Below are 72,089 nucleotides of genomic sequence, written 5' to 3'. Positions count from 1 at the left end.
GCTCAAAGGAACCGTCGGCTGGGAATCAGGCACTCCGGGAGAGGCAAACTCGGGCGACACCCCCTCTCCGGAAATATGAAACCGACCGGCACCACTGAAAGCTCCATCACATTGCAAGTTCCAATCCCTCTTGTTACCATCATCCCCTGGACCAGAGGCCAACGGCTCCTTCCCCTTTTCAGAGAAACATTGCTTCGTCCCGAGGAACTGCTCGATATCTACAAACAGTGAATCCATCACAGATGGAAGGGGGAAGCGTTATCTCGGGTATATGAAGGTGAAACAAAGGCAACATATGCACATACCTCGGTGTTGCGTTCCCCATCCGGTGCGAAGCACGGCTCGCCACTTGCGTTCGTTACAAGATGAATGGGTCACCAGCTTCTGGACCCAACCGGGCAGATCATGAACTTCACCCGGCGCCCATGAAGTTGCTGCAATAGAAGAAACAACATTATTACTCAACTGATTTTTGCTATAGACAATATCTGAAAAAGCGCAAAATGCCTCACTCACGGGTATGATTCCACCCTTCAGGAAATGGCAAGAACTCCGCCGGGATAATATCAATCGTCAGAACCTAGATGAACCAACTGGCCCACTCTCGATCCCCACCTTCCTCGTCGTCAACAACAAAGGGCGTGGACGAGCGGCACCTCAGAGTTAGCAGGCCCTGATGATGAAAGGACCGATATAGCCTGACAAGGTGATCAAGCATGAATTCAAGCCCGACCTTCTCCACAAAGAACCTCATCATCAACATCGTTCGCCAAAACGACGGGTGAATCTATGCCAGAGTGACCCGATACTTCTGACAAAATTCAAGCACAATCCTATCAGGAGGGCCAAATGCGAAAGGATATAAATACATGTTCAGCAATCCATTAGTGGAGTCTGCGATGCCCTCGTCGAGAGAAAGCGCCTGCAGGACTATCCCTTCGCTCCACCCACAGTATCTCCTCGCTATCTCCAGATGTTCTCCCCTTATCAAGGATGCCGTCTCCAAAGCAAACTCTCTCGATTCTTGAGCACCAGGAGCAGCACCCTTGGCCCCTTGTCGGATCGGCCCCAAAGCGATTTCCATGGCTATGGTGAGGCTGACAGGCCAAATCAAAGGTGCACACCAATACTTTCATGCCTTGAAAGATGCAGTACTCTGTACTAGAACGGAAAGGTGGCTATTTGAAAATAGTAAAGTCTTGCGAAGAAGTCGAAGCCGCTCCATATATATACGAGAAGCAGCAATGATTCACCTGCCTGAGGCAAGCCCCGGGAAGCCAACGGCCTCAATACAGATCAACGGGTCGATGTTCGATCCCTAAAGCATCCTCCAACAACGAGTTATAACTCAAAGAGTCATTCGTATTATCTCCATGCTCGGGGCAGCACTCTACGCAAGAAACCCCGGCCCAAAGAAGTCGGTCATCAATGAGCTCTCAACACTGGCACTCAACGCAAGGCAAGCAACTGATCTCACGATTCACTCTTTCTAAGAAGGAGGAGTAAACGCAGGAAGCTCCGATCGCGAAAGCTACACAAAGGTCCGAGGAAGCTCCCAAATACACGCAAGCTCCTCAGCAGAAGTCTATCTTATACAGCCTAAAGGGGCCATCTACATCAAGACTAATAGGGACCCCCGGATACCCGAAGACGACCTACATCTTGAGCAGCGCCCCCAGAGGCCCCGAAAATCAACGCATGATCTCCGAACAACTCGGGGGACTTTAATAGCCCCGGCCCATCAGATCGATCCAGAGTTGTTTCGAAGTATGACGGTGGGATCAGAAGGGACCATGTCGATCGGCAAAAGATTGGAATAAACACTTACGTCCAAGCTAGATATCAGCAGTCAACAACACAAAAGGAGGCATTTGAAGAGTCCCGAAGGGAATGAAAGCATACAGAAACAAAGAAAATTCAAAAGCAGAAATCAATAAAGTTCGTTTCTTATTCATAAAAGTTTGTGTACAAGCGGTCCTCGAGGGGTCCTTACATACAAATAAAAGGGCCTATGGAGGATTTCTACATCTAAAGGAAGAGGCAAAGGGATGCATGCAAAAGGTGAAGACCCGGAGACCGATACACCTCCGAAAGTCCACAACAGGCCCCTACGGGCACGCATCCTCGGAAGTTTCATCCCAACCTTCCTCACTGATATCCCCAAGGTACAAGGTGAGTGGCAGGAAGGGATGAAAAAATGCCATAGCTCTCCGAAGCTTGAGGACCTTCTTTGGCCAAAGAAGTCTCGGAGAGACAGTGGACTGAACAATCCTCGGTCCTGCTTGCACGGCTACTTTGGATCCACTCCTTGGAACGTCCAGTCGTGCAAGCCCCCGACTCGGAGAAGAGCGCCACATTGAGCTGGGGTATGAAGATGAGCAGCGGTGTATAGTCCGAGCCTCCTTTTGAGCAGCAGTGCATAATCTGAATGACTATCTACATAAGGGAGGGATCGACCCCCCGTCCATCATCACCTTAGGCCAGTAGCAGCAACGAGGGCCGGCATACCGACGACCGCAACAATAGCAGGACAATGCGCTTATGTTTGACGAAAGGGGACTACGGAAGAAAGCCATAATGTTTTCTAAAGGAACTACTCCATACGGCCTTAAAATTATGAGAACATGATGCTCTGATGTGAAAGAAAATAAGAGGAAGGGAAAGGCGAACAAGCTAGCGGAAGTATGGTGATAGGAGAAACAAGGCCAAGGCATCCCCATTTATGGGAGATTACGACACGGTCATCTAGGCTATATAAGGCTGACCAACGGGCACAGTTAATACGTCCATGGAAAAACGAAACGGTGGCGGTGCCTTTACCTTAAAGAACTAGAATCAGGAGCGCAATGAATGACATCAAAAAGCATGAACCAGGGGTCGCATCATCGACATGGCATCGCCAAAAGAAGCTCAAGGAGTCAAGTGTCAAAATCATTTCCCATCTCTTCGTTATGGGAAACGCGGAGACAATCTGTACGCGGCGAAGTCGAAAGACTCGATTTCTCGCTGTTAGGACATTTCGGAAGCATATCCCGGGGTCTCGATAGTAGGAGGTCGCGACCGAGCTCTTAACCTCAGGGCTCGTTGAAACCTGACTCGGAGGAAACCAAGGACGAAGATAGGACAGAGGAAGAAGCCCTCTAGGCACATGGCTACACCTGACAAATACGGCCTATCCAAAGCCTACGCTAAAGCATCATGCCAGGCCATCCCATCACCGTACTTTGTAGCTAACCCCCGCATACTTGTAGTCGAGTCTCCCCCTCTATATAAAGGGGGATCGCTCCATCTTGTAAAGGTTTGATGTTGCTCCATTTCTCCACAAGTGCAATAATATCTCTCTCTCACCATTTTATTCTAAGTCATTCATTCTCGTTGGCCCGAGGCCACTTCGCATTTATTGTTTTCTTACTTGTTCTTCACCGTCCATCTATACATTGGCCATAAAGAACCTTATTCAATCGTATTACTGCATGTTATCCCTTTCCCAACTGCCCCCGATAGTTCGAACTAGGCCCGAGTTTAGGCCCTGAGGCCTCCATCGACCTACTCTACATCCGGTTAATAGCCCCCTTCGGTTTGCTTACTGCCTCGATTTAGTTTGTATTTTAGCGTTATACTGCGTATTCTTAACACAAACTGCCTTAACAACTAGCTAGAGAATAGATCACGTATTTTTAGAATCTCATTTACAAATTTAATTTGTGTTACCATTTTCACGGTAAACAAATGGGTTTAAGAATCATCCCTGGAATGCCAAAACGATGAGGATATTTGCTCTGCATATCATGCTTGGCATGTCAAGTTATTTCCTCAACCTGTTGACCCATCCATTAAACCTTCACTGATGCAATTTCTTTCAAACTCCACTTCTGAACATGTCTATCCAATATGGCCATCAGATCTTCTATATATGCTAGATTCTTATCAAATTGTACTGAAATGAAATATAACACATATGACTTGTCTTCATAATATTTTTGAAGCATGGAAACATGAAATAGCGGATGAACTTCCAATAAGCTGGGTGGCGAAGCAAGCTGGCAAGCCACCTTACTAACTTTCTCCAAAACCTTGAATGGGCCAATATATCGAGGCCTCAACTAGCCCTTCTTCCCAAATCTCATCACGCCCTTCATAGGAGAAACTATGAGAAGAACCTTCTCACTCTCCATGAAAATCACATCAGGAACCTTTCTATCAGCTTAAGTCTTCTGCATGGACTGCGCTATATCAAGTTCTCTTAAGTCATTCACCCTCTCCAAAGCATCACAAACCAGATCTGTGCCCAACAATATGGCTTCACTAGGCTCAAACTAACCAACCGTAGAGTGACACCTTCTCTCATATAAGGCCTCAAACTGAGCCATCTAGATTATGGACAGGTACCTTTTATTGTAAGCAAACTCTACCAATGGTAGAAACTGATCCTACTGGCCACCAAAATCAATACCACATGCTCTCAACATATCCTTAAGGATCTAAATGGTCCACTCAAACTGCCCATCGGTCTATTGGTGAAATGCAGCACTAAGCTCCACCTTTTTGCCCAAATCATGTTTAACAGCTCTCTAAAAGTGCAATGTGAACTGCTTACTTCGATTCAAAATGATAGAAATAAGCACAGCATGCTACCAGAGAATCTCTCTAATGTAGGTCTGAGTCAACTTCTCTAAAGTGTAAAAAGTCATGACTGGAATGAAACGGATATATTTGGTACATTTGTTCACAATAACCCAAACAACGTCAAATCTCATTTTAGTCCATGGTAAATCCTTCCATAAAGTTCGTAGTAATGCGATCATACTTTCACTCTGGTATAGCTAATCTCTGAAGCAAACCCACCAGGTTTTTTATGCTCATACTTGACCTGATGACCATTCAAACACTGCAAAACCTGCCCAACAATGTCCTCCACCACCAATAATGCTAGTTTAAATCACGATACATTTCGTAATACTTGGATGAATAGAACACCATGAACAATGAGCCTTCTCAAGAATCAACTCCCTCAAACTATCCACATTAGGAACATAAATCTAACCCTGAAGTTGCAATACACCATCATCACCAATGACCACTTCCTTAGCACCATCTCAAAATACCGTGTCCATAAGTATAAGCAAATGGGGATCACCATACTAGCGAGCCTTAATGTGATCAAACAAGAACGATTGTGCAACAACACAATCAAGAACTCTACTAGGCTCAAATATATCCAATCCCACAAACCCATTGGCAAAATCCTTAATATCTATAGCCAAAGGCCTCTCCATAGCTAGAGTAAATTCCAAACTCTACATACTCTCCGCCTTCTTACTCAATGCTCCACTACCACATTTATCTTTCCCGGATAATACAAAATAGTAATATCATAATCCTTCAACAACTCCAACCACATCCGCTAAGTCAAATATTTTTGCTTGAACAAATGCTGAAGACTCGAGTGATCAGTGTAAACCTCACATGACACACCATACATGTAATGCCTCTAAATCTTGAACGCATAAACAATAGTTGCCAACTTACAAAATTAACTAGATAGTTCTTCTCATTAGGCTTCAACTGGCGCATTGCATAGGCAATCACCCTACCATCTTACATCAACACAGAACCAAGGCCAACTCGCGAAACATCATAATATACAGTTTACATCCCCGATCTTGAGGGAAATACCAAAAATGGAGTTGTAGTCAAAGCAGTCTTGAGCTTCTAAAATCTCTCGTCCCATTCGTCATACAATTTGAACAGAGCGCCCTTCTGAGTCAACTTGGTTAATGGAGCTGAAATAAATGAAAATCCTTCGACAAAGTGATGTTAGTAGCCTTCCAAACCCAATAAACTTCTAATCTCTATAGTTGTAGACAATCTAGGCCAACTCTAAACTACTTCAATCTTCTTCGGATCAAACTTGATACCATCAATAGACACCACACAACCCAAGAATGCCATCGAATTCAACCAAAACTCACACATAAAGACATTAGCATATAAGTTATTCTCCCTCAGAATTTGAAGCACAATCCCCAAATGTTGCTCGTGCTCCTCACCACTATGGGCATACACCAAGATATTACAAATGAATAAAATGACAAAAGGAATCCAAATATGATTGAAATACACTATTCATCAAATTCATGAAAGTTGTTGGGTGTATAAAGCCCTAATATTTAGATCGCTACTAATGTAAGATTACTTGGTTTGAAATCAAGTAGGACTTATTACGGTATGTAATGAAAGCTTTTGGTTTAGGAAGGATACAGTATGGGTAAGTGGTTACACATTTCCTTAAGCACTACATCTTTCATTTCTCGATTCACAATTGCCAATTCTTAGAGGCACTTTCTTTTCGTTGGGGACTAGAGAGACTTAACATCACTCTTTCTTGATCATTTCATTCTTTTTCTCCCTTTTTGATTTAGCAATGTTTAGGATTATTACCTCTTTTTGAATCCATCAGCCCTTCCACTTATTCACGTTTTGCATTTTTCTTTTTGTTCTTTTCTTTTCTTGCCTTCTCTTTCGTAGAGATCATTTATTTTCTCCTTTTGCGCCTTGATACCTTTTTCAAATTCCTCATAACTCCCCCCAACTTACGTTTTAAGCCATTTGTTTCACAAGAGGGTTAAGGAAAGTCCGGGTGCCAAGAGAGGGTCATAACAAAATGGGTAAAGGCTTATAACATGGTTATCAAATGAGAAAGGCTAGAGGCTCAAAGGTTTTTACTAGGGATAACGACATTCGATGTTAATAGAAAGCTCAAATGGGCCAAAGAGAGCCTACAATCACTTCTCAAACCAAGCAAAACTTAGGATTTTGACTTGAAACACATTCGAGGCAAGTTCTAGACCCTTCGCATGGATACTTGGACTAGCAACAATTCATCTCACCCCTCATGTAACTAGATTGTACAAGAGGATAGATTCGAGAGCCTACAATGACCACATTCAAGTTTAAAGATCATTATGGTCCAATTAAACCACTCGATGATTACCAAAGTAAACTCAAGAGTCACAAAGTCACTAACTAGAGCTATTTATTTTAAAATCCTTGTCTCTAACCATAAGCATGTAGTTAAGTGTGTTGGTACCAATTGAAGCATGGTTGACTCTTCGAGCATGACTTAATTAGGTCTTTTTATTTGTTACCATTACTATTATTACCTAAACACAAAAATGGACTCATTACCTTAAGAGGGTTGCCAGCCCATCCATTGTTGGGACGAGTCACCTGGTTCACACAACAACTACCTTTCGAAGAACTGTGGCATTAACAAACCAAAGGCTTATTATTTATTAAAACATAAAAAGAAGCTACTTAACAAAACAAGAACTAACATGGAAAAGATAAAGGAGCTAATAAGCAAAAACAAATATAAAGAAGCTAATGAGCAAAACTACCAAAGATAGAATGAATATACATATTAAGAGAGAGATAAGATAGTTAAATACAAATACGAAAAAGAAAAAGTATCATCAAATTATTATAGACCAAATGTATCAACTAAACTCCACCCTCCCTCCCCCGAATAAAAGTAAGCATTGTCCTCAATAATTATCAAAATAAGAGTAAAAAAGGGAAGGGTGAAGAGAAACTCCCTATGGCTCCTTGGAAATCTTTGTGTACCCGGGAATGTCATCATTCTCCAGATCAGTCGACTAGATCTCATAATCCTTGACTTTAGGTGTGGATAGGTTGCCGAACATCTCACGTACTGCCTTAGTAGTATTGGCAACAAGGTTTGGCTTTTCAGACCGGCCAGTTGGTGCTACTGGTGCAGATGGGGCTAAATGATCTGGCACAGACTGGTGCAGGCCAAGCAGCATGTGAAAGGGAAGGTCTCTGGCTGTGTCAATTCTGTTCACCTCTCTCCGGAGCTTATCCACTAACTTCTTACGGACCTGGGACTTCCTCATCTTCTTCATTTCCTTCCCCATCTGTTCAATCACCGACCTGTGTTTTACTAAGGTAGCCAGTATCATATTATAGTTCTCCAAGAGATTTATTAGTGTCTCATCAATGGTCGAGGGAACCTGAGGTGCCTGAGAAGTGGATTACGCTGCAATAGTACCAGACAAGTCACACAGCTTTGTAGTAGCTATCTGCATCCAGTTGTTGAGACTTAACATTGTCTGGGAGACTCGCAACACAGATAGTAGGCATGGGCACTTGCCTAAGAGCTGAGGTGGGAGTTGTAGTAGGGGCTATGGATGATGGTGGAGGCATAGCTGCGGTACTGGAGGAAGTCTCAAACGAAGTGGATGGAACATCAACTGTCTCAGATACCATGGCTGGCTCATCAGACTGGCCTGTGGTGGCAGGAAGCTGAACATTCTTTTTCGGGTTGCTCGCATCCATATGAGAATACCAATCAATAGGCTTCTTTGGCTTCACCTTTGTGTGAATGTCCCTTGGCTCTACCTTTGCATTGGTAAGATATTCTGTAATAGTGTTGGGATATGGATAGGACGAACTATCCTGACGTGCTATTAAAGATATGTTGGTCAACATCACGACACCCACATTGATTAGGAAATCGGCCACCCTTTTGCCTCAAAACTCAAAATGTTCCGCTGAATGGGAACCCCGGCGGCAATCCATGGTGGTGGTGGCCCTGGTGGTGCTCGAACCTTAGCTAACTAAGGTTGGACTTCCTTCCGCAGTGCACACTTCTCAAAATACTCTTTCAGCTCAACATCCTCAAATAATAAGTACACGTTTAGTGTATGCATCAAACCTCACCTTGAGGTTGTGCACTTTGGTCACCTTCGTCCCTTTCTTTATATGAGCCACATTGGCGTAAAATTCACGAACGATGTATTCCTTGACATCCACTACACTCTGGGTTAACCACATCCACCCCTTTCATGCCTGGAATTGTCTCAATATAGCTAGGTTATACCTCTCCAAACTCTTCATCAAAAACTGTCGCTCAAGAGTTAACAACCTTGCTGGCCACCACACCTCTTTATTCTTTGATATTTCAAGGTCGGGCGTTGTAGAATCTCCCCCTTTACAATCATCGGGGATATCAGATGTATCATGTGACTCGGGGACTAGTGTAGCCAATGGCTCAAAAACCTAACTAGAACTTTCTGATCCGTCGAAAGTACTGTGGGATGAAGACAGCTCATCCTTGAGCTAGTGTACGGCCCCGACTTTATGGTCGGTTGCTCCTAAACACAGGCTGAGTTGCCCTCTAACACTTCCCTAGATGGGACATATGAGTTGGTCTCGGAGAGGTCTGCACCTCTCCCTCTGTCGGTTGTTGTTTTCTTTTTATTATCTTTGGCTGGCAAACGGTTAAGGCACTTTTGCCTTGACTCCGAGAAGGTTCACCTCTCCCTTTTGATATGCCACCACATCCTATGGATCGAACCATTATTTGTATCAAGCAAAGAAGATTGTTAGATGCAATTCAATATGTAAACATACACAGGAGACATGCAAATGAAGGATAAACTATAAGACAAAGTAAGGGTGTACAGTTGGATTATGCTTGCGGGGAAAGTGACATGCAGTCTGCACAATTCCACTTGCGGTCATAGATGGAGACATGCGGATCGCACATTTGTGTTGTGCGGCCGCAGAAGTGAAGTGTGGTCCGCACAATTTGACCTCTGAATCCCAAAAATGCCAACTCTCTGATGACAGAGAATTGTTAATGTGTGCCGCAAAAGGATGTCTATGGTCCGCACAATTTAACTTGCAGCCGCACATTGGAATCTCAAAGTAAGGACTCTATAATGATAGTAAATGTGTTGTTCTACCGTCCACGCATTTTAATTTGCGGCCGCAGATTCCTTCTTCACTTAGTTGCCCTAAATTCGACATTTGCGGACTACACAAATTCACACGCGGCTGTAGATTTCAAAAGTTACGTACAAAGCTAATTCTTCTATTTAGGTTTTTCAATTTGTTGCACAATAAGATATGCAAATATTGTAAAAACATGAAATTATAATAACCCAATTCCATAGAGCATTTATCAAGTTAACTTAGTTCAGATTTACCCCATATGGATGCACAATTGAACTCGGATAACAAATGGCCTAAAAAGAACCAAAAAAACTACAAAAATTAAACTAACTAAAAGATTAACGTGAAATTGAAGTGTACCATATAGAGTGAGTGTAATGAGTGAATGATCAAAGTGGATGTGTGTGTGTGGACATATGAAATCTCCAAGAAAATTCAACAGAGCTCAATTTTTTTTTGTTCAGAGAGTGAAAAGTGTAAATTTGGCCTTGTTCCTCTATTTATACTAATGGTTCGCTAAGGGGAAGAAGGATGAGTGCGGTCGCACATTTTCATGTATGGTCCGCACTCTATTACCTGGGGACCTCATCTCATCTTTTTATTTGCGGTCGCACATTTTCATGTGCGGCCGCAAATTTCACGTACAATCGCAGATCGACCTATGCACTGACAGGCTAAAACTTCAGAGAGTTGGTATTTTCAACATCTTGATTGTGCGGTCCGCAAGCTAAATGTGCTGCCGCAATGCTCTTTTGCTATAGCACCAACAAATGTGTGGTCCGCACAATTAAAATGCGATATGAATTCCTTAGAACACTTAGCCATAATTTCTTCCACAATTCCTACAAGTCACACTCGGCCATGCAGCGAAAGGCAATGAAACATGGGTTTCCTCCTAAGAAGCGAAAAATGACTGCCACCACGTGACTATCTCCAACCTTTCCCAAGTAGCGCTTTACCCGACGATTATGACTTGGAATACTTCATTATGTTTGTTCTTCAAGTCTAATGCACCAAAAGGTGTCACACCTATAATTTCAAATGGACCACTCCATTTAGATTTTAGCTTCCCGTCAAAACATCATCATTCTTGAGTTAAACAACAATACAAGATCGCCCATATTGAACTCTTTATTCCAAATGTATGCTCTAGTTCCACTGGAAGACGACAAGCTTTTTCGAACACCAACCGGTATGGTGACATACCGATAGGTGCTTTGTAAGCCGTCTGATAAGCCCATAATACATCATCAAGATTCTTAGACCAATCCGTCCGATTAGCATTCACCGTTTTGGACAAAATACTATTATCTCCCGGTTGGAGACTTTCACTTGCCCACTAGCTTGTGGATGATAGGGAGTCGTGACTTTGTAAGAAACACCATACTTGCCAAGTAAAGTGTCGAAAGCCTTGTTGAAAAAATGTGACCCCCCCCCATCGCTTATAATTGCACATGGAGTCCCACACCTTGTGAAAATATTCTTCTTCAATGTCACGACCCCAGTTCGCCCTCCGTGAACTATCGTGACGGTACCTAGTCTCTATGACTAGGTAAGCCTAACAAATACGAAAATAAATAAATTGCGGAAGAAATAATTAAAAACCAAAATAACAAAATGGAACAGTGTTTAAGATACCTCTTGGCATATACAATACAAGTTCTCGAAACTTAACAACATTTCCCAAAACCATGGACTCGCATGGTTGTTTAAGAGGCGTACCGGTCTCCCATGGCTCCTGGGTGTTTGTTTCCATAATTTCATGGATAGATCTCAAAGGGATCTGGTCCAGTCCTTGCTCAACCTCTATCTCTGGTCTTTTTTCGGCCACCCATGTCCGTTCGAGTCAGATTCATGGCTTTTCTGTCTAGATTGGTAACTTTTCAAAGTCTTTCTCACTTTTTTTTGGGGTTCTCTGAAACCCTAGCTTTTAAGATCTTTCGATTTTCTTTCATATCTATATTAGATCTGTGTATGTTATGAACTTCTTGACGTTTTCTCAAAAGTTCTTCGATTTTCTTTCAAGTGACTCTTCGTTTTCAAACTAGGGTTTCTCAAAACATTTTTTAAAGAACTTTTCTCCGATTTTCAGTGTTGCTTTACTATGTTTAAATGATTTGCTTATGTTTTTCTTCTATTTGGTTCATCGTGTTAAAACCCTAAGTGTTTTGTTCTACTTGGGGTTCTGAAACTCTTTGTTTATTTTATACGCATGCTGGTTTTGACTGAGTTCCTTGTGTTTAGATCCTCTTCTTCGTTTAACTTGACTGATTTTTAAACTCGGCTCTATCAAAACCTTAATTCGTTATAAATCTTTTCTTCACTTATTGCTATGGGTTTAAAGATTTTTCTTGTTTCTATGTATTGATCTCCTTTACCTGTTACTATGTTTTCTTCACTTTTGATTCTGTGTGATTACTTGACCTTGTTGACTACTGTGCTTCGAGTAGGTTACTTTTACTACTCGATCCTAGCTTACTCCTGCTACTACTGTATGTTTAATTTGCTCTTTTTTGTCAATATGTTTGACCCTGCATGTCTAATATGCTTGTTCATTCCTTGTTATTTATATGTTGAAGTGCAGAATCATGATTCTCTCTTGATTGGTCTTGATTTCCTCAATGTTACGACTGATTGCAAATGTTTTCTTATAAAACCCCTAATTCCACCCGTTTGTTTGAATTGATTGATTTCTTTCCTTTATTTGCTATGATATTGTACCCCTGCTGAATATTTTCCCCAATTAAGTATATTTTGTACTTAGACTCAATTATTTACCATATACTTTCAATATCCCCTATATGGTTAGAAATCAATCTTTCTCAAACTAATTTCTTTCCATAATTAACCCTATTAGTATCCGTTTGAGCAGTAATCCCTTAATTAAAGGGAAGTGCTTGTGTTAATTGATTTTGATTGTGATTATTTCCATGTTTGTGTTAAAACCTTACTTATTACCTTATTATGTACTCGTTTTCAAAACTATAAATACCCCAATGCTTTCACTAACAAGACACGAATAACTGAGTTCAAAAACACACACTTATACATTCAAACTCTCTTTCTTATCTCTATTACTTGTGCTATTGCCTTGTCTAGCCGGCTGAAAGCCAAGGCTAGACTTTGGAACACTGATTGCCTTACTTCTTTTTCTGCACTCTACTCCTTCAACTAATTGCCTTAGGGCAATAATAACATTGGTACAAAGGTTGTATTCACAAAGTTATATTCTGAAAATTCTGCAACCCATGCATATATTTAGAAATCATGCCTTAGGGACTATGTTTCATTAACAACCCTGCCATTTGCATATGCATATTAGATATCCTGTCTAGGATCCTATTTGCATTTCGTCCAAACGCCTAGTTCACTACTGATTCATGAAAAGATGTAAACTAATAATTTTCGCAATATGTCCTTCTGAATAAAATTAGCAATAATTTCTGCGATTAGAACAGCATGTTTTAGGTAATAACAATCTGCAACTGTCTTAATAACGCTGAATAACTACTGCATATAGTTTTACACCTAGGCAAGCCTTAGGTAATAACCTGACAAAAAACAGAACTGCCTTTGTTTACTGCTACAACCAGCAGGCAGGCCTGATTCAGACTTCTTATCTGAGTCATGTAATAAATTTGGTTCTGCTTCAACAACTTAAACACTCCGCTTTACGATTTTAAATTCAGACCTTAACTGTGTATAAGTCATACTGCCTGTGTGTATTATCTGTTGATGTATAACTGAGCCTTTTATTTGCTTACATGTTTCCCCCTAATTATAATCTTATATGTTTTGTATGTCGCTTAGCATTTTTGCCTTTAAATCTGAGGTCTGCCTAGAACCTCCTTCTTTTAGGAATAGGAGTCCTAAAATTCCTCCGGAACTGATAGGAAGGGGCGGGTAGCAGCATGCAATAAGAATCGAGACCAACCATTGCTCTAATTACCTTTACGGGGTGGGAAAGGGTAGATATGGATATGATAACCGGTGCGCTAATGCCACGTGTAGCCCCTCTTTTGAGGAGTGTCATACCGGGTATTGCATTGACGTGATCCATATTACAAATAAACCTAGGACCCCCATCCCTCTTATATTCTCTAGTGTGTTTAATCTATAACTCCTTTCAAAATTTCGCCTTTCCATAATGGTTTTCAAACTCTTGTGTGTTTAAATTTAAATCCCCTACTATTTGAGGCAATACTTGCCTATTTGCTAATTGTACAAATTCACAAAAACTGTCTGGCCGGGAACCACACTAGTGGATCCTGAGGGGTGCCTAAAACCTTCCCCTTAGGATAATTTCGAGCCCTTACCCTATCCATTGTTATCAAATGTAGTTATAGTTGAACCTTATAGGTGCCCTAACGCATCTTTAAATCGTTAGGTGGCGACTCTTCAAAAAACCCAATTCCCAAAAGGAAATGAGTCATTACACCCTATGAATGTCGAAACTTGAACTCCCCTCTGATTTCTGCGGAGGGAAAAGGGGGCACGACAGCGTGGCGACTCTGATGGGGACATTTAGGTTTTTACCATTTCAGATTGTTCTTTTGAATTTGTACCTCCCTATGTGCAATTACTTGTTTAATTTCTGTAAGCATTTAATTTCTTCTTCAAAAGCAAAACTGACCTATCTTCCTTGTTTCCTTCCTTTATTGCTGCTTTAAATTATAAAACTGTTGTATTTATCGCTTTCTTAACGTGCAAATACATGTTAACATCCTTTTAATTATTGCATAATCATGCTCAACATCATACTCCATTCGTTCCAAACAAATACTATAGCAACACTTGATGAGTGGTTGCGCTTTTCCTATATCATTACCCCCTAAATTTTGAAAGGCATATTTGCGGTAAAACTAGTCGATCAGCGGTGCAGTCGACGGTTCCGTGCCTTCCCCCTTGAGTTTTCCGCTCAAGGGTATCAGTCTAAAATCCCATAGAAACCTTACTCTGTTTAAATTGTGTATGTATCATGGTCAAATCTAGTCGGGTCAGTTATGTTGTCCACATAATGATCCTTTAAGATAGCCTTGTCCAAAAGTCCACTGGGTTTCCCTAAACTCAAACGGACAACATCACGTTCTATGCATTTATTTGGAGAACTAAATGCTTCATGCTAATTGTTGATGTTAAATAGTCGAGTTTGGTGGGGGTAGGGTCTAACCCTTTTGTTTTGCAGAAAATGAGGCATGAGGTCCCCAGTTTCGGTATGATTAGCATGCCCCCACTCTTGCAAGACTGATGAAGGAGTCTTCCATCAAATGACCAAATCAATGAGTGGAAAGAGTGGGCTGCCAAAGCTAGCAAAAAGTTGGAATATCTAGAATACAGTCTTGGAATTGGAAGGAAAAGTGAGGAAGAGAGTCGCCGACTGCTAGAAAGCTGAAGGAAACGAAGGAGAACACCTGGCAAAGGCATTTTTACAGGTGAACCTATGCGATCTGGAGGATTTGATCAACGAGAGCATTCAACCTGAGGAAGGTCCTTCTGGGACCAAATAGATAGGAATTTATCTTTTTCGCTTTATAAATGTAATAAGGCCAATGGCCATTAGTGACCTTTATTCCTTGCTTATTTAGTGTCATTTTGGAATTTATCTATTTTTATCAATAAAATGAGGTATTTAGCATTCTAGGTTCTCCAAATTAATTTGTCGCTAGGCCTACCTCGGGCACAAAAAGTTTCCCAAATTAGGACACGCTTTACATTCCAGCACTATGTGTTTAAATATTGCAATACATTTTATAATCCTTACTAACTTGATTACCTTTTGTTTTATTATTCCCCTTACTAAAGGTTAGTTTGTGTACTCTGGCATCATCATCTTATTTCACAAGTTCCAAGGGCCCTCCACCCACTCCTCCTCTTAGTCCTATTAAAGGCAAGAACAAAGGCAAAATGGAAGATTTGAACAACATCAGGAAGGAGAACACAGTTGAATGGGTAGAGGCTACTGATAGCCAGGGTATTCGGGTTCCTAACGAGAATGTGTCACCACTTGAACAGAAACTGTTGAAATTCCAAGAAGAGCTTGATCAGGTTCGGAATCTGGCAAGCCTATCATTTTCCCTCAGCAACCCAGATATCAACTTCCCCAACACTCAAAACCCTACACCTCCTCAAAACATCCCAAAATAGCAAAATCATCCTGCTCCTTACCATCACATTGCTCCCCAAAGACCCAATACAACATTTGCCATATCCCAAACAACATTCCACTACTCATCCCAGAACCTCAAAACTCCACAAATGACCATTTCCACACCCACGACCCAGGCCACCATAACACTCCTATCTACATGGAGACCATGCCACACTCCACCCAACCTATCTCCAGCACACCTGAGTCTGATGAAAAGGATCTTCTTATTAGGAACCTGGCTGAGGAACTTAAGAAATTGACTAGTTGGATTCAGGGCATTGAGGGAAGTAAAGGAATCGAGGGGCTAAAATATGAGGATCTTTGCATATAGCCTGATGTCGAACTGCTCGAGGGATACAAACCTCCTAAGTTCGAAATGTTTGATGGTACGGGTGATCCAAGGGTCCATCTGAGGACATACTGCGACAAGCTAGTTGGAGTAGGGAAAGACGAGAGAATCCGCATGAAGCTGTTCATGAGATGTTTGAAAGGAGATGCATTATCTTGGTACATCAGCCAAGATCCCAAAAAGTGGTCAAGATGGGTAGGCATGGCATCTAATTTTATGGATAGATTCAGGTTTAATACAGAGAATGTGCCAGACGTGTTCTATATTCAAAATCTAAAGAAGAAGCCCATAGAGACGTTTCTAGAGTATGCCACTCACCGGAGGTCCGAAGCTTCTAAGGTCAGACCTGCCTTAGAAGAGGAGCAAATGAACAAGTTCTTTGTCCGGGCTCAGGACCCGCAGTATTATGAACGGCTGATGAAGATTGAGAACCACAAGTTTTTCGACATTATCAAACTAGGTGAAAGAATTGAAGAAGGTATCAAAAGCGGTATGGTTACAAACTTCGAGGCCTTGCAAGCTACAAATAAGGCCTTACATCCGGGTGGTGTGTCCAAAAAAAGGGACGTAGGGGCCGTGATGGTTGCACAAAGGACCAAATCTCCCCTCAAATACCAAACTTATCCAACACCTCCACTCACATACCAGCCAACTCCAAAGTACTAAGCATCTTCACCCTCATACCAAGCTCCACCACCCACTTATCAATCACCTCCACCTCCTACATATCAACCTACCTCACCCAGATACTCCCAACCTGCGCATGTCTACCAAACCTATAATGCTCAACCATCCCACTATCAATTACCTCCTACACGCCAAAACTTCCCTAAACCTCGACCCAATTTTGATTGCAGACCTCCAAAACAGAACACAGCCATCACTGAACCCATTAACCAGTTGTATGAGAGACTTAAAGTCGCTGGTTATGTCACCCCCATCTCTGCTGCAACCCCTAAGAACCCTTCTCAGTGGGTTAACCCAAACAAATCATGTGCATACTACTCCGGCATGAAAGGGCACACCATTGATGAATGTCGTTCCTTGAAAGACAAGATCCAGTCTTTAATTGATAACAAGATTATTGTGGCAAAGGAACCTGCTCCAAATGTCCATAACAACCCTCTGCCAGACCATAAGGGTGGAGGTATCCACATGATTGAAGTAGAAGATGATTGGATCCCGAGGGACCAATCGGGTTGATCACAGAAGGTGATGACCCAAAGAAACCAATAATTACTCTCAATCCAATCATAGTCCAGATTTAACCATCTGAGGACGTTGAGGTGAATATGTCTGTACCACTTGAGTTTGAAACAAAGGCACCAGCACCAATTGAGGTTGAATTCGTGTCTCCGGCAAATGCACCCGCACCATTTGAGGTTGACATTTTGCCGCCCAAGGCACATGCTCCGTTCGGAGTAAGGATAGACATGCCGATCCCAGTGTTAATGTCGACCATGACACCATTCCATACAAAGGTTGTACCCTGGGACTATATAGCCGAGGCGAGGAGGAAAGGCAAGGTCAGGTTCGAAAAGACTGTTGCAGCATAGGGTATGACAAGAACTGGTAGAGTTTATACCCCTAAACATCTAGCTGAGTCAAGCAAGCAGGCCTCCAATTGGCCACCCATCATTGAGACAGGTCCAGACGAACCTTTGGAGGAAAATACAAGCCAAGGAGTATTCGGTCATCGACCAATTAAATAAGACGCCAGCACAAATATCCATTCTCTCTTTGCTGCAGAATTCTGAGGTACACAAGAATGCTCTGTTAAAGGTGCTGAGTGAAGCATACTTACCAAGCAACATCACTGGCAGGGAAATGGCTAACATGGTAAGACAAGTGTTGGAGAGCCATAAAATCACCTTTCATGAGGATGAGCTGCCACCTAAGGTTTAGGGCACAACAAAGCACTGCACATCACCATGCAATGCGAGGACTATTTTATCACCAGAATCCTGATCGATGGAGGTTTCAGTCTCAATATTTGTCCGCTGGTAACACTTAATAAGTTGGGTAAAGGAATACACGAGATAAAAGATGGAGCTATCAATATGAAAGCCTTCGATGGTTCCCTTAGGCCCACCATTGGTGAGATTATTCTATGCTTACAGATGGGACTAACATGGTTCGATGTTGATTTCCAGGTGATAGACGTGCTAGAATCTTACAACTTACTGCTGTGACGGCCATGGATTCATGCCGCAAGGGCCGTAGCATCAACACTGTAACAGGCAGTAAAATTCGAATGGAATCACCAGGAAGTGATCATTCACAGTGACGGTAGTAACCCTATATACAGTCGTCAGACCATTTTGGCGATCGAGGGAAGAAGGAAATTGGGTGGAGAGACTTACCACCACATCGAACAGGTCAATGCTATCGACAAAGACAAATGGTGGGATAACAAAATCGAGAGTATACTGAAATGGAGTGGTACGAACCTAGCAAGGGGCTCGGCAAGAACCTCCAAGGAATCGCTAAGCCCATAAAACTCAAGAAACATGGCACTACCTTCGGTTTGGGATATGACTACACCTAGGAAGAATTCAAAAACTGGTCGCCAGTATGGCGTGGTCCCTACTATCCACTGGAGCAGCCAATACCGCGTCTGGAGCAGACTTTCCAACAGTCCGACATTGTTTATGGGTCAGATGAAGAAAAAGCACTGGCATCGGTGAAGAACTTGTTCCTAGAAGACAATGATATGGATTGCTGTGTTGTTCTCAAGGAGGGGAGGAAGGCCCTTCCATATAGGTTGTAAGTAGAGGGGCACACCTCAATAACTGGACCATTAGGACAACCAGAGCCCGATGAGACTTGTGGTAGCAAGGCTAAAACAAGAATTATCCATTGCTTTACTAAATGATTTTCTTTTCACATTTTCAATTCCAGCAATAAGATCTTCAATGTTCAAAACAGTTATGCAATTTATCAAAGCATTTGACTTTTCTTATGAATCAACACTCATTATCGTTTTCTCTCATTACTCTACTTATACAGCATTACTATTACTTATCTGGATGAACCAATAACTGTGACATGCAATGAGACAACGCAACAAATGGACATTGATTCAGAGGAGGATGACATACCTGACGAGATTGTCAAAGAAGTTGAGAATTTTGAGAGCATACCTAAGTCCAACCTAGACGAGACCGAAATTATCAACCTGGGAGATGCAGAAAATGTCAAGGAAACACGAATAAGCGTTCACCTATCGCCATCAGAAAAGAAACAATACACAGAGTTTCTAAAGGAATATGAGGACATATTCGCCTGGTCGTATGATGACATGACTGGTCTAAGTACGTCTATTGTGGCTCACAAACTGCCGACCGATCCGACATGTCAACCGGTTCAGAAAGTTCAAGCCTGATATGAGTTTGAAAATCAAGGAAGAAGTCACCAAGCAGGTCAAAGAGAATGTTCTTAGTGTAGTAGAATACCCGACATGGTTAGACAACATCGTGCCAGTGCCAAAGAAGGAAGGGAAGGTCAGAGTCTGTGTCGACTACCAGGATCTCAATCGGGCTAGTCCAAAAGACAACTTTCCTTTGCCAAATATACATATTGTGATTGACAATTACACCAGGCATGACCTACAATCATTTGTAGATTGCTTCGATAGTTATCATCAGATCTAGATGGACGAAGAAGATGTTGAGAAAATGGCTTTCATTACGCCGCGGGTAATGTACTATTACAAGATGATGTCATTCGGACTGAAGAATGCAGGGGCCACCTACATGAGGGCCATGACTACCATTTTCCATGATATGATACACAAGGAGATAGAGGTATATGTAGATAATGTTATCATCAAGTCCAAGAAGGACACTGATCATATGGAAAATCTGAGGAAGTTCTTCAATAGACTGCGAAGGTACAACCTGAAATTGAACCTTGCGAAGTATGCATTTGGGGTTCCTGTTGGGAAATTGCTTGGGTTTATTGTGAGTCACCGAGGAATAGAACTGGATCCATCAAAAGTCAAAGCCATTCAAGAACTTCCACCGCCAAAGAACAAGAAGGATGTGATGAGTTTTTTGGGAAGGCTCAACTACATCAGTCGATTTATAGCACAATCTACAGTTATTTGTGAGCCAATCTTTAAGATGTTGAAGAAGGATGCCGCTACCAAATGGAATGATGACTTCCAAAAGGATTTCGACAGAATCAAGGAGTACCTGTCAATGCCACCAATATTAGTCCCGCCCGAGCCAGGTAGACCCTTATTACACTACCTTGCAATATTGGATGGAACTTTCGGTTACATTCTGGGGCAGCAAGATGAAATGGGGAGGAAGGAGCAGGCCATTTATTATCTCAGTAAGAAGTTCACTTCGTACGAGGCCCGGTATTCTCTATTGGAGCGCACTTGTTGTGCTTTGACCTGGGTAGCTCAGAAACTAAGACATTACTTATGTGCTTATACTACATATCTCATATCGAAAGCAGTCAAGGGACAGGCGCTGGCAGACCACCTTGTTGAAAACCCCGTGGATGGAGAATACGAACCCCTAAAAATGTATTTTCCTGATGAAGAGGTATCATTCATAGGAGAAGACATCGCAGAATCCTATGATGGTTGGAGAATGTTTTTCGATGGAGCAGAAAATTTCAAAGGAGTTGGCATAGGAGCAGTCCTAGTATCAGAAATCGGTCAGCATTATTCGGTGTCCGCCAAACTCAGGTTCCCGTGCACCAACAATATGGTCGAGTATGAAGCCTGCATTTTAGGACTCAAAATGGCCATTGACATGAACGTTCAAGAGCTGCTAGTAATTGGAGATTCAGACTTACTTATACATCAGGTACGAGAAGAATGGGCAACCAAGAACTTCAAGATACTCCCGTATCTGCATCATGTATAAGAACTGAGGAAAAGGTTCACGAAGACGGAGTTCCAACACGTTCCCAGAGTCCAGAATGAGTTCGTTGATGCATTGGCTACCCTGGCATCTATGATACAACATCTAGACAAAAATTTCATCGATCCTATTCCAGTAAAGATCCATGATCAGCAAGCTTATTGTGTCCATGTTGAAGAAGAAGCAGGCGGAAAGCCTTGGTTTCATGATATCAAGGAATATTTGGAAAAAGGAGAGTACCCAGAGCTTGCAAATCCCACTCATAAATGCACACTTCAGAGATTGCCCAACAACTTCTTTCACATCGGAGGAACTCTGTATAGGAGGACTCCTGATTTGGGATTACTAAGTTGTGTCGACGCAAAGGAAGCATCCACACTACTAGAGGAAATTTATGATGGGACCTATGGTCCATATATGAACAGTTTTGTCTTAGCAAAGAAGATACTCCGGGCTGGTTACTTTTGGATGACCATGGAAACAGACTGCATCCAATATGTCCAGAAATGCTACCGCTGTCAGATACATGTAGACATGATAAAGGTACCTCCAAATGAGCTTAATGAAACAAGCTCATCATGGCTGTTCGCCGCTTGGGGGATGGATGTTATTGGACCAATCGGGCCTGCCGCTTCCAATGGACACAGGTTTATCCTGGGAGCCATAGACTATTTCACCAAGTGGGTAGAAGCAGCATCTTACAGAGCAGTGACTAAGAAAGTCGTGGCAGACTTTGTTTGCGACCGTGTTGTTTGTCGATTCGGAATTCCAGAGTCAATCATTACTGTTGATGGCTCTAACCTCAACAGCGACTTGATGAAACTTATGTGTGAAACTTTCAAGATCAGACACAAGAATTCCACAGCCTACAGGCCTCAAATGAATGGAGCTGTAGAAGCCGCCAACAAGAATATCAAAAAGATATTGAGGAAAATTACAGAGAAGCATAAACAGTGGCACGAAAAGTTATCATTTGTTCTATTGGGGTATCACACCACAATCCGCACATCAACCGAGGCAACCCTCTATATGTTGGTTTATGGTATAGAGGTTGTCATTCCCACTGAAGTATAAATTCCTTCTCTAAGGATCATACAAGAAGCTGAGCTCAATGACGCAAAGTGGGTAAAAAGCCGTTATGAGCAACTAGCCCTTATAGACGGGAAGAGAATGAACGCAGTTTGCCATGGTCAACTCTATCAGAGCAGAATGTCCAGAACCTTCAACAAAAGAGTCAAGCCAAGACAGTTCACACCGGGGCAGCTGGTGTTAAAGAAAATTTTCCCGCATCAAGATGAAGCCAAGGGGAAGTTCTCTTCCAACTGGCAGGGTCCATACATGGTTCATCGGGTTCTAACAGGCGGAGCCCTCATACTTGCAGAAATGGATGGAGAAGTCTGGCCAAAGCCGACTAATTCAGATGCAGTCAAGCGTTACTATGTGTAATCTTTATGCTTTCCTTATGTGATGTAAATTGAACTACGCCTGATCTGATTCTCATTTAAGAGGGGATACGTAGGTAGCCCTATGGGTTCGATCACAATTCAATAAAAAATTCATTTCCCGTCGCAATTGGAAACTGGGGAAGAATATTGAGGAGGACCCTCAAAATTCCGAAGTAATTTCAGCCGATCGCCGCACGAGTAACAGTCAGAAGCATTAACCCATCAAACTAAGGCAAAATTTTGAGGAGGACCCTCAAAATTCTATAGCAGGAGAGGTTGTAATGTCCCGAACCACGTCACAGTCGTCGGTTCATCTAAAAATTATTTTAATTATACACTTATGTCATACTTTTACAAAATTATTGCATGTTTATTATTGAAACTGCTTTGTTTAGCAACACTACCTCAATGATACACACAGTATCACCAGATTAAAGCCGAGCAGGTCAAGCAGAGCCAGCGGGGACACGAACTAACCTCCCCTTACAAAACTCACGATTTTTCTTTGGATGCAGGCACTAGGATTGCAAAATCTTTAAACACACTATACGCCCATGGGACAAGCGTCGTTTGAGAATACGACTCTCCAAATCATTGCACTTGCCAACATTTACTATCAGCAGCACAAGTAATGCTCCGCAGTCACAATGCTCCCATTAATCAATGCTTCCATCTGCTATCAGTTAAGAAAACTCTGTTGTCATTTGCTATCTTATTTCTTGCATAAGGCTGCCATTCTGCCTTCCGAGACTAAATGTTGTCTCCATCTATATTTGCATTGCATAAGGCTACCATTCTGCCTTTCGAGACTAAACACTGTCTCCATCTCCATTCGCATTGTATAAGGCTACCATTCTGCCTTCTGAGACTAAACGTTGTCTCCATCTACATTTGCATTGCATACGGCTACCAGTCTGCCTTCCGAGATTAAGCTCTACCTCCATCTGCATCTTCATTGCATAAGGCTACCATTCTGCCTTCCGAGACTAAGCGTTGTCTCCATCTGCATTTCTGCGTAAGGCTACCATTCTGCCTTCCGAGGTTAAGCTCAACCTCCGATAGCATTTGTATCTTTGCATAAGGCTATCATTCTGCCTTCCGAGATTAAGCTCTACCTCCATCTGCATCTGCATTGCATAAGGCTGTCGTTCTGCCTTCCAAGGTTAAGCTCTACCTCCATCTGCATTCGCACCTTTGTATAAGGCTATCATTTTGCCTTCAGAGGCTAAGCTCTGCCTCTCATTTTTTCCGAAACTAAGCATTGTCCCAAGAACTATTTATTTCGCTTTTCTTACGAGCTAAGCTCTGCCCTTCAATTCGCAAGACTAAGCTCTGTCTTGTCTGCATCATACTACTGCATCTTTCATGGGTTGATACAGTGCCAACTCATCCAAAGGCGTCATTGTTCAGAGGCACCATCTTCATAGCCCGAGGACACCATGTCATGGCTTACGGATCCCTCTCAATCTTTTGCATATCATTATTCAATGGCGTCATGGTTCGGAGGCACCATCCTCACAGCCCGAGAACATTATTTCATGGCCTATGAATCCCTTATCATACACTTCATGGCGCAGGATATCATGGTCTAAAGACGTCATCCTCATCGTCCGAAGACGACATTCATGGTCCAACAGGAATTTTCATCATGTTTAAATTTATGCACAATATATGCTTGTATTATTTCTAATTGCAGGTAAACCAGCGAGCAACAGCCATCCCGGTAGGAGAAATCCCTCTCCAGTTCCCGCACCCTTATAGAACCCAACCGTTCTCGTAAACCTTATCACTCAGCCGACCCTAGATATTGCGTCCGTTCTTGGAACCGTCTTCATTGGTATACTCCGCCGATGGATCCTGAACTACATACGGCCTAATTCCTGTAAAACCAAGGATATGTAGGTATCTCAGAAGCTAGGGTGTGGCCTAACTAAAGTCGTCCATGAACACCTCCAAAATATCTTCCACCATATCAGTGAAAATGGCCATCATACACTGTTGATACCCGATTTTTCCCTATATATTTTCAATATGAAAAATAACTTCAAAATAACATATATATGCATATGTATGCATATATAAGCATGCCCAAATATTTTATTATTTTTTCATAATATTTTAAGGTTTTTAAATTGATTTATTTTTTTTCATCCATAAAATCCCAATAATTATGTCTAAAATTATTATTTTTGATGATTCATTAATTGAATTTTTATATTTATGCCAAAATATGGCTAAGGTAAGTTTTACATATTTTACAATTGTATTTAGTATTTTTAAAGCTAAATTGCATATAATTGCAATATTAGCCATTTTAAGGTTTAATTGTGTTTTGTATTCATAAAATTGAGTCTTGTATTTTTATTTTTTTAATTATATATTATAAATCATTTTATTCCTTTAGATTGGTTTTTCAGAAGTTATTTATTATTTTTATAAAATTAAAAGGGGAAAATTGGCTATTTAAATAACAGCCTCTTTTGTATTTCAATTCTAGCCCAAATCGGACCGTAATTCCCCCGACCCAATTCCAATTAAAACGCGCCCCTAACCCAATTAAATCCAACCCAAACCCGGATCCCCACCTACCCCTTTTGACCTAGGCCGTTGATCATTCAGATCAACGGCCATCTTTGCCCCTTACCATTTTTAACCCAAAACGACCCCTAACCTAAATCATTTCTCACCACCCACCTCCCTTGAATCCCCTTCCTCTCAAACTCTCTTTGCAACCTCACCTAAACCCTAGCCATCGCCACCCAATTCCACCCTAATTCTTTCAATCCCTACCTAATCCATGGACTCTCATGGCTGTTTAATAGGCGTACCGGTCTCCCATAGCTGTTGGGTGTTTGTTTCTGTGATTTCATGGATATATCTCAAAGGGATCTGGTCCAGTCCTTGCTCAACCTCTATCTCTGGTCTTTTTCCGGCCACACATGACCGTTCGAGTCAGATCCATGGCTTTTCTGGCTAGATTGGTAACTTTTCAAAGTCTTTATCACTTTTTTTTTGGGTTCTCTGAAACCCTAGCTTTTAAGATCTTTCGATTTTCTTTCAGATCTATCTTAGATCTGTGTTTGTTATGAACGTCTTGACGTTTTCTCAAAAGTTCTTCGATTTTCTTTCAAGTGACTCTTCGTTTTCAAACTAGGGTTTCTCGAAACTTTTTTTTTAAAGACCTCTTCTCCGATTTTCAGTGTTGCTTTACTATGTTTAAATGATTTGCTTATGTTTTTCTTCTATTTGGTTTATCGTGTTAAAACCCTAAGTGCTTTGTTCTACTTGAGGTTCTGAAACACTTTGTTTATTTTATACGCATGCTGGTTTCGACTGAGTTCCTTTTGTTTAGATCCTCTTCTTCGTTTAACTTGTCTGATTCTAAAGTTCTTTTTTTTTAAACTCGGCTCTGTCAAAACCTTAATTCCTTATAAATCTTTTTTTCACTTATTGCTATGTGTTTAAAGATTTTTCTTGTTTCTGTGTGTTGATCTACTTTACTTGTTACTATGTTTTCTTCACTTTTGATTCTGTGTGACTACTTGACCTCGTTGACTACTGTGTTTCGAGTAGGTTTCTTTTACTACTGAATCCTAGCTTACTCCTGCTACTATTGTATGTTTAATTTGCTCCTTTTTGTCAATATGTTTGACCTGCATGTCTAATATGCTTGTTCATTCTTTGCTATTTATATGTTGAAGTGTAGAATCATGATTCTCTCTTGATTTGTCTTGATTTCCTCAATGTTACGACTGATTGCAAATGTTTTCTTATAAAATCCCTAATTTCACCCGTTTGTTTGAATTGATTGATTCCTTTCCTTTATTTGTTGTGATATTGTACCCCTGCTGAATATTTTCCCCAATTAAGTATATTTTGTACTTAGACTCAATTATTTACCCTATACTTTCAATATCCCCTATATGGTTAGAAATCAATCTTTCTCAAACTGATTTCTTTCCTTAATTAACCCTATTAGTATCCGTTTGAGCAGTAATCCCTTGATTAAAAGGAAGTACTCGTGTTAATTGATTTTAATTATGATTATTTCCATGTTTGTGTTAAAACCTTACTTGTTACCTTATTCTCTACTCATTTTCAAAACTATAAATACCACAATGCTTTAACTAACAAGACACGAACAACTGAGTTCAAAAACAAACACTTATACATTCAAACTCTCTTTCTATTCTCTATTACTTGTGTTATTGCCTTGTCTATCCGGCTGAAAGCCAAGGCTAGACTTTGGAACACTGATTGCCTTACTTCTTTTTCTGCACTCTACTCCTTCAACTGGTACATTCCTAATTTTAATTTTGAGACTCGACCTATGTGTTCTCTTGCTGTAAATCACTACCTTTTTTTAACTTAATAGCTCATGTTGTTGAGTTGTACTGTTTGTTTACTGTTTTACTCAGCATGTTTAAAATTTTGCCCTCTTCTGGAAGTGATCAGCATGTTTACCCGTTCCTGTTTCTATCCTTCAACTAGTGTTCCTATAATGTGCCTAATGCATGACTAATTGTGTGTTTCTACTTTGGGTCCTCTATGTCCCAAACCCCTATCACTTCCATGTGTCTATTTCTGACTGGTTTGGGATTATGCCAGCATCAGCTATTACGGTGTATGTCCAAACCAGACCCCTACTGGGGTTATGAGTTTATAGACCAATGTCTGTGTGTCCCCAAGTCCCTTGACCCTTTTGTGTGACTACTGATTCTGTGTTTGAGTGTTGTTTACTACTACAACTGATTTCAAATCACCTCTGTCGCTGATTATTTTCAAAAAATGGACTTGCCAGTCCAGTTTTAAACAAACTCTTTTCCAAACTATGTTTCCTGCACTTTCACTATACTCTTAGAATCTAGGTTCTGCCCATCTTGTGTGAGCCTTGCTTTGGGACCCTTGAGCTCCCTCTTAACTTGGACACATAAGAGCTGGCTCTTCCATACTGCACTTACTCTGTTTGGTTATGCAAATCTGGGTGTGAGCACTGCCCGGGATCCCTTGAGGTCCTTAGGGAACTCTAACACACCCAGATATGAGAAAGACTTTGGAATAACATTGGCATTTGAGGTGGTTTATTCCATAACTCAAAGAGGAAGTCAGAATCAGGCTTCCTATGGTTGTAACTTCTTATTTTTACATTTTTCTTATGTAATTCAATCGTTTGGTTTGTAATAATTTGTAAACAAGTATGGGGTTGGCTAGTGAAAAGGGATGGGAAATATGCATTCTATATTTGTTAAAGGGTAGAAAACATGTTACTAGGTTTACATTCCTAATTTTGCAATAGAAACCATGTCTAGGAATTCATACAATGCATTAGGAATCATGTTCTTAGGATTCATGTTTCTTACTTTCAGCATCTCATTCATTAATCCATGCTTTATCTCTATCGCTTAGAAATCCTGCTCTTAGGGCAATAATAACATTGGTATAAAAGCTGTATTCACAAAGTTATATTCTTAAAATTCTGCAACCCATGCATATATTTAGAAATCACGTCTTAGGGACTATGTTTCTGTAACAACCCTGCCATTTGCATATGCATATTAGATATCCTGTCTAGGATCCTATTTGCATTTCGTCCAAATGCCTAGTTCACTACTGATTCATGAAAAGTAGTAAAGTAATAATTTTCGCACTATATCTTTCTGAATAAAATTAGCAACAATTTCTGCGATTAGAATAACATGTTTTAGGTAATAAAAATCTGTAAATGTCTTAATAATGCTGAATAACTACTGCATATGGTTTTACACCTAGGCAAGCCTTAGGTAATAACTTCACTAAAAATAGAACTGCCTTTGTTTACTACTACAACCAGCAGGCAGGCCTGATTCGGACTTCTTATCTGAGTCATGTAATAAATTTGGTTCTGCTTCAACAACTTAAACACCCCGCTTTAGGATTTTAAATTCATACCTTAAATCTGTATAAGTCATGCTGCATGTGCGCATTGTCTGTGGAGGTATAACTGAACCTTTTATTTGCTTACATGTTTCCCCCTAACTGCAGTCTTATATGTTTTGTATGTCGCTTAGAATTTTTGCCTTTAAACCTAAGGTCTGCCTAGAACCTCCTTCTTTTAGGAATAGGATTCCTAAAATTCCTCCGGGACTGATAGGAAGGGACGGGTAGCAGCATGCAATAAGAATCGATACCAACCATCGCTCTAATTACCTTTACGGGGTGGGAAAGGGTAGATATAGATATGATGACCGGTGTGCTAATGCCACGTGTAGCCCCTCTTTTGAGGAGTGTCATATCGGGTATTGCATTGACGTGATCCATATTACAAACAAACCTAGGACCCTCTCCCTCTTATATTCTCAAGTTTGTTTAATCTATAACTCCTTTCAAAATTTCGCCTTTCAATAATGGTTTTCAAACTCTTGTATGTTTAAATTTAAATCCCCTATTATTTGAGCCAATACTTGCCTATTTGCTAATTGTAAAAATTCACAAAAACTGTCTAGCCGGGAACCACACTAGTGGATCTTGAGGGGTGCCTAACACCTTCCCCTTAGGATAATTTCAAGCCCTTACCCTATCTCTAGTTATCAAACATAGTTGTAGTTGAACCTTATAGGTTCCCTAACGTACCTTTAAATCATTAGGTGGCAACTCTTCAAAAAACCCAATTCCCAAAAGGAAATGAGTCATTACACCCCATAAATGGCGAAACCCAGACTCCCCTCCGATTTCCGTGACGGGAAAAGGGGGCTCGACACCGCATGGCTCCAACAGAGTTGAAGGAATTAATGGAACAGGTTCAGGAATTGCTAGGTAAATTTTTCATCAGAACGAGTGTCTCACCTTGGGGTGCTCTAGTTTTATTTGTAAAGAAAAAATACAGTTCCATGAGAATGTGCATTGACTACAACCAATTGTTCAAGGTTACTATCAAGCACATGTATCCATTGTCGCGTATTGATGATTTATTAGATTATCTTCAAGGTTCTAGGGTATTTTTGAAGATCAATTTGAGATTGAGGTACCATCAGTTGAAGATCAGGGCTTCAGATATTCCTAAGACGGCCTTCGAAACTTATTGTATGCATTATGGGCTCTTGGTGATGTCTTTTGAGCTGACCAATGCCCTAGTATCTTTCATGCACTATGAACAATGTGTTTTAGCCTTATCTGGATTCCTTTGTCATTGTGATTATTGATGATATATTGGTGTATTCTCGTAGTTGAGAGGAGCATGAGCAGTGCTTGACAATTTTGCTCCAAACTTTGATGAAGAAGAACTTATATTCTACGTTCTCCAAGTGCGTGTTTGGGTTAGACTCGGTGGCATTCTTAGGTCACCTGGTGTCCAGTGAGGGGATTAAGGTGGATCCGAATGTGGAAGTTCAGAGTTGGCCTAGACCTTCTACCAACACTGAGATCCAGAGTTTTCTAGGTTTGCAGGGGTATTATCGCGGCTTTATGGAGGGTTTTTCATCTATTGCAGCCCTATTGACTAAGTTGATATAGAAGGGTGCTCCATTTAGGTGGTTTGACGAGTGTAAGGAGAGCTTTCATAAGCTCAATATTGCCTTGATTACAGCTTCAGTTTTGGTTTTGCCTTTAGCATCATGCTCATATACAATCTACTATGATGCTTCACCGATTGGAATTGGGTGTGTATTGATGCCGGATAGTAGCGTGATTGCTTATGATTCTCATCAGGTTAAGACTTATGAGAAGAACTACCTAGTGCATGATTTGGAGTTAACAACCATTGTTCACGCGCTTAAGATTTGGAGGCACTATCTTTATGGCATGTCTTGTGAAGTATACACGGATCACCGGAGTCTTCGGCACCTATTCAAGCAAAAGGACTTGAACTTGAGGCAACGAAGGTGGTTGGAACTACTAAACGACTAGGATATCAACATTTTTTACCATCCTGAGAAGCCGAATGTGGTGCCCGACACTTTGATAGGAAGGTGGAGAGCATAGGGAGTCTTGCTTTTATCCTAGCTAGGGAGAAATCATTAGCTTTGGTTGTGCAAGCTTTAGCCAACAGGTTCATGAGGTTGAATATTTCAAAGCCTAGTAGGGTTCTTGCTTGTGTTGTATCACAATCATCCTTGTTTGAATGCATCAAGGCACGTTAGTATGATGATCACCACTTGTTTATCCTTAAGGACTCGGTACAGCACGGTTAAGCCAAGGAGGTAACAATTAGTGATGATAGGGTATTGAGGCTTTAGGGACGAATTTGTGTGCCTAATGTGGATGGATTGCAAGAGTTGCTTCTTGAAAAGGCCTATAGTTTGTGGTATTCCATTTATCCAGGTTCCGCAAAGATGTACCAATATTTGAAGTAGCACTATTGGTGGAGAAGGATGAATAAAGATATTATTGGGTATGTGGCATGGTTTCTGAATTATCAGCAGGTTAAGTATGAGCATCAGAGACCAGGTGGTTTGCTCCAGAGGCTAAATATACCAGAATGGAAGTGGGAGCATATCACTATGTATTTGTAGTTGGGCTACTACGGACCTTGAGGAGATTTGATGTTGTGTGGATTAATGTGGATAGACTGACCAAGTCTGCACATTTCATTCCAGTCATGATCACATACACCTTTGAGCAGCTGGCTTGGATTTATCTTAGAGAGATCGTTTGCCTGCATGGTGTGCCTGTGTCTATTATTTTGGATCGAAGCACTCAGTTTACATCGCATTTTTGGATAGTCGTGCAGCGTGAGTTGGGCACACAGTCAAGTTGAGTACGATAATTTCGTCCATAGATTGACGGGTAATCTGAGCGTACTATTCATATCTTGGAGGACATGTTGCAAGAATGTGTCATTGATTTTGGGGGTTAGTAGGATCGGTTTCTAGCGCTAGTAGAGATCGCCTAAAACAACAGCTACTAGTCGAGTATCCATATGGGAGGTGGTGTCATTCTCCGGTTGGTTGATTTAAGCCTAGGGATGCTAAATTGTTGGGCATATTTTATTCATGATGCTTTGGAGAAGGTGAAATTGATTCAGAAGCGGCTTCGTATAATGCAGGCCAAGCAAAAAAGTTATGCTGATAGAAAGACTCGTGATGTGGAACTCATAGTGGGTGAGAGGGTTCTACTCAGACTTTCGCCCATGAAGGGTGTGATGAGGTTCATGAAGAAAGCAAATTGAGCCCTCAATATATTGGCTCTTTTAAGGTTTTAGAAAGACTTGGTGAGGAGACCTACAGACTTGTTTTGCCATCGAGATTATTGTGAGTTTATTCGGTATTCCATATTTTCATACTCTAGAAATACTATGGGAATCTGTCACATATGTTAGATTTTAGATCGGTGCAGTTGGACACAGATTTTACTTATGTTGAGGAGCTGATAGCCGTTTTAGATAGGCAGGTCCGGAAGTTGAGATTGAAGAAAATTTCATCAATGAAGGTTCAATGGAGGGGTCAACTGGTTGAAGAGGCAACTTGGGAGACCTATCATGATATGCTGAGCATATATCCTCATATTTTTGGAACTTCAGGTATGTTTCAAAACTCGTTCGAGGATGAACGTTTGTTAAAAAGGTTGAGAATGTAATGACCTGGCCGGTCGTTTTGTGTATTTGATCCCCGTTTCCCTATTTGATTCTTCTCTTAGGTGTATTTGTTGTTATTTGACTTGCGGGGATGGTTAGTTTGATTTCGGGGAGGTTTTGGATTGAATTGGAACACTTAGTTCCTAGTTTGGAAGATTAAGTTGTAAGTATTGACCAAGTTTGACTTCTACGTATTTGACTTTAGATCGAAATTTTGATAGTTCTATTAGATCCAGATGATGATCTTTGACTTAGGCGTAAGTCCGGATTTGAATTTGGAAGTTCCTAGGTTGTTTTAGCTCTTATTGGTGAAAGTTGGCAATTTGAAAGTTTAGATGTTTATAGGTTTGACTCATAGTTGACTATATGGTTACCGATGTCTGTTTGAGATTTCGAGCCTTGAAATAGTTTTGTGTGGTGATTTATGAACTGTGTAAAATTCGCGATCATTCCGAGTTATTTAGGCATGTTCGGCCATATGTTTGGAATTCGAAAATTTAGATTAGTTCATTAAGCTTGAATTGAGATACGATTCGTGATTTTGATGTTATTTTGTGTGATTTGTGGCCTCGAGTAGGTCCATATTATTGGTGTGATTCAGACCATTTTACTCATGTTTGGAGTTGCTGATTTTTTGGTGTTCTGGTGTTCATCGCAGATGTGGTATCACAATCGCATAGTGTGTTTTTTGCTGACACCATTTGTTCTTTGCATTCGCGTTGGGAAAGTGGCGATGGCGGACAGTGTGGAGCTAAAGCTCCATGTTCGCGTAGGTGGGTCGCGATCACGTAGGGTTTGCGTCAGGCTGGGAGGTCAGGTTGCTTAGCCTTCACGTTCGAGGATGGGCTCGTGTTTGCGTAGGCTTAGGAGTTGGTGAAGCCCAATTGTGGGTAGTTGGTCGCGTTCGCGCAAGGTCTTCTGGGGCATCTTTTGATTTGTGCTTCACGATCGCAAAGTAGGTCTCGCGATCGCGAAGGGTATCACAAGGCAGATACTTAAGTATTCTAATCGCATTGATAACATAAAAATCTGCTCTTCTTTTGTTCAAAGTTCACTTTTTGTTTTCCTTTATTATAATTAATTTAGAGTCAAACACTTAGAGGTTTAATCCTTATTTAAATAATTAGGATAGTCTAATTTTATTAATAATTGATAACAAATTTTCGTTGGTTCGACATCCGATTTCTGATCACTTTATTACTTGATGACAGCATACTTACGTGTGCGTTTAGCCGCAATCTAACTTTCATAGTTGTTAGTTACTGCATTCTCTCGTCATCGAAGTACTGATAATTAAGTTGTGTGACGATGACTAGCTTCCAATATACTCACGAAGATATAATAAGTTAAATTATTTTATAATGACTATGGAGAGAGGTGAACCGAAGGTCCTGCCTATTACACATATGTCAATAGTCAATTGGGTCTCACTTATACATACATGCTAAAATTAGTAACCAAGTCTTAAATTCCTTAAAGCTGCTGCAAGGTGTTGTCATTTCCAAGCCAAAATAAATATTACAGTACACATGTTTTGTAGAGAATGAACTCGGCTGAAGCATTGGACATTGCTAAAAATTTAGAATGTTTCTCACTAAGCATCTTGTGCTTATATAATTCTTCTCTCAATGATGGTATCTTTTTTTTTACAAAGTGATCGACTTATTTGACAAGGACGGACAATAGGCACAAGGGAACATAATGATAGGATTGGTCAGTGGAGGGGATTGACATTTGCTCAAACGAGTACATGATGACTAATACTCGTTTTTATGAAGTCAACTCTATCAACTTCTCCTCCAAAAATTAATAAAATTTCAGAGATAGTGGTATGGACTTCGCAATTAGTTTTGAACCTTTGTTTGAATTAACGCCTCATCATGTCTTAGGCACTAGGAATTGAACTATTTCACTTTTTCCCTATCCTTATACACTTCACTGAATAAGATTTTCAACATTTGTTTGAAGTAAAAGCACGAAGGAACATGTTAAACCTACATTAGAAATTAATGTAAGATTTTTGGCCCTTGTGCCTATTATTTTATGACCGATAATCACACTTCTTTCTGGCCCTCTTTACAACAATTAAAATATACTTAAAATGGGACATAGAGAGCCAAAAGAGGATAGAATTAGTTGGTATCCAAATAAACTTAGGTACCAAAGGGTGTCTTTATGTCTCACTATTACCAAAAGGCTTTGGTTCTAAAGTTGAGCATTTTGCGACCAAAACAAAAAAAAAATGATAGCAAGTGCAATGAACTTTTTCGAAAGGAGATTTCCTACTTCTCCGCATTTGTGGCTTGTTTCCACAGTAGTCCATTTGTAACCACCTATACAACTAGCCCCTAAAGGAAGGTGAGTTTGTAATTATTGAGGTTTTTTTTTTTTTTTTAAGGAGGAACCCACATCCGCTATATGAATCGCACTAGGCAAGTCCTGTGCGATAAGCTAAACCCAAAAGGCATTGTATGGATGACTACCCTCCAAACCAACTGGACGTCCCCAAAGGAATAATTATTGAGTTACTGTTTAATGAAAGATTGTGAAATAGCGTTGTTGCGGAAGCCAAATGTATATAGTGTGAATAATTCGCAACTACTATACCAAAAATTATGACAGCCACCAAATAATAAATAAGACAATAAAGCAACAATAAAAGGAACACCAGAATTTACGAGGTTCGGCTAATTTTGCCTACTCCTCGGACACAACCAATATTTTATTCCACTCCAAAAATACAAGCGAAATAATACTAAAGAGAGAAGATACAAATGCCTTAAGAAGATAAGAAGGCAAATGAGAGGTGTGTTTAAATCCTAAACATTAGACCTCATTTTATAGGAAAAAATTCTCACCAAGTTTATTTCCCAACCGATGTGGGATATTGTCATATTCAACAAATCTCCACCTTGGCAAAATTCCACATCTTCAATTCTCTCTCAATAACAAATTTTGGTTGTGTCTTCATCTTCAATCTTCAGTGTTCAACAATGTTGATCAAATCTAAACAATGTTGAAACTTGACCGCAGTCACCACTTTTGTCAGCATATCAGCAGGATTCTCCGTAGTATGAATTTTCTTCACTGTGACTCCACCTTCTTCTATAATTTCTAGTACGAAATGATACCGAACATCAATGTGCTTCGTCTTTGCATGATAAACTTGGTTCTTCGCCAATTGAATAGCACTTTGACTATCACAAAAGATTGTGATACTTTTTTGTTCAACACCAAGCTCCTTTAGCAATCCCTGAAGCCAAATTGCTTCCTTCACAACTTCTGTAATAGCCACATATTCTGCCTCTATTGTAGACAAAGCAACTGTTGACTGTAAAGTAGACTTCCAACTAACTGGTGCCTTTGCAAAAGTAAACACATAACCAGTAGTTGATATTAGTTTGTCCAGATCACGCGCAAAATCTGAGTCACAATATCCAACTACAAACTGATTGTCTTCCTGCTCAAAAACTAACCCAACATCTACAGTATTGTGAATATACCGTAGAATCCACTTCACAGCTTTCCAATGCTCCTTTCCTGGATTATGCATATATCTGCTAATAACTCCAACAACTTGTGAAATGTCAGGTCTCGTACAGACCATTGCATACATCAAGCTACAAACAACATTTGCATATGGTACCCTTGACATATACTCCTGTTCAGCTTCATCATTTGGCGACATAGTAGTACTTAGCTTAAAATGGGGAGCAAGTGGAGTACTAACTAACTTAGTCTTTTCATCTATGCCAAAACGTTGTAGTACTCTTTTCAAATATTCTTTCCGAGATAAACAGAGTTTCTTTGAACATCTATCTCTTATTATCTCCATGCCAAGAATTTTTTTTGCCTCACCCAGATCCTTTATCTCAAACTCCTTCTTCAATTGAATCTTCAACTTATCAATTTCTTTCAAATTCTTGGAAGCTATCAACATATCATCAAAATATAAGAGAAGATATACAAAGGAACCATCTTTAAGCTTGCGCAAATACACACAAATCGTATTTGCTCCTCTTGTACCCTTACCGCAACATAAACTCGTCAAATCGCTTGTACCATTGTCTAGAAGATTGTTTCAATCTGTACAACGATTTTTCAAGTTTGCACACCATATTTTCTTTTCCAACAACTTTGAATCCTTCTGGCTGAGTCATGTAGATTTCCTCCTCCAAGTTTCCATGTAAAAACGCAGTTTTTACATCCATCTGAACTAGTTCCAAATTCAATTGTGCTACCAAAGCCAATATAATTCTAATGGAGGAATGTTTTACAACTGGAGAAAACACTTCATTGTAATCAATTCCCTCCTTTTGAGCATATCCTTTAGCCACCAATCTTGCTTTGTAATGAATATCTACTTGGTTAGGAAATCCTTCCTTCTTTGCAAATACCCATTTGCACCCAATTGCTTTCTTTCCCTTTGGGAGATTGGCCAATCTCCATGTATGATTCTGATGAAGGGACTGTATTTCATCATTCATGGCAATCCTCCACTTATCTTCTTCTGAACTTTGGACTGCGTCTTTATAAGTTGTAGGAACATCATCAGCTATAATTGAGGTTGCACAAGCAACCGTCTCTATAAGATGAACAGGTTTCGTTATTGTTCTTTTTGGCCAGCTGGTTGCTATTAATTCAAGTTGTTGTTGAGGTTCCTGAGTTGGAATCTCCTCTACTGGCTCTCCTTCCAGAGGGTAATCTTCATTTGTTTCCTCCTCTGCTTCTTGTGTAGGAAAAATAAATTTTCCCTCAAACTCCACCTGCCTAGAAGCACCTTCATTTTGTTTGGTATCTTCTGTTACCTTATTTACCATAGCAGATTCATCAAAGGTAACATCCCTGTTGAATATTACTTTCTTTGTCATAGGACACCATAAGCGATATCCTTTGACTCCAGAAGTAATTCCCATAAAAATAGCCTTCTTTGTCCTTGGATCCAATTTTGACTCTATCACATGATAATATGCAGTTGAGCCAAACACGTGCAAAGAGTCATAATCTACAGCAGGCTTTCCATACCATTTTTCAAATGGTGTCTTGCCATCAATAGCAGCAGATGGTAAGCGATTAATGAAGTGGCATGCATATGTAACTGCCTCAGCCCAAAATTCTTTGCCCAAGCCAGCATTGGACAACATACACCGTACCTTCTCCAGCAAGGTCCGGTTCATACGTTCTGCCACTCCATTTTGTTGTGGTGTATGTCTGACAGTAAAGTGTCGGACAATGCCATCATTTTCACAGACCTTATTGAAATGATCATTTTTGTATTCACCTCCATTGTCTGTGCGAATACACTTGATCCTCTTGCCTGTTTGATTCTCCGCCATCATCTTCCATTTGAGAAAAATTCCCAACACTTCATCTTTGCTCTTCATTGTATACACCCACACTCTTCGGGAAAAATCATCAACAAAGGTTACAAAATAGTGTTTCCCACCCAATGAAGGTGTTTTGGAAAGACCCCAAACATCAGAGTGTACATAATTCAAAATGCCTTTAGTATTATGGATCGTTGTACCAAATTTAATCCTTGTCTGTTTCCCTTTGACACAATGCTCACAAAACTGCAAGTTGCAAGCCTTTACTCCTTTTAACAATCCTTGATCTGATAGAGTTTTCAAGGATTTTCCTCCAGCATGTCCCAAGCGCATGTGCCATAGCTTGGTTGCTTCTGCCTCTTTGTCGTCACTGGATGTCACTATCGTTGTCCCAATAACTGTACTGCCACGATAGCAGTACATATAATTGTTCTTCTGATTAGCCTTCATTACCACTAGTGCACCGGAGCATACTCTCATCACTCCATTTTCTGCAATGATTTTGAACCCTTTTGATTCTAGGGCTCCCACAGAGATGAGATTCTTCTTCAAGTCTGGTACATATCGAACATCTGTTAATGTTCTGATCATTCCATCATGGTTCCTTAATTGTATTGAACCAATTCCATATGAGGTAAGAGGGTTGTTGTCCGCTGTGTGGATGACTCCATATTTTCCTTCTTGAAAATCCATGAACCAGTCCCTGTTGGGACACATACGATAGCTACAAGTCGAGTCCACCAACCATATGTCTGATGATGTTGATGACTCTGTTGTAACTAATGAGAAGTCTGAATCATCACAATCAGCTACATTTGAATCCATAATGGCCTTTCCATTGTTATGTTTGGCCTTAATCTTTAACTTCGGACAGTCTTTCTTCCAGTGCCCGTTTTCTCGATAAAAGGCACATTCATCTTTGCTGGGTCTGGATCTTGACTTGGATCTTCCCTTCTTTGTCCTCGTTTGATTTTGAGGACGGCCCCTCACAAATAGTGCTTCTCCTTCTCCGCCCTTCTGTTTTTCTCGCTTTCTTTGTTCATAGCTGTACAAAGCCGAACAAACTTCTCTGAGAGAAACTTCGTCATTTCCATGGAGTAGAGTAGTTTCAAGGTACTCGTACTCATCAGGAAGTGACGCCAACAACATCAAGGCCAAGTCACCATCATCATAAGTTGTATCCATATTTTGCAAATCTGTGACCAACTTATTGAAACTGGTGATATGTTCATTCATCGTGGTACCAGGAACATAGGTGAAGTGAAACAGTCTCTTCTTCATGTACAATTTATTTTGACTATTTTTCTTCAAAAATTTATCCTCCAGTGCTTTCCATAATTTACTTGCAGAAGTTTCCTTTGTGTATGGATATTTTTGCTCTCTAGCAAGGTAGGATCGAATGGTACCGCAAGCAACACGGTTGATAATTCTCCAATCTTCTTCTCCAATAGCATCTGGTTTCTTTTCTTCAATGGCTAGATCTAGCCCTTGTTGAAAAAGGACATCTAGAACCTCGCCTTGCCACATCCCAAAATGTTCGGACCCGTCAAATATTTCTACCGCAAATTTCGCATTTGACACAATTCTTGTCATAAGCGAAGATGACAATGATGACGTATTATTGACACTTGATGCAGATTATTCTTGTTTATTGTCTTCCATCTTTGACACAAATATTATTTAATAGCTGACGACACAAATCAAGATTATTTCCTTTCTGGTGTGGAAGGTCAGACTAAGCCGCAACCACAGAGCATACTCAGACAGAACCTTGACTCAGTTACCAAGATAAATCTTTTCTGATGTGGAAGATCAGACTATGCTGCAACCACAGAGCATACTTAGATAGTACATTGGCTCTGATACCAAGATAAATCTTTTCTGATGTGGAAGATCAGACTATGCTGCAACCACAGAGCATACTTAGACAGTACATTGGCTCTGATTCCAATTGTTGCGGAAGCTAAATATATATAGTGTGAATAAGTCATAACTACTATACCAAAAATTATGACAGTCACCAAATAATAAATAAGACAATAAAGCAACAATAAAAGGAACACCAGAATTTACGAGGCTAATTTTGCCTACTCCTCGGACACAACCAATATTTTATTCCACTCCAAAAATACAAGTGAAATAATACTAAAGAGATAAGATACAAATGCCTTAAGAAGATAAGAAGGCAAATGAGAGGTGTGTTTAAATCCTAAACATTAGGCCTCCTTTTATAGGAAAAAATTCCCACCAAGTTTACTTTCCAACCGATGTGGGATATTGTCATATTCAACAAATCTCCACCTTGGCAAAATTCCACATCTTCAATTCTCTCTCAATAACAAATTTTGGTTTTGTCTTCATCTTCAATCTTCAGTGTTCAACAATGTTGATTAAATCCAAACAATGTTGAAACTTGACCGCGGTCACCGCTTTTGTCAGCATATCAGCAGGATTCTCCGTAGTATGAATTTTCTTTACTATGACTCCACCTTCTTCTATAATTTCTCGTACGAAATGATACCGAACATCAATGTGCTTCATCCTTCCATGATAAACTTGGTTCTTTTCCAATTGAATAGCACTTTGACTATCACAAAAGATTGTGATACTTTTTTGTTCAACACCAAGCTCCTTTAGAATTCCCTGAAGCCAAATTGCTTCCTTCACAGCTTCTGTAATAGCCATATATTCTGCCTCTGTTGTAGACAAAGCAACTGTTGACTGTAAAGTAGACTTCCAACTAACTGGTGCCTTTGCAAAAGTAAACACATAACCAGTAGTTGATCTTCGTTTGTCCAGATCACCCGCAAAATCTGAGTCACAATATCCAACTACAAACTGATTGTCTTCCTGCTCAAAAACTAACCCAACATCTACAGTATTGTGAATATACCGTAGAATCCACTTCACAGCTTGCCAATGCTCCTTTCCTGGATTATGCATATATCTGCTAATAACTCCAACAACTTGTGAAATGTCAGGTCTCGTACAGACCATTGCATACATCAAGCTACCAACAACATTTGCATATGGTACCCTTGACATATACTCATGTTCAGCTTCATCATTTGGCGACATAGTAGTACTTAGCTTAAAATGGGCAGCAAGTGAAGTACTAACTGGCTTAGTCTTTTCATCTATGCCAAAACGTTGTAGTACTCTTTTCAAATATTCTTTCTGAGATAAACAAAGTTTCTTTGAACGTCTATCTCTTATTATCTCCATGCCAAGAATTTTCTTTGCCTCACCCAGATCCTTCATCTCCAATGGCCAGATCTAGCCCTTGTTGAAAAAGGACATCTAGAACCTCGCCTTGCCACATCCCAAAATGTTCGGACCCGTCAAATATTTCTACCGCAAATTTCGCATTTGACACAATTCTTGTCATAAGCGAAGATGACAATGATGACGTATTGTTGACACTTGATGCAGATTCTTCTTGTTTATTGTCTCTCATCTTTGACACAAATATTATTTAATGGCTGACGACACGAATCAAGATTATTTCCTTTCTGGTGTGGAAGGTCAGACTAAGCTGCAACCACAGAGCATACTCAGACAGAACCTTGACTCAGTTACCAAGATAAATCTTTTCTGATGTGGAAGATTAGACTATGCTGCAACCACAGAGCATACTTAGACAGTACCTTGGCTCTAATACCAAGATAAATCTTTTCTGATGTGGAAGATCAGACTATGCTGCAACCACAGAGCATACTTAAATAGTACCTTGGCTTTGATACCAATTGTTGCGAAAGCCAAATGTATATAGTGTGAATAAGTCACAACTACTATACCAAAAATTATGACAGCCATCAAATAATAAATAAGACAATAAAGCAACAATAAAAGGAACACCAGAATTTACGAGGTTTGGCTAATTTTGCCTACTCCTCGGACACAACCAATATTTTATTCCACTCCAAAAATACAAGTGAAATAATACTAAAGAGAGAAGATACAAATGCCTTAAGAAGATAAGAAGGCAAATGAAAGGTGTGTTTAAATCCTAAACATTAGGCCTCCTTTTATAGGAAAAAATTCCCACCAAATTTGCTTCCCAACCATGTGGGATATTGTCATATTCAAGCGTGACACAAGTGTCCCTTTATTTATCACCAATAGAGCCATGAATGCCCCATTAGACTTTATCTCCCTTAGCTTTTGTCTATATACTGCAAATACATATATTATGATTGTAGCTAATTCAAGTCTATAGAGAAAAAGAGATCATGAGTGAGTGATTATATAAAGTGTATAGTGCAGTCCAGCCAACTCCACAGGAAGATAGATGAATTAAAAACAATTGAGTAGGCACATATTTGAAATAAAGAAAGGTGCACAAGAATAACGTGGTTTGACAATTGCTCGCTATCCTCAGCTGATCAGTGAATAAAAAGGAAAAACAAATCCTTCTAGTTGTGTTCAGTGGTCACCTTGACAAATCACTCATATTGAAGGCCAATTATAGCCTGTTTGGCCAAGCTTTTTTTTGGCCAAAAATTGAGATGTTTGGCCAAGTTTTTGGAAAGAAAAAAAGTGTTTTTGGGGAGAAGCAGAAGTAGTTTTGAGAAGCAGAAAAAAGTAGTTTCTCTTCAAAAGCACTTTTCTGATAAGCACTTTTGAGAAAAATACACTTAGAAGCAATTTTCAAAAGTTTGGCCAAACGCTAATTACTGCTCAAAAGTGTTTTTCAAATTAATTAGCCAAACACAAACTGCTCCTCACCAAAAGCACTTCTCAAAATAAGTTGATTTTAGAAACTTGGCCAAACAGGCTATAGAAAGATATTGAACAAGCATCAATTTATCGCCATCACTTACTTGCAACAGTGGCGAAGCCACATAGCTCAAAGGGGTATCAATTGACACCCTTTCGCCGAAAAACATTATATTGTTTAGATAGGTAAAGTTTTTTTTATATATATATATATCATATGTTAGAATCGTTTTGACTTATTCGTATATTTACTTTTTAGTGAATATCCTGATGTTACTACTGCTTGTCAACTTAGGGTTTTTCAGATTTTACTACTGCTTGTCAACTTAGGGTTTTCCACGATATACGCCACATAATCTTAAAAAAAAGACAACCAAGGGTTACCTTTCTGAGCAAGAGTCCAATTTATGTATGAAAATTATCAAATAAAAAGGATAACGGTGCACTAAATTTTTACTATACGCGAGGTCTGAAAAAAATAAAAGACGTCATCAATTAAAACTCTATGTGATTGAATCTTGCTGCAGGATTGAGAGTTTGTTCACTAGTAGGGTTAGCTACAATCTTTTTTTCTTTATTTTGATAATGGTGGTAAATTTTACCAACACAAATACGGAATAACTCTATAATAATAAATCTACTGCCTTCCAGGACATTTTCTTCCCTACCCATTTTAAGTAAAAATTATGTTGGGTAGCCACTTTTTAAAGTGGTATTTATTTTTTATCCAGCATTTTTAATGCTTAGCAATAGTAGCCACTACTCTATTAAGATTAATATGAAAAGACTGTGTTACCCTTTCTTCTATCTCTTTCATGTTAGGAGAAGAACTGTGCCGGAAGGATTTTCTTCTTTAGTGTTTCTTCACTAAACTTAGATTTAACACATTGTTAATTTTGGTTTTGTTACGTAGTAATAATTTTTATGGATATTTATTTTTTTTGCGGTGATGTAATTGGATGAACAAGTTTTACAATGGAGCAGATCTGTAGAACGAAGAAGAACTCTACAAGATATTAGCAGGAAACTAGAACAAAAAAACTTTAGAAAACAAACTTTCTAAGTTTTATTTATTTTTCTTTTTCTTTTGGTTAGTTAGGTTCTGTAGTCTTTTATTTTTTTTAGTTGTTTCTTTTTGTTATTAGCTTTCTATTACGTAATTTGACATCAATCTTATATGTAAATTGCAATTATTATTATTTTAATTTTTTTGTGAAAAGATACAAATAACGTTTGATTTTCTGCTACGTTATGGATCCTGAACTTACAGTTACAAGTTCAAAAGTTAAGGACACTTGGTCCTCAACTTCGAGTTCCAAGTTCAAAAGTTAAGGACACTTGGTCCTGAACTTAGAATTACAAGTTCAAAAGTTAAGGACATTTGGTCCTGAACTTAGACTAACAAGCTCAAAAGTTAAAGACAATAGATCATGAACTTACAGTTACAAGTTCAAAAGTTAAGGACAATAGGTCCTAAAGTCCTGAACTTAGACTAACAAGCTCAAAAGTTAAGGACAATAGGTCCTGAACCTAGCCTAAGAAGCCCAAAAGTTAAAGACAATAGGCCATGAACTTACAGTTACAAGTTCAAAAGTTAAGGACAATAGGCCCTGAAGTTTTGAACTTAGACTAACAAGCTCAAAAGTTAAGGACAATAGGTCCTGAACTTAGGCTAAGAAGCTCAAAAGTTAAGGACAATAGGTCCTGAACTTAGACTAACAAGCTCAAAAGTTAAGGACAATAGGTCCTGAACTTACAGTTACAAGTTCAAAAGTTAAGGACATGTAGTCCTGAAGTTAAGTTCAAAAGTTAAGGACATGTAGTCCTGAAGTCCTGAACTTAGAGTTCCAAGTTCAAAAGTTAATGATATGTAGTCCTGAAATCCTGAACTTAGAGTTACAAATTCAAAAGTTAAGGACACGTAGTCCTGAAGTTAAGTTCAAAAGTTAAGGACATGAGCAGAAGGGTATTTTCATCCGGGCTGTTAAAGTTTATTAAAGTAGTGGCTAAAGACTAAAGACATTTTAAACAATGACCTAAAAGTAAATAGTTGTGTTATTAGTGGCTAACAAGTGCACTTCCCTCCCACCTTTTAACACGTCCTTCCCACATAGGAAAAGAAAAGAAAAATAAAGATAATACCGAAAGCTATTGGGGTACAAGCCCATGGAGATCCACAAAAGTTAGTCAATTGTCAATTAACCACTTCTCTGTGATCATGTCTTATTTGCCATTAGCAAATTTGCTTTACTTCTGCAATTTTCTGGAAATAGAAAGAAATAAAGCATATAATTTAAAGAATTTGTAGATTAGAATATCTGGACCCCAAATAAAAAGTGTAAGAAACGGACGGCGATTGACTTTGATCTCATATTAGAAATGTTAATCTGGAGGGAAAATGGATAGGCATATTTGAACTTTAAAGTCTTTGAAATAGCTAGAAAAGGACATTATCAGTTATCAACTTTATTTTTATGCACCAGATTGACCAAGCATCCCAACTTGTTTAACCTTTCCTTTTTCTTCGGTTCTAAATTGATGCAATTACTTATTAAAAAAATTAAAGAAAAATACACTATTTTCTCTTAATATAGTTACAAGAAAATTCTTTTCTTATATACTAAATCCAATATTTTTTTTTCTTTTTATTGCACTAAGTTAATTTTAATTTGCAATAGATTTTATCTAGAATCGGGACATCAATGTGGTTATAAATAAACTAAGGAAACAGTTAAATTTAATTTAAGCGGAAGAAGTTGGCTAAAAAGTATCTCAAACTCTTTTATTTGATGAATAATATTTTACTGGTTAGATAGATTAAAATATAATGTTTTAAGTTATCATTGATTCAAAACAAGAAATGTAAGGATAAATGTGAAGAAGTAGCAGGTGGATCCATTATTTTGCCTTTGTAAGCCCAAACAAGGTTTGTCATTCCAGAAGTTTAAAATGCAAAAGAAGACCAGGTCATTCCGGGAGAAATTCAAAAATAGCCAGATTTACAAGTGGTCATTTAAAAAGAGCCACAATTTTAAAAGTAACTGAAATTTAGCCACTTTTTATGTAAAGAAAAATTTGAACGAAAACACTGTTCAAAATCCAGAAAATACTCCGGCATAATATACTGGAGTTCCAGCATAATATACTAGAGTTCCAGCATAAGTATACTGGAACTCCAGCATATTATAATGGAGTTCCAGCATAAGTATACTGGAACACCAGCATAATATACTGGAGTTCGCATAATATACTGGAGTTCCAGTATAATATACCGATCCAGTATAATATGTTGGAAGTTCATACACAAGTGCTCCAATCTCCAGTATATTATGCTGGAACTTTCCGCGTGTTGGAGTTCCAGTATAATATGCTGGAAGTTCATATACAGGTGCACCGATCTCCAGTATATTATGTTGGATCGGTCCCTGTTGCAGCAAAATAATGGCTATTTTCAATGACTGCAAATGCTGGCTATTTTTGAATAACCGGTCCAAAAACTAGCTAGCCCGTGCTATTTTAACGGTCATTCTAACAGCAAAAACGGACATTGATCAACCTAAGAGGTAGGCCCATGTTTATTTATGTATATTTAAAAACAAAAATAATGCAAGCGTCTTGCTAAAAACTAGTATCTAGATAAGTACATAGGGGTCAACGTACACTTTTGACGTACCTTTGCTAGGATTTTCTTTTGCTATGTAAAGGGAGAGTCTCCCTCGCTCACTTTAATAGGACCAAATGTATGGAGCCCCTATTTAGGTGTATGGTATAGTAAGATAAATTGACTAGTTTAATCATCAGTGGAATTGGAGGTTAGATTTATGTACCCTTCCTTTGTATTTTTTTGCTAATTATATTAAATTACGATGTAGAGGCCAATGTCATACTTGTTGAAGTTACAAGTGGTCCAGCGGCCCAACATAAAACTGAAGGCCCAACTTGAAATACTTAGTTGTACATACAAGTTAATTTAAAGTGTAGCATTTTCTTTTATAGAGATAACCATTTTTTATATACAAAGTACATAATTCTACAATATTCAGATGAATTCTCTATAAGAAACATATCAGAAATAAGAGTTCATATTTCTCTCTCTTCGTAAGTAGGGGTTCACCCCTTTATTTCATCAAATTGCTTCGATCCTTGCACGTAACATGGTATCAGAGCCCGAATTTGGGTGAATCGGAGCATCGGTCGTCGTCCGACGTTACCCTTGACGGACAATTTTGGAGTTTTTTTTGGTTTTCCAGTGTAGAGTTTGGTGACGTTTGTGGCTGTTACCGATAAATTCTTTGTTCTACAAAATCAAAGGTTTTGCTTCTTCGATTTGCTAGAGAAAGCTGCTGATTTGGTGGAGAAGGTTGGTACTTTCTTCAATTTTGCTATCAATTTTTGTTGTTCAATTTGAATTTGAAACCCTTGTTTCTTAAATCTGCTATGGATCCATTTGAAACCTCATCCGATACTTCTACTTCTACCGTACCTAATAATTTGGATACTGTTGAGCCCTCAAATTCACTGTAACTATATCCCACTGACAACCCCAGTACTATCATCGTTGCCGATCGATTCAATGATATGGGATATGGAAGTTGGAGAAGGGGAATGCTGATCGGTTTGTCGTGTAAGAATAAGCTAGGCATAATCAATGGGACTATTTCCAAACCTGATGTTACATCTCCATTCTATGAGCCTTGGTGTCGATGTAACGACATGGTAATTGCTTAGATACTGAATAGCTTGGAAGCTAAAATTAAAAAAAAGTGTTATATATACAGAGTCAGCTGCAAAGTTATGGAAAGACATTGAGAAACGATATGGACAGCCCAATGGAAGCAAAGTGTATCAGATTCGTAAGGCTCTATCATCTATTTCTCAAGGAGTTTCGAACATTGCTTCCTACTTTTCCAGAACTAAGAAGTTATAGGATGAGCTAGCATATTCTATAACATATCCTGATTGTGCGTGTGGATGTAAAGAGGCTTTTCAAAAATTGGAAGAAAATCAGAAGCTTCACCAGTTCCTTATGGGTTTGAACGACAACTATTCTATCATCAGGAGGAACATTATGGCTATGAAACCTCTTCCAGACATAGATACTACGCATGCTATGCTGGTTAATGATGAAAGTCAATCTGAGGCACAAGCTTTAGTTCCATCTTTCTCTTTCGAGTCTGCTTCTTTCTCCACTAGTGTTCAAAAATCATATATTGGTTCTTCCCCTGCTGGCATCCAGAAAACTTATTCACAAAAGGTTAATTTCGATCCTAAAAGGGCAAGTGTCATATGCAAGTACTGCAAAAAGCCTGGACATACCATAGAAAAATATTACAAACTTCATGGGTATCCCAACATTTTTCAGAGCATTGTTCAGTCCAATAGGTTTAAGAAACATGCTGGTTATGCTCATGTTTCAGAGACTCAGAGTCTGGGACCAACATATGGGTGTGCTTCTGATAATAGGATTGAACAATTTGATTCTAAGAATCATAGTTTCATAGAGGAACAGTATGAGCACTTGCTGAACATGTTTCAACAGTCTAAGGTCTCTCATGATGCTACTGCCTCTAGATCTGCCAACTTTGCAGGTTTGGTACGTTGTGTTGATACTAGAAATTTTTGCGTGTTTGCTTGCAATCTTTCTCGCTTAGTTGGTAATCCTTGGATAATAGATTCAGGTGTTATACATCATATGACCCCTCAGAAATCTCTCTTAATAAATCTTAAACCACTAGCAATCCCTTACCTTGTCATACTTCCCTATGGTTATAGGGTGAAGGTAACTTGTTCTGGCACACTTCCTTTATCTAACAACTTGATTTTGGAAAATGTTTTACTTGTACCTTCTTTCCAGTAAAAATTAGTTTCTTTACATCAGCTCTTATTACAACTTCATTGTAATGCTTTATTTTCTGCCTATGATTGTGTCTTACAGGGCCTTTCTCTAAAAAGGCCACTGGTTCTTGGTAAAATCTCAAATGGGCTTTATCTGCTACAATCCGCCCCTACCTCAATTTTTGCTACTTCAATTGGTGAAGCTGTCAATGCTACGACTGCTGATTCTACTACTTCTTCATCTTGTTTTGCTCTTGTCAACACTGTAAATACCATTGATGTCACTAAAACTGTTTCTATTTCTGTACCTTTTACAAATGATTTTGTTCCTGACAACATTGTAAATACCATTGATGCTAATCAAACTGTTTCTACTTTTGTGCCTTCTACAAATGATTATGTTCCTATTTTTAGTTTTGATATGTTTTGGCATCTTCGACTTGGTCACATGCCTTTCCATAAGATGAAGTCTATTACTCATATTAAGGATAAGTTATCTAAGAAACAGTCTTTTGTTTGTAAAGTTTGTCCAATGGCTAGGCAGCAAAGACTTCCTTTTCCTGATAGTTCCATTAACTACCAAGCCTTTTCAACTTGTCCATGTGAATTTATGGGGTCCTTGCCACACACAAACATATAATGGTTTTTGGTACTTTTTGACCATTATAGATGACTTTACTAGGGCCATTTGGACTTATTCGTTATCTACCAAGTTTAATGCTTTTATTTTGTTAAAATCCTTCATATTTCTTGTCCAAACTTAGTTCCATTTTTCTGTCAAGACACTCAGGTCTGATAATGCTTTTGAGTTAGGATCTAGTGCTGAAGCCACCTCTTTCTTCTCTAATCAGGGAATCATTCACCAAACTTCATGTCTACATACTCCTCAACAGAATGGAGTTGTGAAAAGGAAACACAAACATTTGTTAGAAACTGCTAGATCCTTACTTTTTCGGTCTAAACTTCCACTAAAATATTGGGGGGAATGTGCACTTACTGCCACTTATTTGATCAATAGGTTTCCCTCACCTCTTTTAAACCATAAAACACCCTATGAGCTACTTTTAGTAATCCTCTTGTATACTCACACCTTAGATTTTTTGGTTGTCTATGTTTTGCTGTTGTGCTTAAGCCCTATAGGGATAAATTTCATTCAAGGACTGTATCTTGCGTGTTTCTTGGATGTAGCATGACTAAAAAGGCCTTTAAGTTGTTGAATCTGACCAAACACAATGTTTTCTTCTCTAGAGATGTCCAATTTCATGAGTCTATTTTCCCTTATTCCTCTCCTTCTCCTACTTGCCTTTTCCCTTCTACTGCGCATATATATGTTGATTTCTCTGCTCCTTCTCCTCAAGCTATATCTGGTCCAGTTTCTACTTCTACCTCTTTTCCATCTGTTCATGTTGCTTCTGTACCTTTGAGGAGGTCATCTAGACCTACCAATCCCCCTTCTTTTCTCAAAGATTATGTTTGCACCAATGTTTCTGTTTCTAAGGATACTAACTTTGTTCCTGAAGGTTGCTTGCCTGAACAATAATTCTGTCATCATGCTATTTCTAATCTTGTCTGACAGGATGCTATGATGAAAGAGTTTCAAGCATTGGAGGCTAACAATACCTGGATAATTGTCCCTTTGCCTCCTAATAAGAAAGTTATATCTTCTAAGTGGGTTTATAAGATCAAATAGAAAGCCGATGGTAGTATAAAGAGATATAAAATTTGGTTGGTGATAAAGGGGACACCTAACAGAGAGGTATAGATTTCACTAAAACTTTTTCCCCAGTTGTGAAACTCACCACCATTAAGTGTTTGTTAAGTGTTGCTGTTAAGAGACACTGTCCTATTTTCCAACTGAATGTCAATAATGCCTTTTTGCTTGGTGATTTAGAGGAGGAGGTATATATGAAAGTTCATATTGGGTTGCAAGTTTCTGATTCTTCTTCCACTCTAGTTTGTAAGCTTAACAAGTCTCTTTATAGACTTAGACAAGCTTCCTGATAGTGGTATGCCAAGCTATCCAACGCCTTGCAATCTAGAGGTTATGTTTCTAGTAAAAATGATTATTCCTTGTTTGTTAAAGAGTATGGTTCTTCTCTTACCATTGTAGCCATATATGTGGATGACATTCTTTTAACTGGTGATGATTTGTTTGAAATACAAGCCTTAAAGCAGTTTCTGGATGAGCAATTCAAAATTAAAGGCCTAGGGAAGGCTCATTACTTTCTGGGATTGCAAATCATCAAGCAGCCTCAAGGTCTCCATGTCACTCAACAAAATTTTCTCTTGTATTTACTTGCTGAATTCAATTGTCTTCATGTTACTTCTGTGGTATCTCCTTTGGATGCTCATTTCAAACTCTCAGTTGATTCTATTGATATTCTTCCTGACCCTTCTTTGTTTAGGAAGTTAGTTGGAAAACTAAATTTCCTTCAACACACTCGCCCTGACATTTCTTATAGTGTGCAACACCTTAGTCAATTCATGGCACATCCGAGGGTCCCACATTTTGAGGCAACTTTGCATGTGTTGCGGTACCTTGTTGGTACACCTGACTTGGGGCTGTTGTTTAATGATTCTTCTTCCTTTGCCTTGACTGGTTATTGTGATTCTGATTGCACAAGTTGTTGTATTTCAAGGAAGTCTGTCAGTGGCTATGTTTTATTATTGGGTGGGTGTCCTGTATCCTGGAAGTCCAAGAAACAAGCCTCTATTGCTCTATCTTCTGCTGAAGCAGAATACAGAGCTCTCCGACAGTTGGTTGTTGAGATTGTTTGGATTGTTAGATTACTTGGAGAGTTTGGGGTCTCTTCTTTGTCTCATGTTCCTGTCTTTTGTGATAATCATTCTACCATACATATCGCTCGAAATCTTGTATTTCATGAACGCACTAAGCATATTGAAATAGATTGTCACTTTGTGCGTGGGCAGCTTCACTCTAGTCTCATCAGTTTGCATGCTATTTTCTCTACTTCTTAATTGGTTGATGTGTTTACTAAGTCTTTGCCAGTGGTTCAACACTGTACTTTCCTATCCAAGCTTGGTCTGGTTCCCCATTCCAGCTTGCTGGGGGGTGTTGAAGTTACAAGTGGTCCAGCGGCCCAACACAAAACTGAAGGCCCAACTTGAAATACTTAGTTGTACATACAAGTTATATATCATTAACTTACAGGTGTAGTCTTTTCTTTTATAGAGATAGCCATTTTTTATTAATTAATTATATACAAAGTACATAGTTCTAGAATATTCACATGAATTCTCTGTAAGAAACATATCAGAAATAAGAGTTCATATTTCTCTCTCTTCGTAAGTAAGGGTTCACCCCTTTATTTCATCAAATTGCTTCGATCCTTGCACGTAACATGGTATCAGAGCCCGAATTTGGGTGAATCGGAGCATCGGTCGTTAAAATAGGGGCAGCGTAAATGTGGAGGAGGCGAGAGGATTGTTTTGAGGAAAAAAAAAAAAATAACGAATCAGGACTATAGTCTATGCAAAGCTGTCAGATTATAGATATAGATAACATCAGCAAAGTACAAAAGTGGGAGAAGCCAATTAGATAAGGAAGCTCGATTGTTTCTACTTGAATACCGTTCAATTTAGTCATTCACTTTCCATAAGGGTATTTCTAGTGTTAGCGTTGTTTCTCTATCAATTAACAAGACAAATAAGGAACTCGATCTTTTGCAACGTTCAAGTATGGACCATATATATAATTAAAACAAAGGCCACAGAAAACCACCCAACATTGAACAGAAACCATCATCACATGTACTTTGCTGCTACATATCCTTAATTGATTGACTTGGAAACAAACAACCAAAAGCTAAACGAACTAGACGTGAGAAAAGAAAAGAACATACCAAAAATCAGGAAAAGTCCGTTAACAAAAGTAAGATTTTCTGGTACTGCTTACATATTAAACGGTTTCAAAAGATATATTATAATTAACATGTAAGTATTCCGGCCATCTCTTTTTCTTCTATTTCATCTTTTATATTTATTGAAAGTAGAGGGGAAAAAATAGAAAAAGAAATTGTTAGATGAAAGTCATGAAATCCATGTCCAATGTTATTGAAATGAAGTGTTCCATGATGATATCTTTGTTGGTTCTTCTTATGTGTTGCTCATATGGTGCTACTGCACCTACAGCTCTATGGGTATTTGGTGATTCTCTAGTTGATAATGGGAATAACAATTTCATCAACTCTATTGCCAAATCAAACTACTACCCCTATGGCATCGATTTCAATAGAGGCCCTACTGGCAGATTTTCCAATGGCAAAACCTTTATTGATATTCTTGGTAATTAGTTTCTCATTCATTAAACATTATTATTGGTCATAGTTGTGCATGGCAAAATAATTACATCTGATAGTAGTAAAAAAAGAAAAATGGAGTAACAAGAAAGATTATAATAGTCATGAATTTGAAACAGATATATCTTGGTGCATATTTCAGGAGAACTGTTGGGAATCGCTTCTCCTCCGCCCTTTGCAGATCCAAGCACAAGAGGGGGTAGAATCCTCGGGGGAGTAAACTATGCATCTGCTGCTGCTGGGATCCTCGACGAAACTGGCCAACACTATGTAATTATAATAATATGCTAAATTAATCCTCCTGCATGCAATATAAATATTATATTATTGGTTTGTTTCATGGTGAAATATTTTTAATGTATGCATATATACAGCTAGAGCGTTACCCGTTGAGCCAGCAGGTGATAAATTTTGAAAGCACACTAAGTCAGTTAAGGACGATGATGAGTCCGGGTGATTTAAACACATATCTATCAAGATCAATTGCAGTGATGGTGTTTGGAAGCAATGACTACATAAATAACTATCTCATGCCTAACCTTTACACTTCCAGTATCAACTATACTCCTCAACAGTTTGCCAACCTCCTTCTCAATCACTATGCAAGGCAACTTGTGGTAAGCAAGATGTGATTTATATTATACCTTGTTCTTCTTTTTAAATTATTATGTATCCCCTTGTTTATTTTGCCCACTTTTTATATAGAGTTAATATTATGGATACTCACTCAACTTTAACTTTATTGTACCAAGGTTATTAAATTAATTTTTATGATATAGAAGTTACTCAACTTTACTTAAGTATCACAAAAGTCCAAAAACTATTGTTTAACGAAAAAGTCACACAACTTTGCCTAAGTATCCCGGAAAGTAACGAGAAGGAGAAAAAAAACTTAAGTATCAAAATTGATTGACGTTTTGGTTACAAAAATATTTTAGTGACTTTCGTGATAATTAGACAAACTTAAGTTAATTTTACGTTACAAAAATAGATTAGTGCATAGTGTAGGGTGAAGAAAATTATCTTTATGTGACCCGAAAATATAAAATCATTCTCAGTGTATACAGAGTCGGATCTAGGATTTTAATTATATGACTTTAATATTTAAAGTTTTTAGCATTGAATCCATTATATATCAAAGTTATGAGTTCATATCTACTATTTATTATAATTTGAGTGGTTTTTAAATATAAATGTATGCTCTGCGTCGAAAGTATTGGGTTCAGTTGAACCCGGTAACTGCATGCTGCATCCGCCCCTGCAGTATAGAAGTTAAACCTCGTTCCTAAAAAGAGTTTATAGCCTTTTAGTCTCTCCTTGTAGTGATCATTGGCGAAAGAAAGCAAGTATTGACTACTTAATTTGAATGCAGGCTTTGTATAGTGTAGGGCTGAGGAAGTTCTTGCTAGCAGGAGTAGGGCCACTGGGATGCATTCCCAATCAGTTGGCAACAGGGCAAGCCCCTCCTGGAAGATGTGTTGATTATGTAAACCAGATGCTTGGCAGTTTCAATGAGGGTCTTAAATCACTCGTCGCCTCTATGAACAACGGCAGTCATCCTGGATCCATTTTCGTCTATGGCAACACCTATGCTGTTATTGGTGATATCTTAAACAACGCAGCCAGATATGGTAATGTATCGGCTAGGCTCAATAATTTAACACTATATTTTAGGATTTAAGTTTATATACACTTAGTACTATAAAAAAAAGTACAGAATCAGTGTAGCTTAACCTGTTATAGTATGTTACTTACGATCAGGGTTAGTTATAGAGATTTACATGCGGTCATGATATATGGCAGGGTTTAACGTATGGGACAGAGCATGCTGTGGGGTGGGGAGAAACCAGGGACAAATAACATGCATGCCGTATCAATTTCCATGCCTGGACAGGAGTAAATATATATTTTGGGATGCATTTCATCCAACGCAAGCTGTGGATGCCATCTTGGCACAGAGGGCATTTTCTGGCCCTCCTTCCGATTGCTATCCCATCAACGTTCAGCAAATGTCTTCTATCAACTTTCCGTGATGATGTTTAAGCCGAAAGACAAATAACGAATTATCTTCTTGTACTCTTCTTCACATGTGTGTTAATTTTAGCTGTAATGTAAACCAACAGTTTGCATAAATGGATGAGTTTGCTTGTTGTCAACTATAGTATCTTTTATTGATCTTCAGCATGTGCATATAGAATAATCATGTTACATTTATAGAAAATAAATCAAACTAACTAGATTTATTGCAAATCTTGAATTAGAGTTGTCAAAACTGGTTGGCTCAACTGAACCTTGATTTCGACTGGCTAGGACGGACAGGCCCTTTGTTTAGAAGGGCTTTAAAATTGCAGCCCAGCCCTTCAATTTTTTTAAAACAATTATGGAAGCTTTTTATTATGGAAATTTTACCTTCTATAATAAAGCTTTACACTCTATTTATTATAAATAAAAATCTTTTTAAAATATTATTTTCTATAGCTACCTTTTAGTTTATATAGAAAAATATGTATTTATGGTCACTTCCTACCGTTAAGCCATTACATACGCTGTCTAATATTTTCTTTCTCATTATTTCAGTTTTTTCTCTCCCAAAATCACCGCATAGTATCTTATTTCTCTCTCCACGATCTCTCTCTCACAGCACCATTGTCTTCCCATTAATGTTGAACCACGATTCTCCTTTATTAGCGCCATTGTCTCCCTCAATTTTCAATATCTTTTGCTCCAAAAAAAGTTGTGGTAAGTGTTAAAGTTTTTGGGTTTTGGCCGGTTAAAGCTTTTTCTTTTTCTCTTCAACAGTTTTATTTTAATATTCACCATTTTTAAGTTTTCTGCAGAATACTCGCTAAAGCATTCAATTTTGAAGGGCCATCTTTTGATACTACAAAAGCTTTGTTAGGTTTTCTGCAGAATACCCACTAAAGCACTCAATTTCAAAGGGCCATCTTTCGATTTGCAAATCACTCAAGAGGAACCTGTATTTGCAAGTTCATCAACAACTATTGAAGCCGAAAGGAGAACAAAAATACGTAATGACACTAAATGTAGATGCATTTATATGTATTCGAGTCCGCATATATTTATTTTTAATTTGTGCAGTGGATTTCTCTTCTTGTGTTTAGATGTATTTATATGTATTCGATAAGGCATACACTGATTTTTATGTTGTACAGTGATTTTTGACTGTTGTATTTAGATGTATTTATATGTATTTGAGTTCATACTACAACATTTTTAAATACATTATTAGTTCTATCATTTTGATGTTATTCATCAATTAGTTATGCATTCAATCTAACTGTATTCATCTGTATATTCGACCTAACTGTATCCATCTATATTTAAAACAACGATACAGTGAAATACAATAAAATACTCTTAATACAAATAGAAAATCAATGAATACAACCAATGAAATATACTCAATAAAGCAGTAATAACATGCATTAGGGATAAATAAAATATTATGAATACAAAAATAAACTTGGATACATTGAACAGAACTGTTAGATACAACAGAATACAAGCACTAGGTTTATTATGAAATATGCAGGCGGTAGGTTACTATTACAGGTAGTATCCGGCATAAATACATGATGTATTCATATACAGAAAATCGTATTTCAAAGTATTTCTGTTGATACTTGTATCAATTCCGAGCAGAACCTCGAACAATGTCAGGAGAGAAAAAAAACTCGAACTGCAGAAAAAAAAGAGGGACCGAAACTCTGAAGAATGTTTTGTTTTTTGGTGTTTAGCGTCTGATAAATCTTCTAATTAATTGGATTGATAATGTCGTGTGTTATAATTGATTTAGATGAGTGATATTAGGAGTGTATCCTGATAAATTAGCAGCTTTCCGTTATTAAACAACTGGAGAGACCTATTATTACATTGTATTCATGAATACATAGTATGAATACATATGAATACAACGCCCGACAGCTGGACTACCCTATTTTTTAGCCGATTTTTGCTACTGTATTCATGAATACGGTAGTTCAAATATATCGAATACATTAACATAACAACTGAAAGGTAGCTATGGAAAGTAAATATGTATATGGTAACTATAGGACGTTAATAGCCACTAAACAATAGTCTTTTCTGAAAATTATAGCTATAAGTGATTATCATAGATTTATGCTTATTTCGCTAGCAACTTGAAGTTATTACTGACAGTTGAAACACGTTAAAATATAGCTATAAGTGATTATCACAGATTTATGCATACGGTCGAAATCGGAGAGCTCGATTTCAAAGACTTGAACATACCCCGAGCTCGAGTTGGGAAAGATCGAAGTAAGAATCAAGCTAGGCCCGGATGAACGAACCTCGAGAAGCAAATTGGAGACCTGTCATGATCTGTCTCGAGGGCAGTACAATTTCGATGACACTCAAGAAAGAGCGAGAATTTCTCAAGGACACGTGGGTCAGGGCATAAATTATAGGATAAGATTTGTACGAAATAGTACAAGTCCATACTAGGTTGTTATACAACTGTACCAATAGAATTCTTTATCATAATTGGAAATGTACCGTATTAGGGTTTTCCCCTCCTATATAAAGGGTATCCCAATCATTTGTAAAAATTATCTCATTCACTGCAATAGAATATTCTACTCTACTTTTCTCGTTTACCATGCTAAACAATTGTTTTTCAGCTTTATTATTTTTACTTAATTGTTCATACTTTATTGGTTCTTAGCTCACCTCGAGTCCCCCGAGATTATCGAGCTCGAGGTCTCCGTTGCTCCAGAAATACTAGTTTGGTTGATCAATTTTTCTTACTTAAACCTAATATTACTTGTATATTCACTAGTATTGGAATAAATCATATATCTTTAAAACCACAAATTATCTTTAGTTGTTACTCACATTTTTCAAGGTAAATAGTTTGGCGCCCACCATGGGGCTAAAGATAATAGTGATTATTTTAGTGCTAGTTTTCTAATAAAGCACATTATTCTTCACACTTTTTCATGTCAAGATTTTTTTATTCTCATGCTTAGACATGTCTAGCACACAGAATGCACCTATTCACAACGACAAAGGTCTTGGAGACAACAGAGGTATAGGGATCGATGTACCACCCATAAACCCTGAGGAAGTGCCAAATATGGAGCCGGCTGGTATCAGCTCGCATAATGTTCTAAACGCGGATTCAGGTGCAGACCCCGTAATGAATGCACACAAGGAAGACCAACCCGATGACCAAAGAAACACAAGGAATGGAAGAAGGAGGAGTCATCCTCCAGGTGATATTCAAAATGTTGCAAGCCCAGCAAGTCACCATCGCTCAACTTCAAAGTTAGAATAGAACTCCAAACACGGCGTGCTAAACCAGCACTTGAAAGGCGCGCTGAAAATGGCTCGGGGACTGACCCCACGGTTATGAGAATGCTCGAAGAGCTTGCCAAAAGGATCGATACCGGAGAAAAGAAGATTGAAGAAAATGACAAAAAAGTGGAGACATACAACTCTAGAGTCAACCAGATACCGGGAGCACCTCCGATTTTGAAAGGACTGGACTCGAAAAAGTTTGTGCAAAAACCATTCCCCTAGAGTGTGGCTCCGAAGCCCATTCCCAAGAAATTTTGGATGCCATATATCCCAAAATACAACAGAACCACTGATCCTAATGAACACATCACCACATATACTTGTGGCATAAAAGGAAATGATTTGGAAGACGATGAGATTGAGTCTGCTTTGCTAAAAAAGTTTGGGGAAACCCTGTCTAAGGGTGCCATGATTTGGTACCATAACTTACCTCCAAAATCTATTGATTCGTTTGCCATGTTGGCAGATTCATTTGTCAAGGCACACGCTGGCGCCATAAAAGTTGCAACAAGGAAGTCCGACGTTTTCAAAATAAAGCAAAGGGAGAACGAGATGTTGAGGGAGTTTGTGTCCTATTTCCAGTCAGAACGAATGGAGTTACCACCAGTCTCTGATGACTGGGCCATACAAGCCTTAACTCAAGGTTTAAATGAATGAAGTTTGATAGCTTCGAAGTAGCTGAAGCAGAACTTGATCGAGTATCCCGCCGTGACTTGGGCGGATGTGTATAATAGGTACCAATCAAAAATTAGGGTCGAGGATGAACCGTTGGGAGCCCCCTTGGGCTCAGTTTATCCAAGCAGGTTACTAGCAAAGGAGTCAGGAAATGCAGATAGGGGGTCAAGGTCGAATAAGGAAAGATATCAGCCATACGTCGAGGATTGAAGGAACATTTCAAGGCGTAACATACCTCGGAATGATCGAAGAGCAGATTGAGGTCAAAAGTACCGAGGACTCATGAACAAAACTGAGTTTGATAAGCACTTGGGACCGATGGAGGCACCCCGATTATCGGAGTACAACTTCAGCGTCGATGTCTCGGGCATCGTCTCAGCCATTGGCAAAATTAGAGATACTAGATGGCCCAAGCCTATACAGACCGATCCTTCTCAGAGAAACCCTAACTTAATGTGCAAGTATCATGGTACTCATGGGCATAGGACTGGGGATTGCAGGCAGCTTAGAGAAAAGGTATCCCGGTTGTTCAACGAGGGGCATCTTCATAAATTTCTCAGCAACCGAGCCAAGAACCATTTTTGAGAAAGAGATGCAAACAGGAAGAATGAACCTGAAGAACCTCAACATGTTATTCACATGATCATTAGTGGAGTCGACATCCCACAGGGACCTATATTCAAACGTACCAAAGTATCCATCACAAGGGAGAAACGGACTCAGGACTTCATGCCCAAGGACACCCTCACATTCAGCAAGGAAGACATCGAGGCCTTATCTCAGCCTCACAACGATGCACTGGTAATTTCTATCATTTTAAATAAAGTTCAAGTTAAATGTGTTCTCATAGATCCAGGTAGTTCAACAAATATAATCATATCAAGGGTCGTAGAGAAGCTCGGGATGCTTGACCAAATCATATCTGCCTCTCGAGTCCTGAATGGATTCAACATGGCTAGTGAAACGACGAAGGAGGAAATTATCCTCCCAGTCAACGTGTCCGAAACCATACAAGACACCAAGTTTCATGTCATCGAAGGAGATATGAGGTATAATGCTTTAGTTGGAAGGTCGTGGATCCATAGCATGAGGGCAATGCCATCAACCCTTCATCAAATGATGAAAATCCCAACAAAGGACGGCCTGAAAATAGTATATGGAGAACAACATGCAACTAAGGAGATGTTTGTAGTACATGACTTGGCACCGTTATCGACACCATCCACATCGAAGAAGCCAAAGGACAATCAGGTTGCCAAATAGCAATCACAGCCCATACCCTTGGTTGAGCCCGAGGGACAGGTGGTTGATGAACACATGGTCGAGGACGAAGAAGAAGATTTCCTCACCCCTCGAGCCTTTGTTGCCTCCGAGATATCGGATACGACGAAGTCCACGGTCGAAGAACTCGAGCACGCCATATTGATCGAACATCACCAAACTCAAGAAAAAACCCATTCAATTTCTTATCGATCACATCGATTGCTTTGCCTGGTCCCACTTAGATATAACAGGGATCCCACCAGAGACAACTACCCATCGACTAAGTGTCGATCCCAGATTTAAACCAGTGAAGCAAAAGAGGAGACCTCAGTCCGAGATAAAGATGCATTCATCAAAGAAGAACTAAACTTCTCAAGATAGGGTCCATCAGGGAAGTGAAATATCCCGAATGGCTAGCTAACATAGTATTAGTCCCTAAAAAGGGAAACAAACTTAGAATGTGTGTAAACTACAAAGATTTGAACAAAGCATGCCCTAAAGATTCTTTCCCATTGCCCAACATCGATCATTTGATCAATGCTACGGCCGGCCACGAGATCCTTACTTTTCTCGATGCCTACTCCGGGTACAACCAAATTCAAATGAACCCGAAGGACTAGGAAAAGACTTCGTTCATCACGAAGTATGGTACGTATTGTTATAATTGTATACGGCTAAAATCGGAGAGTCCGATTTTGGGATCATCATGGCATTCTGTAGCTCGCTGCCAGAAGGCTCGAGGCACAGCTGGAGGCTTGATAAACTAGAAGGCTCGAGGCACAACTCAACCTCGGGGCAGTACAAATCGGTGGCTATGATGAACGAATGGGAGGTTCCCAAGGCAAGTGGTTAAAGCTGACCAAGCCTACAAGAATAGTGCAAGTCCGTACCGTGGCATTAAATGGTTGTACCAGCCGTATATCTTTGTAATAAATGCATATGTACTATATTGGGATTCCCCTCCTATATAAAGGGGACCCTTGTTATTTTTTGCACACATGATATTCAATACAAGAACAAAAATATTCTCTGCTCTCTAACTTTTACTCTCTCCATTGTCATTCCTTTGATTTATTACTTATATTTATCGTGTTTCATGGATTGTTCTTCATTTATTATTCATAATTGATCATAAATATCCCTCATCTAAGCTGGTAGTCCCAGCTGCCAAATTTTCCCAGAACTACACTGACTTGATTCCTTTATAGCCAAGGATATGTAGGCAACCTAAAAAGCAAGGTTTGGTCACCACCCTTTTCAAAATGCTTCCATTGGAGTGATATGTGAGCAAAAATTATCCATGACATTCACTTGTCTTTGCACGAAAACTCTTCTTGTTATTGAGCAAATATGGGCAACTGTAAATGTGTGTGTGTATGAGTGCGTGTGTTTTTGTTCTTATTTGTGTATGTATAGGTTTTAAGAGTTGATTAATGGTTTGATAAATGGGGTAGGGATTGGACTAGTGTATTTTAATTAAAATTGAGCCTAAATTAGCCCAAAATTTGAGCCCATTTCGGCCATACCCAATCCATTTGGTGTTGGCCTAGAAAGAGCTCAAAATGACGTAGTTTTGTCTTGAAACTACGTTATTTCACTTAGTGACTCAGAGATCAATCTTATCCATCCATGATATTTGATCCAATGGCCCTCATTTGTTCCCCCAAGAGGTATATAAGCCCTCTAAAATCAGAAAAATGGGCCATTTATCCCATAACTCCAAACCCCAAAACCCTAGCTTCTCCCTCTTCACTCTTTCTTCCTCCACCGCCGCTGCCCGTCTCCCACGGCGGCGGCGGCGTCCTCCTGTGGCCAAAAACCTTCCAACAAACATCAATCTCTTTATCTCCTCCTCCTCTACCCTCATCCAAGCCCCAAATCCCTCGTATCCTTCTCAAACGCCACAAATCTTCGAAAGAACCAAAACCCTAGCCGCCTATTTTTCCTCAGATTTGTCAAGTTTGAGATCTCACAACGACTTAATACCTACATGAGTGTGTAGTTCTCCCCCTAATCTACCTTTATTTCTTGGTTCGAAGTCGAAACTCCGGTGGCTTAATTCCAGCGGGGTGCGGGCCATTTCTACTTTGGCTTGAACAAGCTTTTCTTGTTGTTGAGTTTGTTATTCAACTTCAGTTTGATTGGAGTTTATAGTGACGGGCCATCAACAACAAGAGCATGTCCGACATCAAAGCTTCATCCACCACTACCCGAATCACCTTCACTGCCGTTAACCACCACCAAACGCATCTAACCTTTGTTTTTTTCTGTTATCGACTTAAAGGTGCTTGTTTCCTTCTAGCACGATGCGGAACTTGTCTGTTTTGGTGCCTACTAAGATGAAACAAGCGCTTCAAGGTTGGGCATCCACCATCCATCGCCCTCGACATCTGTCTCGTTGCTCGATTTGACATTGAATCCCTCTGTATGGTAAAACATCAATTTCCTTTTTCTATTTTTTATCTTTTCTGATTTTTTGCTTTTGTATTTAGTATTAGTTCTAAGGTTTAATTTCCATTAATGTTTCTGTTATTTATGTGCAATGAGTATTAGTTTTTAATTAAATTTTACTTTATAAATGTGAATTTCAGCTCTTCAACCTAGCCGGTCGAGTAGTTCGCTATTGTCTGTTAGTTCTGATTTTTTGTTCTTCGACCTAGCCGGTCAACTATTTCGTGTGGATTTGTTAAGTTTGAACTTTCAGTTTTTCGACCTAGCCGGTCGATATTTTTTTTTCTTTCTGTTGGCTCTAATTTTTGGTTCTTCGACCTAGTCGGTCGACTATTTTGTATAGAGTTGTTAAGTTTGAATTTTCAATTCTTCGACATAGTCGATCGAATATTTAAGTCTTTATGTTAATTTTATGAAAAATTAAAAGATTAGTTGAATTGTTTAAATAGCTAGTCATACATTTAGTTGTTATTAATCGTGATAGTTTAGCGATGTTCGTTTAATTTTTGTTTCAAATATTAGCTTGTGAAATTCAGTTGTTGTTCCATGTTAGCTTGCACAAATCGAATTCATTCTAATCTAGTTTGTCTGAATACTTAGTTCGATTACATTTTGAGTCTTGTTTCTACTTTGCTAGTTCATATTTGGTAGGAGTCCGAGCGTATAAGCTGAATTTCTGTCATGTATAGATAAAAGCTGAATACTTGAGTTTAAAGTATGTGTTTGTTGGGTATTTTACTGTTTAAACATGCTAAAAATGCAACTGCTCTGCTTTGTGTCAGAATTTGGTGAAAAGATGACTGTTTTGGCACACAAAAGTTAGTCCTTTTGGACAAATTTTTGGTGAATCAAAATCTGTCCAAAATGACTTATTTTTCCTACTTAATGAGGTCATTCTTTTATATTAAGGACACACACTCTATCACACATTGGTAGGACATAGTCTGAACATCCTTTACACTCTAAGAAAATAAAAAACTTTGATAAAAAATCAGCACCTAAACATCGAAAAGTGAGCTAAAAAACTGAAAGTTTGTGAGTTCTTTCTTCCTTTCCTAAGTCGTTGAGCTTTTATTTTGAGTTTCTGGGTCATTTCGGGTTTGAAAGACTGTTGTTCGATTGCTTTTTTCGCTTCTGGAAGTTTACTAGTTTGTCGTTATTCTCTAGTTTGTTTCTCCGGAGTTACATCTTTGTTGTAGTTTGATTTTCTGCCATTTAGGTAACTTTTAAATCTATTGTAATGCAGATTCTCGATATCGAATGACTGAAGATATGGATATCTCATGGCTCTTTGAATTTGTTGATATACTTTACATGAAATGGATGTTATTCGGTGTGTTATTTATGTTTTAAGTATATTCTAGAATCGTAGAAGTTAGTTAAGTCACTTAAATTCTCTTTACATTCAAAGTTGTTTACTTGGTTAAGGAAAATATAAAGACCTCATTTTTAACCATGTTTATTTTAATTGGATTTTTTTGTGATTTACTTTCAAGATTCATGTATTAATGACGTGTAGCTTCAAATGCCATAGTCAACATAATGTCTCCATGATAGTTGAGTTTTCTTCTCTTTCGCATTAAAAGCATTATTGTTTTGTTGATTTTATGCTTAGTAGCAGCCGTAACTTTGAGTTTCGACTAAATAGTTAAGGTGTTTATGTTGCTAATGGGTGTGTAGTCTGATTAGTGCCCTGTTGGTGTAGACGAGTAGAAATATTAGTTGGCCCTTAAGAAATAGTTGGTTAAAAATATAAAAATAGACAAAAAAATTATATTGGGTAGTGGGTTTGCAAAGTAGAAATGAAAGAATTGTTGGGCTGAAATACTAGGCCAGCGTGATTAAGTCCAAACTATTTTAATGGATGGTTCAACTCCCTTTAGTAATTTCAGTAGGCCCATATCTTCTTAATAAGCTGTTGGGCCTTTTTGTAAATAATTCCAGCAACCCAATACCATGTGTATTTCCATTGCTGGCCCATTTTCACTTTCTAACAGGGCTGATCCAACATTCAATACCATATTTGTCTCACAATTAATTTTCAATAAAAATCAGTTTCTCCTCTACAAATTAAAATAATTTAATCACTTTCTTAATTAATTAATTTAAGCGCTAAGCAATTAGTAGGGGCGCTTTAACTTACGGAATCACTTGCGTAGCGTGACGTTTAGCTTACATTAAATTAATTCAATAATCTTATATCATACCCATTAGTTTTAGTTAATTTTTAATTTAATTAATCCTTTGCTAAAATCACGAATTCGCTTGCGTAGAGCGATAGTTGACTTTTTCATAATTTTCAAAAAGTTAATTTTCCTCAAATATAGTAATTTTTCCAAAAGTAATAACGTACTAATAATCCTTTGTCATGACTGCGGATTCGCTTGCGTAGCGTTATTATGACTAAATTAATAAATTTCGTCTCGATCACACATTCGCTTGCATAATGTGATTACGATAATTTAATTTTAATAAATGCAAGCAATAAAAGCGAATAGGTAAAACACGGAAACCGATAAGGTATAATTTATCCAAAATTAATTTAAAGCCAAATGTAGTCAATAAAGCGACCGTGCTAGAACCACAGGACTCGAGGAATGTCTTACACCTTCTCCCCAGTCAACAGAATTCCTTATCCGGACTTTGTTTTTGCAGACCAATAATGATAGAGTCAAACCTTCCTTTGACTAGGGATTCAAATAAAAGGTGACTTGGAACACCCAAAATCAATTTCAAGTGGCGACTCTGTAAACAAAATAATCCCTATTCCAAAATTGTCACTTTAATTGGAAAAACTCTTTAACCCACAAATCCATATCTATATCTTTTGTGGGGGTAGAAAAATGGGTGTGATAGCTCTGGTGACTCTGCTGGGGATAACCAAAATTCGAGCTTGTACATGTTGGCTGTTTGGCTTTATTAATTTTGTATATATTGTGATTTATTTGTGCAATGTGATATCTGTTCGGTTTTTACCGTTTTGATATTGTTGAACTGTACATATAAACCATTTTCTCACGCACCTCCTCTGAGTCTTCTTGAAATTAAAATTGGGCATTTGCTTGACATAGCCCGCTTTCTTTGAGATAGCCGAGGTGCTTGTCACCCGGTGAAAGATTTTAGTCACACATATTTTAGGCTTGGAGCACTACCAGTTAAGCTGGAAAGCAATGCTACCGGTACACTGACCCTCCTTGGCTCGAGTTGTCCGCTCGAGTAAGCCAGTCTAGATACCTTCTCCACCAGGATATCCCTAGTAGGTTCGCTTTATGTGCATCACGTGCATTTGACTTAGCGAAACTCGGCACAGGGGCCAGGTCCGTATAAGACAGATATCCTCTTTGAGACCATCATGTTCACGTATGTGCTACTTGATACTTCATTTGGAAGGCTTACTTGCATTGTCGACCGGCTTCAAAAAAAAATTAGTGTAATTATTAAAAATGAAAAAAAAGAATAATTCTCCTAGTTTAGTGCAAATAAACCTTTTAAAAAAAGATTTTGTAGTAGACTGGTGTAAGTTATAAAGATTAATTTTCATTAAAAAACAAAAGGAAAAAAATACCCAGTTTTACCGAACTACGCGAGTTTGATTCTCACCGGATGTGAGATACGTAGGAAACCTCCATCGGGTTCAGCCCACACTTTTCAAAAAAAAAGGGAGCATAAAATTTTGTATGTGCATAAAATTTTCGAAAAAAAAGAGAGCCTGTTTTGGTCACCTTTTTACTGTCTTGCCCTCATGTTCCGGCTATTTTGCCAAAACAGCTTTGAAATCTTCCTGGGAAGTGCTGAAGGGCCATTTTTGTAAAAATAGCTACTTTATCTATATTTATTCACCTTTAACCATTTTGCCCTTATGTCTGGCCATTTTTTGTCGAAGCAGCTTTAAACCTTTGCGGAAGTACCGAAATGTTGTTTTCGCAAAAGTAGCCATTTTTATCTAGTTTTGTCTGGTTATATTTGATGAGACAACTTTTGAACCCCTCTCGGAGTAGCAAATGGTCATTTTCGTAAAAATAGTTTTTTTTTAATTTATTTATTATTTTGTCTATTTTTTTAATATCATTTTGTTCCTGTGTTTGGCTGTTTTTGCCGAGATATCCTTTCTGCCTTCTATGGAAATATCAAAAGGTCGTCTTTGTAATAATAGCCATTTTTCCTGCTTTTATCATCTCAACTTTTGTGTCCGGTAATTTCAAAAAAATATATATTATAATAATAATAAAAAATATATATAAAAAAAATAGATCAAGTCCTAAGTTGGCAACAAAAAAAGGAAAAAAAAAGAATGATCAAAAGTTGCATATAGTTTAGGTAAGTCCTGACCCTTTAATCTTATTCTTAGGTTCATCATGAGTTCTCCACAAAGAAGCAGTTAGAAAAGGGTTAGGGATGAGACACCTCCTATGTTCTTGATCAAAGATAAGACCCCGAGTAGTCTCTATAATTGGTGGGCTAGTTTTTCTACATGGGAACGAAATCAAGTATTTAAGCACCTCAAGTTCCTCACAAACATCATATGAATTAAGCCTAATAGAGATTTAATCGAGCCTCTAGTGAATTTTTGGGACCCACGAATAATGTCTTCAGGTTTAAAGATTGTGAAATGATGCCTACATTGGAAGAATTAGGTGGGTTCACCGGATTGGGGAGAGACCTTCGTGGGAAAAAGCCTGCTGCTCCAAGAAAAGTTGGTGCAAACAACTTTTTAAAGAAGTTATGCCTCCGTCGAATTCCAATGGTTTGCTTAAACGAAGGTTGGGTTCCATTGGAATATCTTTATGGCAGGTTTGAGGACAAGAAAGGGTTTGAAAGTTTCTCGGGCATAGAATTCATCAACCAGTTGAGTTACGACGCTTGGAGGGAGTTGAGAATCTTCGCGTTCATGATATCATTTCTAGGGATCATGGCCTTTCCAGAGCGTGGTGGATGCATCAAAATTCGATTGGTTGCGGTAGTCTCGTATTTGCAAAGTAGCGAGGATCATACCATTCTTCCCATGATTTTGGGAGATATTTTATGGGCTTTGACCCGTTGTCAAGAAGGTGAAGATTACTTCGACGGATGCAACATTCTACTGCAGATGTGGTTCATAGAGCACCTTTATCATTATCCAATAGTAGTAAATTTCAATGATAATTGGCTGAATTACATTGGATGTCACCCAAATAGAGTTATGAGTTGTAATCTTCCAGAGGGGGTGAGGGCCTAGCGGACATTACTTGGTTCATTGAGTGCTGATAGAATCACTTGGAACTATTACTGGTTCCCTTCTGCTAGGGTCATGCATATGTCAACGTATCGCCCTTTCTTCATACTCATGGGTTTCAGAGGTTTCCAACCCTACGTGCCTTTACGCGTCATGCGCCAGCTAGGGAGAGAGCAAAAGAGGCCCCTGATTGAGGACATGCGCCCGTTCATGTGGGAATTCAAGGGAGAGGAACCTCCAAGATAGTATGAGCAGAGATAGTAGAGAGATTTGGTTAGGAGTCTTTCTTAGCTGCTCAATTATTGAGTAATCCTGAACTTTCATCTTTTTCAAAAACTCTTCCGCCTCTACTTCAGTGACTGGTTTCTTTATTGGCAATTGGCCTTCTCTTGTCACGACCCAAAACTGACCCGGTCGTGATGGAACCTATCGTGAAACTAGGCTAGCCGACACAACTCTCGAATCAACCATTTTCCAATAAAAGTTGTTTTTATGCCATTTATAAACAATAATCTCATAATGAAAATTTAAAAGAAAAGTGTGGAATAATTATACAAGCCCGACATCGGGGTGTCACTAGTCATGAGTATCTACCAAGGTCTGAATACAACAATACAGTCAAAAATGTACTAAGTACAGTAATGAAAATAAGAGGAAGGAAGCAGTGTTGCGAACATCGTGCAACCACCTTACTAACTTTGATGACTTCACGTCTGGGCAATCAACACCCGCTACCGGGTTCCGAAATACCTGAATCTGCACATAAGGTGTAGAGAATAATGTGAGTACTCCAACCCAGTAAGTAATAAGAGTAAATAAAGACTGAGTAGTAGGAAACGATGAATCCACATTTATGATAAATTAAATAAGCACAATAGGCTTTCAAATTAGAATACGAGTCAATCGTCTCATTTAAAATCCAGCCTTTGGTAAAAATTATTTAAAATGCTTTCCAACAATTTCTGTGGGGGTTCAATACCATTTATAATAAAAAAGATGAAAACCATAATCGGCCCCTCGGGGAAAACATAGTTCGTAAACAGCCCCTCTGGCAAAACAGGAATCATAAACACCTCATAACATAAAAATCTTAGTGGAAATAACAAAGCCAACTCAGTGATTAAATACTGAATATCTCATAAAAACTCTAGCTTAAATGAAAGTTGTTTAAAAATATTTGTTCAACATTTTCAACAGAGGCTCAGTATAAGGAGGAGTGAAAAAAGCAATTATATCAAAACAAGCCCCTCGGGCAAAGCATCACTCATATATGTATACAGCCCCTCGGGCAAGCCTCTCAGTCACTCGAGACTCAACTCTCATCAGTCCATGCTCACACTCAGCACTCACACTCAATAAGTGCAATCCAATCCGTATATCGCTGCGGCGTGCAACCTGATCCATATATATATAGTCGATTGCGCTCACTGGGGCTGTGCAGACTCCGGAGGAGCTCCTACAGCCCAAGCGCTATATCGCTACGGCGTGCAGCCCGATCCATATATATATAATCCTCACAACCAGGCCCTCGGCCTCTCTCAGTCATTAGCCTTACAATCAGACTCTCGGTCTATCTCAGTCATCAACCTCACAATCAGACCCTCGGTCTCTCAGTCATCAACCTCACTATCAGACCCTCGGTCTATCTCAGTCTATACCCTCATAATCAGACCTTCGGTCTATCTCAGTCATCAACCTCACAATCAGTCGGACCATCAGTAAAACAAGGAACTCAGCCCAAACAGTTTTCATATTATATATATATGCGGCATGCAACCCGATCTATAAATATATAATCCTCACAACCAGGCCCTCAACCTCTCTCAGTCATTAACCTCCGTATCAGACCCTCGGTCTATCTCATTCAATACCCTCACAATCAGACCCTCGGTCTATCTCAGTCATCAACCTCACAATCAGTCGGACCATCAGTAAAACAAGGAACTCATCCCAAACAGTTTTCATATTTTAAGAAGTAAAGTGATAAAACCAGATTTAAACAATAATAGGTAATACATGACTGAGGATATGCTTTCAAAACAAATAGAGTGAGAAAAAAATAGTGAAAATGCCTCTAAGGGTCTCAATAGGTCGGCACAAGGCCCCAAACATGGCATACAGCCCAAGATGTAATATCAATCTCTAAAATATGGAATATCATAAGATTTCAAATCAAATATGCGACTTAACAGTCGTACGGGACGGACCAAGTAACAATCCCCAACGGTGCACAACTCCACGCTTGTCATCTAGCGTGTGTGTCACCTCAAAATAGCACAACGATGTAAAATTCGGGGTTTCAAACCCTCAGGACAGCATTTATAATCATTACTTACCTCGATCCGGACCAAAATCTAGCCCGCAATGCCTTTGCCCCCATGAATCGACCTTCGGATGCTCCAAATCTAGCCACAATCAGTACATAACAATTAAAATATGCTAAGGGAACAAAACCACTCGAAAATATCCAATTTACATCAAAAATCCCGAAATTGCTCAAACCCGGCCCCCAGGCCCACGTCTCGGAATCTGATAAAAGTCACATTAATAGAATATTCATCCTTTTACGAGTCTATACATACCAAGAACGTTAAAATCAGACCTCAATTGCCCCTTCAAATCCACAATTTACACTCTCCAACTTCAAGCCTTAATTCCTCAATTTTAGGCTTAATTTCCATGATTAATTAGTTAGAATTCACACAAGAATCGAGTATTGACTTCAAAAAATCTTACCTCCAGGTGTTATCTCTTGAATCCCTCTTCAAATCCTCTCAAAAAGCTCCAAAATCACCCAAAAATGGTGAAAGTTAGCCTCAAAATCGCGGATAATGACTATTTAAACATTCTGCCCAGGAATCAAAACCCTTCTTCGCGAATGCAGTCAAAGCCTCGCATTCGCGAAGCACAATCAATCTTTGATCAAAAATCCTTCTTCGCGATCGTGTCTTGCCACTCGCGAACGTGATGCTTCCACAGCCTAACCCTTCGTGATCGCGTAACCTCTATCGCGAACGCGATGAATAAACACCCTGAAGCTCAGCTGCCCAATTCCTCTTACGCGAATGCGGTCCACCTCACGCGAACGCGATGACCAATCACACAGCCCTTTCGCAAACGCGAAGGCTAAAATTTCAGCCTTCACTAGCTAACCCTTCGCGAACGCGAGGACCTACTCACGAACGCGAATTATTCCACACTTTTTTGACTGTATTATTGTATTCAGACCTTGGTAGATACTCATGACTAGTGACACCCCGATGTCGGGCTTGTGTAATTATTCCACACTTTTCTTTTAAATTTTCATTATGAGATTATTGTTTATAAATGGCATAAAAACAACTTTTATTGGAAAATGGTTGATTCGAGAGTTGTGTCAGCTGGCCTAGTTTCACGATAGGTTCCATCATGACCGGGTTAGTTTTGGGTCGTGACAAGAGAAAGCCAATTGCCAATAAAGAAACCAGTCACTGAAGTAGAGGCGGAAGAGTTTTTGAAAAAGATGAAAGTTCAGGATTACTCAATAATTGAGCAGCTAAGAAAGACTCCTAACCAAATCTCTCCACTATCTCTGCTCATACATTCCAAAATAGTATGCCTGTGTACTAATAAATGTCCTGAACAAGGCACATATCTCAGAGGAGACCACAGTGAATCAATCAAACAAGATGGCCAACAGATTTATTGAGGTGAACAGAATCTCCTTTACTAATGATGAACTTCCCGAGGAGGGAGCCAGGTACAATAGGGCTTTGCACTTGATGGTCAAATGTGAGGGGCATTATGTAAAGCGAGTCATGGTTGATGGAGGCTCAAGTGTAGATGCATGCACTCTCTCTACCTTGCAAAGCATAAAGATCAATACAGATAGAATCCAACCCAACAATGTTCGCATCCAGGCTTTTGATGGATCAACGAGAGATACTATTGGGGAAATCAACCTCACCATGACGATTTGGCCGGTTGACTTTGAGATTGTTTTCCAAGTAGTGGACATGGTCACTTCTTATAACTTTCTTCTTGGAAGGCCATGGATCCATACGGCTTGAGATGTGCTATCCACCTTGCACCAGATGCTCAAATTTGAACATGACAGGCAAGAAATTATTGTTCACGGGGAAGACGAGTCTTTCATTTATAAAGACACGTTAATCCCCTGTATTGAAGCCAAGGAAGGGTGTGAGTCCATTGTCTATCAGGCTTTTGAAGTAGTTGTTATGGACCATGTTGAGGAAGGAAAGCCTATTCTGCATCATCGTCTTTCCGCCACATCTGTAATGGTGGCTGCAGTTTTGTTGAGACAAGGTTATGAGCCAGGAAAAGGCTTGGGGGCATCATTGCAAGGAATTTCAGAGCCTATTTCTCTGTTCAGTAACCAGGGTACTTTTGGCTTAGGCTTCAAGCCAACAAAAGTAGACAAAAACAAAGGCAAGCGCCACAAAAATCATGGATGGGTCTTGCAATAACCTATCCCTCATATTTTCTATACTTTTGTCAAGTCACGACTCCAAGAGGGTCAAAATTCCTCGCGCATGCAAACATTGATGAAATTTTCCATGGCCTCAGCCAAATGTTTTCTGAAATGAATATGATCCAAGCTGGTGAAGGCATTAGTCATGCCGATATGAAACTAATTGACCCAGACACCATGCTTACCAACTGGGAAGCAACTCCTCTCCCCACAAGGAAGGAGTCTTGGTAGTTTGCTTTTGCAGCTTCTTTTTTGTATTTTGGGTTACTTTTAGGGTTGTAATCTAAACATCTTAGTATGATTATTTTGTTTTGATGTTAACCCTTCTATCCTTTCGAATTCAATG

At 39.1% G+C, this 72,089-nt stretch overlaps 1 protein-coding gene across 1 annotated transcript; it reads left to right on the top strand.

The window, feature by feature from the left end:
- The first annotated feature begins 51,979 nt into the window (after positions 1-51,979).
- Positions 51,980-54,484, top strand: LOC107792789 (GDSL esterase/lipase At1g71250-like). The gene is made up of 5 exons (XM_016615028.2): positions 51,980-52,314; positions 52,471-52,598; positions 52,703-52,945; positions 53,701-53,959; positions 54,132-54,484. The coding sequence occupies exons 1-5, from the start codon at positions 52,053-52,055 to the stop codon at positions 54,359-54,361; spliced, it is 1,122 nt and encodes a 373-aa protein (XP_016470514.1). The 5' UTR covers positions 51,980-52,052; the 3' UTR covers positions 54,362-54,484.
- Positions 54,485-72,089: the final 17,605 nt, after the last annotated feature.

The sequence above is a fragment of the Nicotiana tabacum genome, chromosome 6 (assembly GCF_000715075.1).
Source record: "Nicotiana tabacum cultivar K326 chromosome 6, ASM71507v2, whole genome shotgun sequence".
Taxonomy (NCBI): domain Eukaryota; kingdom Viridiplantae; phylum Streptophyta; class Magnoliopsida; order Solanales; family Solanaceae; genus Nicotiana; species Nicotiana tabacum.
This window is presented reverse-complemented; position numbering and strand designations above follow the sequence as displayed.

Coding starts and splice junctions, on each gene's coding strand:
- LOC107792789 (XM_016615028.2), top strand. CDS start 52,053: ATGAAAGTCATGAAATCCATGTCCAATGTTATTGAAATGAAGTGTTCC. Junction 52,315..52,470: donor AACCTTTATTGATATTCTTG/GTAATTAGTTTC, acceptor TGCATATTTCAG/GAGAACTGTTGGGAATCGCT. Junction 53,960..54,131: donor AAACAACGCAGCCAGATATG/GTAATGTATCGG, acceptor GATATATGGCAG/GGTTTAACGTATGGGACAGA.